General features: G+C 43.5%; 1 protein-coding gene across 1 annotated transcript; it reads right to left on the minus strand.

Annotated features, from left to right (window-relative positions):
* Positions 1-1,921: 1,921 nt before the first annotated feature.
* FBP1 (fructose-bisphosphatase 1) lies at positions 1,922-29,131 on the minus strand. The gene is made up of 7 exons (XM_047097821.1): positions 28,838-29,131; positions 16,836-16,998; positions 14,444-14,536; positions 8,527-8,667; positions 5,136-5,273; positions 3,942-4,061; positions 1,922-2,315 (listed from the first exon to the last, which is right to left on the minus strand). Exons 1-7 carry the CDS (start codon positions 29,005-29,007, stop codon positions 2,124-2,126), a joined length of 1,017 nt encoding a protein of 338 aa, XP_046953777.1. The 5' UTR covers positions 29,008-29,131; the 3' UTR covers positions 1,922-2,123.
* Positions 29,132-72,089: the final 42,958 nt, after the last annotated feature.

Raw genomic sequence — 72,089 nt, forward strand, 5'->3', positions numbered from 1 at the left:
CAGCAAGTATGTCATTGTGGAGAAACTTCTCTATTGATTTACTTTAAAATATTTAGAATTTAGGTTTAACTCCAGGAATGGTTTCAACTTGGAACATGGGGAGTAAGGCTATGGAAACTCTAGGTACCAAAGTCAGACCTGTAGGTGGCAGCAGGGAGGCGTGGGGACCTCTACCAATCCTGCTAATGATGTTACTGAGGAACCTAACAGAAAATCCCTAGCAGTCAAATATTTGAGTGGTTAAAGGGGATGCTTTCCTTTGCAAAGAGAACATTATGTGTTTTGATTAGTAGGAGAGAGCTCCCATTTTAGGGACAGCATGACATGTGGAGCCTGAGAACCAGCAGACCTGAGTTCCTGCCAAGTCTCTACATAATGCACCACAAACACCATCCCTTCGCCCTTATCCGTGAAGGGCATCTCAGGGTTTCCAAGGTCAAATCCAACTTTGAGATTCCATGGATCATCAGAGGAGAATCACTGTTCATGCTGCTGATTCTGTGTCTGTCTTCCTTTCTCAGAGAAAAAGAGAAAGACTCAATGCATCCATAGCAGAAAACAGGCACCAGATGAAAACTCTTAGTTAAATAAGCCAACGGCCCCATCGAAAGACACCATACAGAACATAAAACAAAAACAGGGAGAAGGTGTCTTTTTGTGATTTTGCTTGGCTTCCTCACGGCAGCGGGGTAGGAGACTATTATCTCCCATCTAGCTGTCTTTATAGTTAAGAAATGGCTTCCAGACCACCACATCTCCCTCAGTGCTTCGAAAACCAGAAGTTACAAGACCTAAGCTACAAGGTTAAAAATCAAAAGGTGCTTTGTGAGTTCAGGAGACTTCCCTGAGAGGTCCAGCCACAGCTGGAGTGGGAAAAATACTAGCTTTGGGTCTAGTCAGTGGACAAAAGCGGACCCAATGCTTAAACTCAAACTAAGTTCCTTGTTGGAAAACATGAAATTGGCAGGGATTATTTGGAGGGAAAAGAGCAGGATTTACAGACACATATTTAAACTTACAAGTAAAAATATATATATATTTATCTATTACATATCTATATTTTATTAATACATTAAATATATTAAGTATTTAAAATATTAAATATTTTAATTAATATGGTAAATATGTTTGATAAAATATTTTACTATATCAATATAATTATGGATTCATATAGCAAATAACATTTATTATATATTAACATATCTGTTTAAATCTAGAGCTCAAGAAAGCCCACAGATGTTTTTTAACATATAACTTGCCATGATCTGGGAATTCTAGTCCAGGGTCAGCTAAGGGAGACACTGTTTATACAGTGAGCCTAGTGAGAAATAGACTTGCTTGCAATAAATTGTATTTCCTTAAATTACGTTCTATGATGAATTTTTTACTTAAGGTAATTAGACCTTAGGAATTATTAGGCTTTGTTGTTCGATAGAGTGCTATGTTTTTATTGAAAAGTCACTACTGAGTGGCAACATAAGCCTTCAGACTCAGAAGGTTAGGTCATAGATGGGTGGCCCCCTAACTTTTCACCTGTCCAGTTCCCAGGAAGGCATAAACAGCTCTCTCTGCTCAGGTTAGTTCTGCGCACTCAGACCTGAACGGGCAACACGAAGAACAAGGGACACATTAACTCTAAGTTCAGTGGCCAGAGTACCTGGGTTTGTATCCCAGCGCTGCCGCGCATCAGTTGGAGACCTTGGGCAAATTACTTCACCTCTCTGTTCATTCCATCACCTGTGAAATGGGTCATTTATAGATGGTGCCTAGTTGGTAAGGTTGTTGTGAAGATTAAATCAGCTATCTAATTTCTATGCATTCACTGTTATTGTTATAATTATCACTACTACTATTGTTTGACACAAAGCAAGGACGACTCTTCTTTTAGAAATAGAAAGAAGATGTTTATTTGTCTCCTATCCACTCAAAACATGCCATCCATAGCATTACTGAGATAGTAAGGCAGCACCAAGCACTACACAGCATTTGACAGTGAAAATATGCATGCTTTTTATTTCTGCTGTTTAGGAATGTATGATGCGCAGTCAGAAAGGGGTAGCACCGTGTGGGATAAAAGGTCCAGGTAAATGGCACTTCTTTCTGGTGTGGGCAAGGCCACTTCTTCATTTGGCAGCGTGCTTCTTATAGATCTCCAGGAACTCCTTCACGTCTTCAGGCGACCCCAAGATGATTGGCGCCCTCTGGTGGATCTCAGTGGGAACAATGTCCAGTACAGCTTCCTTGCCAGTGGTAGCCAATCCTCCAGCCTTCTCCATGACGTAGGCCATTGGGTTACATTCGTACAGCAGTCTCAACTGAAAAAAAGAGCCAAGAGCAGCGCCCTCACACCAGAAAATATTACATAGAAAAGGGATTCGTTCTATACCAAACTAATACAGAGCTAGTGGGAGTTTCCAAGGTAACATGTAACTCTCCCTTTCCTTCTATGAGGTTGTAATAGCCCCCACCCCCAAGGCTGCCTCTAAGACCAAATGGTTAACTTAACCATTTGGTTAAATTAAGCCATTCATCAAGCCAGAGCCAGAGCCAGCAATAGATGGCCTGATGCAAATGGGAGACAGACCACCTGGACTCAGGACTGAATGACATTTTGGCAGAACTGATGGTTCCCTTCTCTTTATAGCACGGAAACTGGACCTAATGAGTGACTCGGTGTGTGTTTTGGATGGAGCTTTGCCTATTCTAAAAGCATTAAACATCCATGGTAGTGTCTGGCTGCAGACATCTGGAAAGCAGACTGGCTCCTCCAAACAGTATGATATTGTTTGCAATGCTGTGCACGTTCCTTTTACAATTCTCCAAAGGCTTCAGGGTTGGGATTTAGTATGTTATACATCTTGGCATTTACTTTTGAATATTAACTTTTTTATTGTGTTCATTTTCATGCAGTCTGCCTATTGAGCAGACAGCTTTTTGCAGGTGTTTCCTGACTCTATTTCCATACAGGTGTCATGGCCAGAGTTGCAAAATTGAGGGGGAAAAAAGGAGGCACCTCAATATCTGTGTTCAGAAACAATTTTTTGAGGCATTAAAGAAAAGTGCTATGGAGCAGGCTAATCACACAGGCTGAGATGCCTGACGTGGCTGTGGCAAGGGCGCTGTTTTAAGCAAATAAGAATGCCTTCAGCAAACTGGACACCACCAGCTGTAAACAGAGATCTGAACATATCTGGAACATATACACTTCTAACTATCTTAAGGGGATTATTGTTCCCATTCCTTCTCTTGCATTAAAAAAAAAAAAAAAGACAGTCTGTCTATCGGGGAAAACAAAGGGACAACACTTGGGAAGGAAACACACTGTCACTGTGTAGAAGAAAAGCGGGGCATCCCTCAGCCAGTGTTAAGCAAGCACAGCTCACCCCGTGGCTTCGGGACTCTGCGGGCATTAGACCAGTGCAGTCAGTGGTAACAGCTTCCCTGAAAGCTCTAGGTTTCCCCAGAGAGTCTTTCTTTCCCTAGGAAGGTTTCATTTTCCAAGCAGCCAATGTCAGCTCATTAGTTATTTCTATTTTATGCCTCTTGAAAGCAATCAAAGGAAACCTTTACTTGGATACATATTCGATTTTTCTGCCTTGGCAATGAAGCTGAACTGTTTCATTTCACATTATGAATGGCATTCATTTTTCCCAGGCCAAACCACGCACCCACTGGAAGCACCCGTCCTCACCATAACACTATTACTTATCTTTAGCAATGGAAGGGCTCTCAAGAGACCATTTTGAGCTGATATCACCTGGCTTTAATGAGGACAACCTTTAATCTAGGAAAGAAGATGCCACACATATCCTCAGCATCCTACTGCGGAGCACAATGGCAATATAATAGCTACTGTCATCTTTCTTTCTTCCGAAGTCAAATTCCCTGGGCTGCAAAGGAACTCCAGTGCCTCTCGATCACCTTTCAGGGGATTTGTTTACCTTTCCACTGGGGCTCTTCTTGTTAGCTGGGTACAGAAAGATCCCTCCATAGACCAGGGTGCGGTGGACATCAGCCACCATGGAGCCCACGTACCTGGCGCCATAGGGCGCTGTGTTGTCCTGCAAGGTTAAGATTAACAATAATTAGGGTTGCCGCAAAGAAAATGAGTTCTGTGTCCTCTATGCTCATCTGATTCAACAGTCATTTAATGAACACCTATGAGGCGCATATTTGGGGCTGTGATAGGCAATGTGATGAATATCCTGTTCCCAAGGAGCAAAAACAAATAGCCCCATTCTTACACATCTCACAATAGGTCAAATTACCTGCAGAAGCCCCAACCGGGGATGGGTTGATTCTGGTTATGGGGTTGGGACGGCCATCACAAAATCATACGTTTTACCGGGACATTGCAGGCTGAGAAGGATTTTGCCAAGCTAAGGAGCTGGGCAAGGGGGGAAGGGAACCGCCCAAGCAAAGTATGGCAACACAGAGAAGGCAAATGCAAATGCTGTCCACCAGGGACCTGGGGAGGACCCTGGTGCAGTGCGTGTGTGCAGACTTCAGGGGTGGGAGGGGAATCCAGGGTAAGGTGGAAAGAGAGATAGTAAAGCTGGAAAGAGAGCCCTGAGCCAGCTCTGAGGCCCTGAATGCCAAACAGTATCTGGGCTTCCTCCTCAGTGGCATTTAAGTGGGAGTATGACAAAACTGGATATTCCTGCATAGAACCAGCTCTATAAACAGCCATTCCTTTTCTTTGTATTTGGTAATTTGTAACCTCTTCAGAAAGATGCCAAGATGGACACTCTTAATCTTGAGATGGTGGATAGAAATCCATCGGACACCACAAGGTGGCCACCTGGGTACGAGAACCACATTCTGTGCCATCTGAGATCAGGGACTACAGAAGTGAAATGTTTTACTGCCATGAACGAACTCATTCATCCGGCGACTTTATTATCCTAATTTTCTTCTGCCAAGAGAAAGTAGCAAAGGCTGACACGGACCCTCGGACTTTGACTTCTGAGGGCAGGGGTTCCAGTGCCCAGGACTAGGTGGGAATTTCATCATGGGGTCAGTGCACAGTGGAATCCAAGGCCCTGTGATCCCTGCCACCTTTAGCCTCCAGGCTAAATCATGAACCAACAGATCTGTGCATAACTCACGGGCCCTTGCCCAGAGCCCTCACTTACCGGGGGGAACTTCTTCCTCTGGACATACTCAGTGACAGCAGGGTCGAATTCCTTGGCATAGCCCTCATTGAGGCTGAAGATATTTCCTTTCTTTTTGATTTTCACGTCCCTGTCCACCAAAATGAACTCTCCAATGGCCTGGAAACAGGAAGGAGAGGGAGAGGTGATGAGCTGCCTCCTCCAGGGGCCTGTGTGAGGGCTGGGCTGGGCTGGGCTGGGCTGAGCTGGACTGAGCTGGGCTGCGGGTCCTGAGGCTGGGGGGCACAGGATGCTTCTCCTGGAGCTGGGACACTATGTCCCCAGCCTGCCACTTCAGTAATGGCGAACAGGACAAGGGAAGAGTCAGTGGGCGAAAAGGAAAGAAGAGAAGAGGCTGCCGCAGATGTTGTTAGGGGATCGAAATTTTTGGGTTTGCTTTCAAATAGTTTCAGTAAAACAAGAGAGAAACCATACAAAAACAGGGAGGGCAGAAATAGGTAAAACAGCAGCAAAACCTGAGGGAGATTGAGAATTGTGTGTCCACTCATATGTGGAATTTAAGAAACAAATGAGCAAAGGAAAAAAGAAGAGAGAGAGAAAGACAAACCAAGAACCAAACTCTTAACTACAAAGAACAAACTGATGGTTACCAGAGGGGAGGTCAGTGAGGAGATGGGGTCTGCAAAGTGTTTCTCAGAACTCAGTCCTGCCACCAAGTCCCAGTGCTGAGTTGATGCCTTTAGGGCTGAGGTACTTTAGAGGAGATGGCAATCTGGAAGGAAAGTGTCACCTAACTCCTACTGCTCTGGACTGAGGGTTGTTTGGGGCTCCTACATGTCCTGAGAAGAGGGCGCTTGAAGACCTGTCCTGTGGGGAGGGGGCTGTTCCATGGAGGTGAGAGGGAAGAAAGGAGGTATCAATACACCTGTCTCCAGCCGTTTACCTCCCCCCCAGCAGAGAGTGGTTCCTGCAGACAGGGAGTGTGTCTGACCTAGAAAGAGAGGAATAGAAGGAGGGAGGGAAGGCAGAATGGGAGGAGAACAGGAAGGATGAGGAAAAGGAGAAAAAGAGACTGGAATTAACAGTGGTCATTGGAAGGCTTCATTGTGAGTGATTCTTCTTTTTTCCTTTTATGCTTTTTTTTTCCCAAAAATTCTGACCACAGTTATGTAGAAACATTCTTTTATAATCAGAAAACTAAATAAATAAATAACTATATTTAGAAAAGAATTCTTGAGGGGCGCCTGAGTGACTCAGTCAGTGAGTGACTGGCTCTTGATCTCAACTCAGGTCAGGATCTCATGTTCATGGGATTGAGCCCCGAGTTGGGCTCTGCATGGAGAGCATAGAGCCTATTTAGGATTCTTTCCCCCTCTCTCTCTGCCCTTCCCCCTCCCTCCCTCCCTCCCTCTCTCTCTCTCTCTCTCTCTCTTTCTCTCAAAATAAATAAACATTTTTTTAAAAGCATTTTAAAAAAGAAAGAAAAAAGTCTTGAAAACAAATCCATCACACAACAGGTGCCGAGAGCTCATGAAGCCATGCTTCCAGATGCCCTGCCCTGGTACCTGGCCAGAGCATGCGAGACATGAAGGAGCAAAGTCTCTTGCAAGTGCAGACAAGAGACTAAAAAGCCTTCTGAAAGTTAAAGCCTGATGGAAACGCAGAGAGAGCTGTCTCAGTATTTTTAGCAGAAACCATCAGCCAAAATGAAAAGAAAGCGCTAAGGGGGTCCGAGGTTCGCCCCGCAGGCACCAGAGAGCAGTGGGTTAATGAGATGGTGTCCCCAGCAGGGGACCATTACAGCAGGCATGCACCATTCTTCCAGACACTGAGGGGCCATTAGGTCTCAGGATGGCAAAAGACTATCAAATACACAGAAACTTACTCCCAGAGACACCGGTCTACGATCTGGAAACAAGAAAAGATTTCATTTTTTCTACACGTCCACCAACTCAAAGGTAACAGAGAAGTCACCAGAAGAATGTCTGGGGGAAGCAGTACATCTCTGGCAAAACAGTAAATCTGCAAACATCAGTGATTCCAAGAAACTGTCCGCTGGGCTCCGGGTGAACTTTGCTCTGGTTCTGCCACTATTTTCCCCTGAGGTCACCTCATTTGGAGGCTTAATCTGGTATTGTTCCCTTAGCCTTGTTTATCTATTAAGCACCGGTTCTTCCAAGGAGGCAAAGTCCAGTTGTGCAAGATTGTAGGGGGCCAAGGCAGCCTACGTTCTCATTTATACCATCTGCCATGCACAGAGTCCAGGGCCTCACCAGGAAAAAACTGTCTCCCGCCAGGTGCCAGCCAGGCATCTATACCTTGGGTTCAGTGCGTCAACAAAAAGCACCAAATAGATGAAGTTTCGTTACTGTCATAGGAGGACTCGTCGAAAACTAAAAGGTATTTATAGGCCCAGTTCTTTTCCCTTTGGGGCACTGTATCGAATGCACAATGAATGTGCCAACCTACTGAATTCTACATTCAACAGTAGGTTTTAAGTGGGCCAGATATTTAGAGAGATTTCTTTCCCCAATTCATCTGCTTTGTTGAAACCGTCATCTACCTGAATAAAGAGATAATTCCAATTAACAGGCATGTGGAAGGAATTACCAACAAATTAAAACTGTTAATATTTTCACGGCACCCTGGACTCCTCTTTGTAAGGTAGCTTTTCTCTATAAGGTGGCAGGAGGAATTATCTTCATTGCCTTCTTTAAGTTCTCTTCCTTGAGTTTTTCAAAGCCTTATCAAAACTTCAAGGGTTCACAGAAGGTGTGCATGCATGAGCACAACATCAAATGAATTAGGTAGCTATTTTTGAAAAAATGTAAGCCACTGCATTTGGACACCCATTCACCTCTGCAAAACAAGCTAGTTAACGGAGATACTGAGTGGCAAACAGACCATCTACAGGCCCTATCTGGTCCATAAATGTGTTTTAGTTGGCTAGCACATACATTTTTTAAATCCAGTGTTTCTTGAAACATTGGAAGCCTTGGCAAGACTGGGCCCCTATTCCCAAATAGTAACAATTGCTAGACCTCTCCAGCTAGCTTTCCCCATTCCCCACCATTGCCCCAGTCTTCCTTCCCCAGCACACTGCATTCACTTACGTGGCCTGCCTGGACTTGGTGGACATTTGAATCCATTTGGTAATGTCTGTTCTAAAGAATTAATCTTGGAACAAAGTCCCCCGCTTATGCTCTGGACAAATATTATTTCTCACCTCAGTAGGCTTCTCACGATATACACAGTGCCCCTCCATCTCCCTCACTCTTTTCCCACTCCATCGTCTCTGCCCCACTGTGGGCCTCATTTCCCACCTCTACATACCCCCCCTTCACCCTCCCACACAAATAACAGACATTTGCAGTCACCAGCCAAGCACCTAACTTCACACAGTGTCTCTCACCGGGTCCAGCATGAAGCAGTTGACGCCATTCGCCATGGCCAGGACCAACATGGTGGCACTGCCATACAGGGCGTAGCCGGCAGCCACCAGTTTCCTGCCTGGCTGCAAAGCGTCCTTCTCAGAAGGCTCATCAGCTGAACTCTGGGATAAGAAAGAAAACACAACATGTTTTTGTTTTGTTTTATGTTTCCTTTTTCCAGTTCAATCATTAGCAAGATGCATTATCAAGGTACTCTCCTAATACAACAGGGCATCTTCCTAGAAGGGCCTTCCTCCACACATCAGTAATATCCTGATTACATTACCACAGCAGCCTTCCCCCATACTGCAGATTTCCTGCATCTGGATCCTTCTTTCCAGTCAGGGGCCTCCTCCAATTTTACTAATTTGATATTCCCTCATTTCTCCATTATCACTTTCGAAAAAGAGCATGCCTCCTTGCCAGCTCCCACTAATTTAATCTTATTACAGGCATCAATGTCTTTCACCTGCCTACTCCATCTTTATTTAAACATATTAAGGCTGGGCTGCAGGACTGTTAGTCTGGCGAGGAAATCAATTTTGTGGGCTTTGGCCAGTTGCTGCGCGTGCCTTAGTGGGCAGTGTGGCCTATTGCCTCACACACCCAAGCAATTCTCAGAAATACGGGAATTTAGAAGATCTCTCCAGAGTCATTCCAGGATAGGGCAGTTGCTTTCCATTTTGTTGACCACATCCCACAGTAAAAAAATACACTCACACCACAAACCAGTACCAACACACGTGCACATGCACACACAACTACACAAATTTAATAAAGCAATACTCACATTTAGAACATTACATGCACCCTAATCTTTTCATTTTTCATTAAAAACATAGCCCACCGGGTCATGTGACCGTAGTTTGATACTAAGGAAGGGGACGCCTTAAGGGGATCTTCTTTATTAACACCTGATTGGCTTCTTCGGTCCTCAAAACAGCCCCAAACAAATCTTTCAGCTCGAATACTCTCTACTTGGATTCAAACAGAATAAAAAATGAGCAATTTCTGCCAATTTCATTTATTCCTTCCCCAATCAGAGATTCCAGTAGCTGAAAATAAGTACACACATCTGTATCACAATGCCGGAGATGGAAGTCATCCCAGCAAAAACATCCCTGGTAATTTTTCCCTGTAACTTTTGACACTGTGGCCCAGAGGCCATCTGCATCAGAATCACTCAGTACGCCTATTAAAAATGTGTATTCTGGGGGTGCAGCCTAAGCTTACTAAGCCAGACTTTCTAAAGGGGAATCTGCATTTTACTGTGCACCATACATGACTCTTGCACTGTAGTTTATAAAAAAGGAAGAGTCCAAAAGCCATTTTTTCTCCTTTTTCCCCTCATTCCCACTCCTGTGTCTAATAAATGGTTTTCACTAAGGCGGTTTGTTGGTTTTTTGGCTGGATTGGGTCATGTTATTTGATTTAGTTTGGTTTGTGTTCATAGAGCAGTGCATTGCATCTAAACACAGACCAATCACGCTATCAAGATTTTGAGTTGTTTTCCCGAACTCCAAATTTTGCCAGTGTCCAACCTGAAAAAAAGAACCAGCTTTCTTCAAAGCCAGTGACATAGGGGAGGACTCAGTCCTCCAATTTTCCTCTATCACAACTACTTAACCCTGCCAATGCAGTGAGAAATCAGGTAACAGCAATATGTAAATGAATGAGTTGACTGGGAGCCACTAAAGTCTTGAAATAATCAGTTCCCCAGTAAGAAAATCCCTCAAAGATCCATCTCACCCGGAACCATCTGTGCCTGCCTGTGCCAACAGTGCAAGAGTAAACAGCATTTCCTGAAATGTCGCCACCTGAAAAACTTAACCTCTGACTTCCATAGAATAAGAAATGGTCACGTTGTCTATGATCCACACACTCAGAGAAAATAATGCCATGGAATCATGGATTAGGAGGAATTCTTTCCTAGCCTGATCTTTCTAATGCATGGGTTCCCTCCTTCAAACCCCAGCAGTGAAGGCCTTTGTTCCAAGGGATCCATCACATTCCCATGCAGATGCTCATGGACCCACCGATGAGCCCTAGGCAAAATTAGAGAAAGTCTCTAGACCCTACCTTTCACTACCTATCCCAGGCCCCCACCTGCTGCAGGTATGGGTTTGTTTTACTCCACACCACTTCATGAGGAAGACATCATGGAGTCTGGAGACTTAAGGCAGTGGAAGAGAATATCAGGCAAGAGTGGAGCTATGCTATCTTGTCACTTATCTGGTCTTCCCTCAGAGGGGCAGCCAAACACTCCTTGGAAGGGCTCACAAGCATTTGAGAGTCCCCCATAACTCAGCCAATATTGTTCATTTACTATTACACTAGACAACCTAGCCTACAAAAAATAGATAAAACAAAGCCCCTGCCCTCAAGGGGTTTATAATCACTAGTGAACATGGGTAAGTTTTTCCTGGTCAGCAACCACAATCCTTCTGATAACTGCACTCACTGTTAATCTCCTTAACATACTCCCAGGCCCTCAGCTCTCAGGGGGGGCACACGACCCTGGCCTGGCCAAAAAAATCATCGCATGCCTCAAGCCATAGTGATTGGTTGAGGGATGGCCAGGTGATCAAAGCCAAGCCAATCAGACCCAATGAGATGACATTCTTATTGCAATTGTTGGAAAAGAGGCTTCCATCTTCTGCTCGACTTAATTGAGAGGGATGGGTGTGAGCCTGGATTTGCTAGGCGCTGTTTTGCCACCAGAGAGGAGGAGCGCAGTAGAGATGGAGAGGACGCGTCTCCTGGTTGCATGGTCTGAGTCCTTGAATGCAACTGCACCTGAAGCAAATCTATCCACTGGGCTTTCTACTTATGAGAACCAATAATTTTCTTCTACTTTCCTTCCTTCCCTCACTCCCTCCCTTTTTTCATTCCGTTCTTTAGTTTGAGTTCTGATACTTTCCATTGAATGTTCACATACAAACCAAGTAATATTAATAGCTAACATTTATCAAACACTTTCTTTGTGCCAGATACTATTTTGGGGGCATTATTTTTAAGTTTCAGTACCTCCCCTTTACAGATAAGGAAACAAGAGGTACAGAGAGTTAGTTACTTTGCCCAAGGTCCTATAGAACTGGTAAGTGTCAGTGTTAGGAAGCTGCATTCCATATGGCTATTAATTAATAAGTCTCCCTGTGCTCAGTTAAAGGACTTGAATTGGATTCTGAACCTGCCCGAGCACTTGTGAAACTACATTTAGTTGTGGGGACTGGATATTTCCAAAACCATCTCATATGAAACACGTTTAGCTTAAAAACATTTTTTTTTAAAGGAAAGGAGGACAGGGCAGGGCAGGAAAGCCATTTCCAAACATGTAAAACAAAAACAACCTTATTTTCTGATGCTTTAAAAGGCCAAATGAGGGGCACCTGGGTGGCTCAGTTGGTTAAATGTCCGACTTCAGCTCAGGTCATGATCTTACAGTTGGTGAGTTCGAGCCCCCCATCAGGCTCTGGGCTGACAGCTCACATTGACAGCAGTAAATGTGTCACTTGAAGCATCAGACACATGGATATTTACCCCCCACCCCAAGCCCTCAAATGGTTTCAAAGAATCAATAAGATGTTTGAAAATTGAAATGACATAAAGGCAGGTGTCACACTCTTCTTTTCTTTTTTTTCTTTTCTTTTTTTTTCTTTTCTTTTTTTTTTTTTTTTTTTTTGGCTTTTAAGAGAGCCACTTCAGGTTTATTAAGAGCATGGAGACCTGTTGTTGAGTTTTAGCATTCATCATTCAAGCTGCTGTTGCAAGCTGCTTTGATATTGATATATATATATATATTTTTTTTTTTTTTTGGTTGATAGCTAGTTTTCTGGCTCTCAGTTTTCTAGGGATTTTTTCTTTCCTTAAAAGAGTCTTTATTTAGGGTTTTGAGATAGAGACTGTGGCTGGCAAACATCAACACTCCTTTAGTTTTGGTGAAGTCATTAACCAGGAAGGAGTCTACCATCATAGGAAGAATTTTGCTAGAAACCTCTCTTGCTCTACTGTGGATTCGATACTTGATAGGTAAAAATTACCTCCCTCCATGTCTATAATAGGAATGTATGTTTCATGGTATGACTTGGAAAATAACTGAGTTGTTGCCTTTGCCTTTTTGTTATGAGCATTAGAATCCTCTATTACCCAAACTGATTTTGATGTGGATCTGCCTCTCAGCCAAGACAGAAAACCAAAATCCACACCAATGATGAAAGAAAACCATCCCACGGTGGTCCTACTTTCCATGTGTTCAAAAGGAGATTATGTGCAACACCAGACAAATCACTCTGAGAAATAAGGTGCAAACTGTGGTCCTGCCTCTCAAGCTGTGGCCTCCCTCTATCTCCCGAACAGGAAAGCTGGGAGGAAACTCAGAGGTCAGCTGAATGAAGCTGCCTCATCCACTGAGATGAAGGAATGGGCTCAGGCTTTACAGAGGTTTTATTTCTAAAATAAACAAGGGGCGCCTGGGTGGCGCAGTCGGTTAAGCGTCCGACTTCAGCCAGGTCACGATCTCGCGGTCCGGGAGTTCGAGCCCCGCGTCGGGCTCTGGGCTGATGGCTCAGAGCCTGGAGCCTGTTTCCGATTCTGTGTCTCCCTCTCTCTCTGCCCCTCCCCCGTTCGTGCTCTGTCTCTCTCTGTCGCAAAAATAAATAAACGTTGAAAAAAAAATTAAAAAAAAAATAAAATAAACAAGAGGGGCAGAAGTCAAGATGACATACTTTAGATTTCATAATGTTTATGATGGGCAATGGGGACCCATTCTATTTTTTACCAGTCTGTGTACTTGACTTATTACACACACACACACACACACACACACACACCAAAAAAGAAGGAAAGAGAGGCTCTGGAGGTAGAGTTACCCACCCAGTTCACATAAGCGAGAGACCCAGGCCAGGAGTCTGGGGCCCCATGCTGTACCAGTGTGCAGCAAACCCTCCACAGAGGAACAGAGGGTAAACATTCTAGGCTTCACCATCACAATCGCCATCACAACTACTTTACCCTGCTGGTGCAGCTCAAAATCAGCCAAGGGCAATATGTGAGCAAACGAGTTGAACGTACGCCATTAAAACTTTATTTATGGACAATGAAAACTAAATTTTATATGAATGTCATGGGTCACAAAATGTTTAGATTTTTTTTTTCAGCCATTTAAAAATGCAAAAGGGGCTAGGGTGCCTGGGTGGCTCAGTCTGTTAAGGGTCTGGTTCTTGGTTTCAGCTCAGGTCATGATCTCACAGCTTTGTGGGTTCGAGCCCCACATGGGGCTCTGTGCTGGCAGTGCAGAGCCTGCTTGTGATTCTCTTTCCCTCTCTCGCTGCCCCTCCCCCACTCGTGCTATCTCTGTCTCTCTCAAAATAAATAAATAAACTTAAAAAAATTTTTTAAATAAAATAAAAATGCAAAGGGGCATTTTCTTCTCACAGGCCATACAAATCAGGCAATGAGCTGGATTTGGCCCCAGGGAGTCATGGTTTGAAGACTCCTGATTCAGGGTCTTTAAAGGACAATTTTGACATAACTATTACTTTATTGTTGTATATATAATTCTCAGTTCACATAGTATGATCACTGTGACAAATCTATATTGATCCTTATTTTTATTCTCATTTTCCCTCATAAAAGAAAGCAAGATATAGCTAAAAGAGAGAAATAGCTTTCTCTTCCCACCCACCCATGTTTTCCTATATTTTCTTTTAAACGACTTAATGGATCATCATCAAGACGTTAATGCTGGAAAAGTGGGAACTTGAGATACAAACCCATTTCAAGCCTCCCAGTTTCATGATATACATTCTGACAGCTTCACCCATAGAGAAATAGTACTGGGTGCTCAACCTTAACTTTTCTTTTTATCTCAACCAAGGGGCTTGACATATTACATGTTACCTTTTTGTAGATGCCAAAAATTGTTCCAATGGACACAAGGCAGTCAATATTGGAAGATCCATCGAGGGGATCAAAACAGACCACATATTTACCCTGAGCAGAGAAAAAGGAAATACAACTTTACTTTTAAAATTATAGCAAAACAACAAGAATACACTAAGGGGATAAAACAAGGGACTCTAGGGGAAAGTTCAAGAAATGTGAGTCATTTATCCTCTGTCATGGAAGGGATAAGATGGCATACAGAATGAAAACAACAACAAAGTATACATCCCAAAAGATCATTAGGCAAAGAAAACACAGAATAACAGGTCTAGATGAAAATGATGAAATACAGATAAATAAGTCAAAAATTCCTACACTGTTGATACAGATGGATCATGATTTTGGTTTGAGTTTCCTGGCAGCCAGAGGAAAAAAAGAAACAAGGTTAGTCACTTATTTTTCTTTATTCATAAGGGGGGAAAACGTAACAATTCCTTAGGTGAAGCAAAGACAGAATTAAGATCTGTAAAAAATCTCCTCGTGCAGATAAATAATGATACTTGAGGTTATAGCGCACAGAGCTCTCAGCAATATCCCTACTGTGATTCCCAAAGGGCATAACTCTCTGTGGTAGTTGGACTATCAAAATGTCACTCTTTGAACTGGATTTTCAGCGGTGTGCTGGAGCTGGTCCCTATGGGTGCCCAAGAGCTAATGGTGCACATCTCTTCCCAACTGTGCTTTCAGTGATGTCATGTTGGTAGCTTGAAATAAACTATGGGAGTATTGACACAGTTGAAATTGGCATGTGCTACACATCAGAGATTTTTTTTTTTTTTTTGAGAGAGAGGGGCGCCTGGGTGGCTCCGTCAGTTAAGCGTCCAACTTCGGCTCAGGTCATGATCTTGCGGTTTATGAGTTCAAGCCCTGCATCAGGCTCTGTGCTGACAGCTCAGAGCCTGGAGCCTGTTTCTGATTCTGTGTCTCCCTCTCTCTCTGCCCCTCCCCTGTTCACACTCTGTCTCTCAATAATAAATAAATGTTAAAAAAAAAATTTTTTTTTAAAAGAGAGAGAGAGAGGGAGGGAGAGAGTTTACCAGTACACCACTGGGGATTTTCCATCTCCAAATCCACCACTTTAAGATGTGGTTTTTAAATGTTCTGCATCAAATTAAGAGGTTTCTCTGATTCCCTGACCTATTGCTCTTAACAAATCACCCTGGCTGATGCAGAGGAAGCTGTCATCTGGAAAACAGAAACATGCCTATTATCAAGGCATGTTACAGTCAGGGAAGTTTGAGGTAACTGATAGAGGATATTAAACACAAAATTCAATCCACATGCCTAAAACTGCCAAGTACCTTGAGAAGCCCAGCAGAGAAAAACATGAACTTTGAATCTGACATGAAGTGGTATTTTAGGAATGATGTAAAACAAGTTAATCCGATATGGCTTCCCACCCCTCTTATAAAGGTCAAAACTGGGTAGCAGCCAACCTCTTTAAATTAATCCTCCAATTGCTTTTTTCTAATGCTACTCCTTCCTGTCACCAGTTCATCTCAAACAGGGAAAGGCAGAAAGCCCATATAAGTGCACATCACATCTCAAAATGTTTTTTTCAAATCATGATTGCTGTTCTTCAAAAACTGTCTATACTCTTTCATTCACTTCTTCAACAACAATTTATTGTTGAGCCCCTACAAGCTGCCAGGCAAGATGCTGGGATACATAAAAGAATATAACCCATCAATGCCTTCAAGAAGCAATCAAATCAATGGGATCCAAATAGATTATAATGCATAAATCAGCGATAGGAATTGAAAGCAGTTTTTTTTTTAAGTGTATTTATTTTGAGACAGAGTGCACAAGTGGGAGAAGGGCAGAGAGAGAGAGAGAATCCCAAGCAGGCCCCATGCTGTCAGCATGGAGCCCCACACGGGGCTTGATCCCACGAACTGTGAGATCATGACCTAAGCTGAAATCAAGAGTCAGACACTTAACTGACTGAGCCACCCAGGCAACCTGAGCAGTTTAAATTGGCAAGAAAGGTGAGTGTGAAGGTTGGCTGTTTGGTGGGTGGAGATGAAGCAGAAGAGGTAGTTAACAGAAGCCAGACTTTGAAGAGCCTTGAACATGACAACAAAAATTTAGGGTGGGGGATGAGTAGGAGTACATAAGAGTCTCTCCAATGTATGAGTTCAGTGGTGGGGTGGTATTGGGATGAACTATGGTGTAGACAGTAAATTTCAGATACAGAAGTGAGGTGCAGTCTGTGAATGACTGATGGTTTGAGAAGAAGATAGGATGATTCCTAGGAATCCACCTTGGCTGAACAAGTGGAGCCATTTATAAAGCTAGGAAGAAAATGGTTACATTGAACCCCTCAACAGTAGAAATGCAGACCCACCCTTTTTTCGGGCTCTACTATAATGGCATGCTTATCTTCTTCTGACACAAGAACACAGGTGGCAAAGGATGACTTTAACATGTTAATAACCAGGTCATTGGAGAGGACATCCAGCTTCTTCACTTGGTCACCTGTCACGTTGGTAGAGCCAGCAATTCCATAGCTAGAGGAAAGAAAAGCCACAAAAATATAAGCCATGACCACCAGAATATGCTAATGCACCTATAAACCCATTGGAAACGGGTATTAGTAGGATTTAGAAGACAGGAAGGAAGACACATGGTTTGGGAGGAAAAAAAAAAAAAAAAAAAACAAGAAGAACGGTCATGTCCCTGGATTATTCATCTGTCCAGTACCTATCAAGTTTCCCAGCACACGTTTGTGGTTACATCCATGTTTCTCAACCGTTTTTTAATGGCCCCTAAGAAGGCTTTCTGGCTTTTTTTCCTAATCACACTCCTCCATGAAATTTTAATTTGAATACTACAAATATAGTGTATATCTGTGCTTTATATATTAAAAAGACTGATCTTTCTCACTTCCCCCCAAAACCAATCTTTACCTCCCGGAAGCACAGGTTTAATGCCAAATGAATCTGCTGAGAGGCACAGCAGGCAAGGGAAACTTCTGGGGGGGGGGGAGGGGCAGGGAGCCTTAGATATGAGCAAAGACAAGGGATGCTATGATTTTAGAGCTGTAAAGCTCCTGAAAGAAAATATTGACTGGTCGCATCACCTCATTTTATAGAGAAGGAAGCTCACACCCAGACAGCAACAGGCTTGTGTGAACCAGAGAAGCAGAGCAGAAGTGAGAAGCTGCAGGAAGTGGAAAATCTGGAGTTTCTACTTTATTTTCAAGGTACCTGTAAGTCAGTAATTGCAGAATTCCAGAAGCGGAGTGGCTTGTGCAAAATGCAGCCTAGTTTGCTAGAATGAAGTAAGAGGCAGGTTGTTCTAGCCCTGTGTTGAGCAGGAACACTGAGAAGAGGGAAACGTTTTGGAGAAAATGCACAGTCCAAGAGAAGAGATTGCGTGTGGGGAGGGCAAGTAGGAGCGTTGAAGACACCGCCAAACAGCTGAGAGTGGGTGACAAGGGGCACAGTGGCAGCCCTCGCTGAGGCTGCCAGGAGCACTTGCCTGGGAACCGGTGGTCCCAGGAGCCCCTGCTTCAACTCCTGCAAATGCGTTTTCTCTAAACAGAACTCACATGTCTCTGGCTGGACGGACAAACCTGAGCCAACACTGGGAACCGTGCCACCCAAAACGCCTGGCCTGGCCTGACCTGGCCTGACCGTCTCCAGAAGGTAACTCCGGCTTCCCAGCAAGCCCACCATTAGTGCCGCCTCAATGTCATTCACCTGCCCACCTGGGGATGCCCACCAGCCCTCTGCCCACTGCCACCCTTCCCACCGTGTCGCTCCTCGTTCATGAGTCAAAGACTGAGGGATCTGTCAGACCCACAGCTGTAGCCCGTGGTCCAGGCGTTGGGTCCTCTCCCCACATAATCTTTCTCTCACCTCAACGGTGAGGCCGATGCTGCTGGAGAAAGAAGGCAGCCAGATTCTGGGTGGAACAACAGGGGCTTGGCAGGGACACCAACCCAAATACACCTCCCTCCCTAACCCCACTGGCCCTCACTGCTGCTCCTTCTAAAGTCACTATGAATTCAGGCAGGCAAACAGGCTGTGGAAAGGAACCTGAGCTCTCTAACAGAGACCCAGCTCACACCTCACCTCTGCAAGTCGCTTTCCTCTCTGTGCCTCCTTTGGTGCATGAGCCCACTGAGGGCAGTGATACCTTGTGCGGTGCTAGAGGATTCCATGAGATGAGGCACGCAAAGGGCTTAGCACAGCCTTTGGCATGTAGTAGTAAGAAAAAATGTTAATTATCTTGGTTGCTCTCTCAAGGGAGCCCTCATTAGGGATCTTCACCTGCTGAGGGAGGGGAAGCAGGGGTTTCGGAGAGCCCCTAGGCTTCATCCCCCATCATGTTAGCATGGTTGGTTTATCCTTCACTCCTGTGAGGAGGACGACAGGGGTATGTTTTCCTCCATTGTGTCCCGGCTTCCAGCACATAGTAGGCCCTCAATAAACACTTGCTGCATGAATGAATGGCATACACCCAGGAGAGCAGAAACCTGAGCCTGAAGGAATGAGTATAGGAGCAATGGACTTTCAAGGTCATTCCACGCCTTAGAATGCCGGGGAAAGCCACTGGCACTGGCACGGTCTCCAGAGGGGCAGGCCTATGGGGACAGCTCCACAGAGGCCTGGAAGCCTGGGGCAGAGGGACGAGGCACCTAAGGTAGGCATGGGAAAGGCCTATTTCACACTTCGGCCTATGTCCCACCTGCTCAGGTATCTCGTCCAGCAGTATGGGGGAAGAAGAGTCAGACTCCAAGGCTTCCTAGAGGTTCGTGTGAGTGTCCATTCATTTCACAATATTTATCATGCCCCTAGGAGATGTTCTGAGTGCTGGGGGTACAGTGTGGAGCAAGACAGATGAGACCACTGCCCTCATAGAGCTTATATTCAAGTGAGTGAGACAAACAAGAAACAGTAAGTGCTCTGGAATGGTCAAGACCACCAGCCTGGTTCCTCACTGCTGCCTCGAGTGTTAAGCTCCTGTTCTGGGTCACAGCGGGTGACACCACCTCTCTGTAATGGGTGTCAGGTAGGCCATATAACACTCTGGGGACACGTGCTACACCTGGCACTGAAATGGCCATGTTCCCTGCCAAACCAGTGCAGGTAAGTGGCCACCTCTCTGGCTCCAACTCCCTGCAAGGTTGGGTGGTTACCTTTCCCTTTCTCCTCTTTACGCCATTGAGGGTCCCTCCTCTGTTCTAACGAGAAGGACCCTTTCCCAACTATCCTCCAGTTGCTTGTGAAACATGAAAACAAAATATATGGAGATATAATGTTCTAGGCCCCTCAAACTCAAAATTCAGGTACTTCACAACTTTCTTAGGTCATCTTGTGGCAGGGTTTCCCCTGGTGACGCCTGGTGTTTAAGAAAGTCTTTTATAAAGGCATAGGAAAGTGATTCTGAGGTAGAATCAGGGTTCAGGAGAATGAGTTCCCAGACTGCCGCGTTGATAGTAATTACAACCAAGTTCATATCCTATCACTGGGTGTTCTTTGCGTTTTGTCTTAGCACACAAAGTTACCCTGACTCGTGTTTGTCCCCTGCATTATTCTGCTCAGGGATGATAAGCCAGGCAGGACAAATGCTCAGTCGGGCTTCTCCCCAACACACCACAGGAGGGGCCCTCAGAAGAGCTGCAAGATGTCCCTGAGGGAACACATTTCCACAGCCCAATGAAAAGCCAGAAGCATGCAGGGCTCCTGCAACTCTGACAGAGGAGAAACGTCCTCAGAAATACCCTCAAGGAACTAATAAGCTGAACAACACATGGAGCTTATTTTCTCCCAAGTTTTCAGAAACACTCTTGAAACAAGAAATGTCTGCCTTCTGATCAGTCATCATTCCTCAAAGGCCCCAAAGGATAGATGACAAAGAGCCTTCACTGTGTATTCCGATGGCCACAAGGAGAGAGCAGCGTCACCAGCCTTTGGGATGGACAGCAGGTGTGGGCCTTGGCTTCTAGTGAGGCGGCCTATGCCTCTGCCCGGCCACTTTAACTAGGGCTTGGAAAGTGAATCAACTGTGTTCCCCAAACCAGAATTCTAGACAGATTCCAGAAGAGCCCAGCAGAGGCCAGAAGCCTAGCCTGGTGTGGAAGCAACTTCCGTGCCAGCTGTTGTGAACAGGAGGGCACGGAACCAACTACCCTTTCACACACCACCAGGCTCTTTCTTACATCAGTTCCCAATATGCAGTTCCCTGGGGCCAGAATCAGGCAGCAAATGAGGCTGCAAGGTTGTGGGGAAACCATAATACAACTCTGTCAAAAAAACCCTTCCAGAGTCCAACTATGCCTTACGATCAGTGGAGAAAGAGAATCAAGCCAAAAGGTGAAAAAATGGGTTGCCCTAAGCAAGCTGTAAACCTCTAGGCTGAGCTCCACCCTCCACCCCACACAGAGGACTCAGTTGGGCACTGATCATGCAGAGATGGGGTCATCAGTTGTGACCGAGCTAGTCATTTGATCTGCCAACGAAGCTTTTCCTAAATGCAAGTTATCACAGAGGGAAAGGGAACACATCATGGGCTTTAACTCCACGTGATGAGGGAGCATAAGTCAAGCTGAGGGGCAAGCACCAAGTAGCATTACCCCTGCCTTCCCCAGGCAGGATATGTGTGACATTCCTCAGACAATCTTGGCTGCCCAACAACAAAGGAAAGGACAGAAAACAGATGGCTGGACTGGTCAGAGTCTCCATCAGTTTACAAATCTCTTAGTCAATTACAAGAAAAAGGCAATTTTATCAATAGCCTAAATCTCCAGAAACCTATAGACTCCCTTTCCTGGAACCCCAACACCACCCTCTCCTCCATAGTGATGTGGGGGAACAAAGGAAGGAAGAAAATGGCAGATAAAATTGAATCTCCGTATAACCTACAGCCCATTGACAGATACTTGAGGCAGGCAGAGTAAAAGTTTCTCCAGGAACTCCCTACTGGTCTCAATGTTAACACTTTGCTAGAGGGAAGAACAACCTTGGCCTGACAATAGCTAGGCCTCCAGTAATCTGTGAGTCTTTAGCATATGAAAATCTCTTTGGAAACTTCCCTTTTGACATAACCTCCCCCAGCCCCAAAGTATATAAAAAGCCACTCTTCACAGCCTTAGTGCAGCTTTCGGCCCACAGGTCCTGTCCTCATGCTTTAATAAAATCACCTTTTTTTGCACCAAAGATGTCTTCAAGAATTCTTTCTTAACCGTCAGCTCCGAACCCCACCGTCACCCCAAAACCTCATCACACAGGCTAGGACTCTAGATTACTGGAGTTCAGGTCCTGGCTCTGTCACAGGCTAAGCAAGCCAAGGAAAGTCACTTAAAATCTCTAACCTTTGGTTCATCTGTAAAAATGAAAATTAAGTACATCTACTTGGTAATATATGGGGGAAGCGAGGGTCAATGAATTGATATAGGCTTAGAATAGAGCCTGGCATATATAGGTGAGTGAGCAAGAATTGGTATCATTCCATTCTCATCCCTAATTTTCCTTGGAAATAATACACCCACGCTAAGAACCAAGGTGGGTCCTGGCAAGAACACTGCACCAGAGACACCTGGGTCCAAATTCTGTCTCTCCTTCTGAGTATTTATCAAGGTGGATGGATTGTTTCTGCTTCTACATTTTGTAAGGACGAGGGTTAATCCACCAATGCACCTGGTTCACAGCAGCCAAACGGCAGCCATGATGTTCACAAGCAAGCCCCACAGGCGTCCACTGAGTAAATGTTAGTTGATGATGGGGGAGGGGCAACCATGACCTCTAAACCAGTTTTGCCTGCAACTTTTGAGAAGTCAGCCAGTGCAGAACTGTGTCACAGGTAACTGGCAACAAAAGAAAGTGCTCAAAAGTTTGCATTTGAAGAGTCTTAATGGGGATAGTATTGCATTTGAAATACCTTCAAATGCACTCCATTTTTATTCAAATTGTTGGCCTTGCAGTCTAAGTAATTCAAGGGTGGGAAGCATCCTGTCAGGGTTTGAATCCTTGTGAATCGTTCCTTTTTAAAGGCCTAGACACATAAGAGTTCTCTTTTTGGAGGTTGGGGAACAAAAATCAACTTGAAAAGTATCTGCTTTCACTTGCGCTGTAAACCTCCCTGAAAAATTTGAAAAAGCTACATTGCTTTAATTCATATAATAGGGAACTCCTTAAAAGGATAGGCTAAATTTGGCCAGTATTTTAAAAGCCTTAGACATTTGGATTAAACATTAGCATTGTGTTTCAAATTTGCACATGACTTCTAGAATGGATGTGCCATTTCGCAGCCATAAAGTTTGTGATTTATGATGATCAGGGGAAAGCCGCCTTTAGCAACATTTCTGTAGCACAGCCCGAGAGACCAGGATTGGAGCCAACACCCCTCTCAGGGAAGAACTCTCCAGAGCATTTCTTCCTGACGTCAACAGGACAGCAGACAGCAAGCAAAAGAACCAAATGAAAGAGCTCATTTTCAGAACACCCACCTGAAGAGAAAGGAAGACAGATTACTATTTACTCTTTATCACTGCAGTGGAACGTAATAAGACCTGTTATTGATTGATTCTGAGGTAAATGACCAACTGTTCACCCACACAGGGATATCCAAGGGTCACATCGGAAGTTTGTTGAAAGGGCGCCTGAGTGGCTCAGTCGGTTAACTGACTTCGGCTCAGGTCATGATCTCGGGGTCTGTGAGTTCAAGTCCCACATCAAGCTCTGTGCTGACAGCTTGGAGCCTGGAGCCTGCTTGGGATTCTGTGTCTCCTTCTTTCTCTCTCTGCCCCTCCCCCTGCCTCAAAAATAAACATTAAAAAAAAGAAAAAAAAAACTTTGACACAAATGCTTGGAGCAAAAAAAAGAAAAAGAAAAAGAAATTCGTTGAAGAAGAGATGCCAACCAGAACAGCGTTCAAAAGTCGCAAACCCCAACCTTCGCTTGTGTTCCTGCCAGTCAAAAGCAGACAAATAGGATTCCCTGTGACTGGCTGTGCTTCTCGTATGGAAAGGAAGTTACAGTTCACTCTCTGGTAATAAGGAGAAGATAATTTAAGAAATATAAAATAAATCTGATAAAGTTTGAAAAATTCAATATCATAAACTCTGCAAATTTGAAAATAAACATGTTAACTGATCTGTAATTCCAAAATTAAAACTGAAGTTCCTTATTATTTTTTTCCATCAAACAACCAAGAGAACCCCATATATAAAAGCAACTTTTATGGGGCACCTGGGTAGCTCAGTTGGTTGAGCGTCCAACTTTGGCTCAGGTCATGATCTCAGGGTTTGTGGGTTCGAGGCCCGCATCAGGCTCTGTGCTGCCAGCTCAGAGCCTGGAGCCTGCTTTGGGTTCTGTGTCTCCCTCTCTCTGCCCCTCCCCCACTCGTGCTCTGTATCTCTTTCTCTCAAAAATAAAAACATAAAAAAAAAATTTTTTTTTTAAGTGCTATTGGGGCACCTGGGTGGCTCACTCGGTTAAGTGTACGACTTTGGCTCAGGTCATGATCTCACAGTTTGTGGGTTCAAGCCCCACATCGGGCTCTGTGCTGACAGCTCAGAGCCTGGAGCCTGCTTTGAAGTCTGTGTCCCTCTCTCTCTGTTCCTCTCCTGCTTGTGCTCTTTCTCTCTCTCAAAAATAAACATTAAAAAAAAATTTTTTTAAAGCAACTTTTCTGGATACCACATGAGCAGTATAGGAGGTTTCCTGTAATCGACCTGATGGTGCAACGTTGCTCTAATATATAACGTTCCATCCTGAAATACATGCCTGGGAATGTATGAGTGCACATGGGTAACTACTATGGATTGAAAGGCAAAATAGAAAGACATACCAGTTTATAACAAAAATAATAATAATCTTCAGTCTAACAAAGTAATGACGATATTGGTACCTGTTTAATGAACTCAATTCATCCTTACACAACGTTCTGAGGTTGAAGAAAAACAGTGGTCTCCATCTTATAAGTGGGAAAACTGAGGCTCTGAGATATTCCATCAATTGCCCAAATCCTCACAGAAATTGAATAGCACAGCAGGACTCCAAGCCCAACTCCACTGCTCCCCAAAACATGCTCTGAAGTCCTGCATGTTCTGTTAAATCCAGTCCTGATTTTCTTCCCCTCTTCCTCTCTGCCTCAGGGCAAAGGTGCCAAAATCCAGTGGCCAAACCGTGAGGCAGGATTTCTTGCCCTAATCCCACACAGCCCATCCAACAGCAGGCTGAACAACACCTCCAACTGGATAGCGCTCCAACATAACAAGTTTAACGTTTCCAAAATGTTGGAATCACCTTCTCATCCATCCCCAGCCTCTAAAACCAGCTTCTGCTTTGGAATTCTGTTTTGGGGTTTTGTTTTGCTTTGTTTTTGAATGGCATGGCCCTACTCTCAATTGCTAGAACCTTCTCTTTGAGAACCTCACTGCCCTTTCTCACCCAATCCACACTCAAGACTTCCCTGGGGTCTCTCTCCACTCCCCTCCAATGCTCCAGCTCAGCTCAGTGCTTTCCTCACTCCCCACCCTCAATGGCTTTTCCCAATATTTCAGCTGCCTTCCAAGTCTAGACTTCCAGCCATATCTTCCCCAGATTAATTGCTAATCATGCCACTGACCCACTCAACAACTTGTACTCACTCTCTCCCCTTTGCATACACCCGCAAAATATATTCACCCCTGCCATTGGATGCTCCCAACACACTCAAATTTAACATCCACAAATGCCCCACCACATGTGCTCCTTGCTTTAGTCAAACTAAATGAGCACATTCTCCAGAAATATCTTCCCACCACCCCTTACCTTCCCTCACACAACTGCTCACCTCAAAATGCTCTCTAGCCATCAGGACTTGGGATCATCTTTCCCTGCTCACTGCCAATGCCCATCTCAGTGCCCCACAATCCTTTGCATCCATCCACATTGTATTTTTGGCATCTCTATGAAACCATCTTTCAGGAACTCTATTGTGTTTTGTAACTAATTCTATACTTGTCTTACAGCATAAACTCTCTGTTGTTCTCATCCCTCAATCTCTCCTAGAATTCTGCACATTGTGGGTGTTCAATAACGTTCTGTTGAATTAAACAGAACCAGCGAATTCTTCAGGCAATGATTTGGAAACACGTACAAAGGGAAATCAACTTCATATGCCTTAAGCAACAGCCTAAACCACTGGAGAACCACTTTCTCCCAAAGGAGTGAAAACAAAGACAAGAGCAATCACTTCAGTTTGAACCATAAATTCATCAGATCCACTTACAGGCTGACTGTTCTCCTTGGGAGAACAGAAGGTGGGTTGCCCCTTGTATGAATGTCATTACCTTCCCTCCAGAGAATGGATGGAGGGGAGGCAGAAGCACAGAGATAAGCCTTCAAGAACAGGTTTTCTAGAAGCACAATGGCTTCTTGAGGTACAATTCTTAATTTGCATCAAAAATAAAATTAATGGGTAAGGTTTAGAGTCAGATGAGCTTTAACTGACTTGGGGAAAATAAAGTCAGAGACACGTGGTATAAAGACTCCCAGCCTGGGCAACAGGTCTATGCACCTCACCCTCAGCCCTCAGCCCTCAGCCCTCCCCTTCCCCCCCCCACCCCCCCCCCCAGGGCCCTCATCTGTACAAAGAGGGGCTAGACTAGGTGACTTCTGAGTCTTTCAAAACTCTGTGATTCTATGAATGTCTTATCAACTACAATGAAGCTGGCTACAACAGCAACTATCAGTTGAGAGACAGACAAAGAGAGAGAGAGAGAGAGCAAGAGAGATATCGCACTCCAGGCTCTACTTTTAAACTGATGTGTCCCTGGTGAGACATGACTGAGCTCTATAAACTGGCTTCTGTGAGGTTCCTGCAAATTTGCAATCATGTTGTTCCTCTGGGTACATGCCCTCCTAAGGGCAAGTCTTCAGCAGTAACAAGTTATTTGCAGGCACGGCCTTTTCATCAAAGCCTATAATGAATGTAATTTGGAGGCCTGGCTTGAGATCTTGTCTTACTGCTGCCTGCCCAACTGACCATGTCATACTGAGATAACCAAGTTCTTATTTTCCCACAGGGGTTCAGAAGTGTCCAAGTTCCTGGTCCTCCCCTGTCAACTACCCACACAACCAGGCATCAACCCCTATTCCATAAGTACAACACTACTTGAAACAAAGACCTGTGTAATGCCCTACCACAGAGGAAGGGTTAAATAGCCCATGATACACTAAATAGCTCATGAAACACTACACAACAGGTAAAAAGAAGGAGGTGGATTTATATGTCCTGACATTGAAGGCTTTTCATTATATGTGTTAAATGACGGGAGCAAACTACAGAAGAATATATTAAGTGTGATGCCATTTTGTTTGCTATATTACATATAAGCTATATACATATGTAAATACATATCCATCTATAAAATTGTATGAGTATAAAGAAGTATCTGGGAAGATAACCAGTAAATTATTAATAGTTGATACCCCAAGAAATGGATATGAGATGGGTTTCACTTTTTCCCTTGTGTTCTTTTGAGTGATTTGAAGTTTTGTCAAGGAGTACAACTTATTAGGTAGCTTATAGTAATAACAGCAATATATTTTTTTCAAGTATGTTTCATGCCTGACGCAGAGCCCAATGTGGGGCATGAACTCATAACCGTGAGATCAAGACCGGAACTGAGATCAAGAGTTGAACGCTCAATGGACTGAGCCACCCAGGCGCCCCACAACAGCAATATTTTTTTAATCTGGTATTTACAACTATCTGGTCTAAAATACACACTCTAGGGGCGCCTGGGTGGTTCAGTCGGTTAAGCGTCCGACTTTGTCTCAGGTTATGATCTAGCGGTTTGTGAGTTCAAGCCCCACCTCGGGCTCTGTGCTGACAGCTCAGAGCCTGGAGCCTGCTTCCGATTCTGTGTCCCTGCCCATACTCTGTGTCTGTCTCTCAATGATAAACGAACGTGAAAAAAATTTTTTTTAAATATACACTCTTATCTAGCACCCTTTTGTCCAGGTCCCTCTAAGGCTGAGGCTATTTTAAAGGTGAGAAAGATACACATCAGAGCACATCTTGGGTTTCTGAGTCTTTTGAGGATTTTGAAAGGTACTGACATGTTTTTTAAATAATACAAGAAATGCCAAGCACCCTTTTTCACAAAGCTCCCTGGTCCTCAAAGGCAAGAAAGGTGGTGAGGGCACCTATACTTGTAAATTAAATCTGAACGAAGATGTTAACTGAGTATTTCCTAAAACAAAGGCTCTTTAGAAACATATTAAGAGTGGCTGTAGGTGAAATAGTAATGGAACCACCACCTTCCTAACATACTTGTTCCAATCCCAGCAAGGCCCATCTCTGCTTATCATCTGAATAAACGTGATCGACACCCCCCCTTTTTTTTAAGAATTAGCTCCGCCAACCCACTGTATGGGACCAAAGCCAGACAGCTCACTAGAAAAGGAATCCAGGTCGTCCACATTATATTTTTTCAGATCAGCTATGAGCATCATACACATTTTTACAGTATTCCTAAGTGTAGGAAACATTAGGAAGCAGTGTGGGCAGTCTGAAAACCCAGGGACATCTCAGCTAAGGCAAGGACCAATCTAAATATAAAGTACCTGTGCACACCAGAGTAAACCGAAGGGTATCTGTATTACTTACAAAAGCCTCATAAAAAGGTGCCCTTTGAATCCCATGTCCCATGATTCCTCTGCTACACACACAACATGATGTGCAGATTCTCAGCATCTGCACCACCTACCGCAGAGCTTCTTGGAAATGCAGACTCTCAGACACCCCAGACCTATAGCAGCCCTTTGCTCACAATCATTGCTACTCTTGGGAGCTCTGGGCATGCAGGCTTCCTCCCAGCCTACCTTGGGTTTCCTTTCTTCCTAACAGGACTTGTTTAGGGTCAGGGAGGTACTACTAAATCAGAAACCTGAGCTTGGGACCCCAATTCCAGAGGAAGTGAAGGAGGTCAAAGAAGACAAAGGGAAAGGAGGCACCCGCGCCAGCACTCTCCTGTAGGAGGCCCGGTTGGGTATGGTGGGCAGGCCAGGTGCTCAGCCTGGCTAGCCCGTTTCACCAGGGAGAGGTGAAGAGTGGGTGCAAAGGCAGGTTGCTCAGCCCAGAGGAGAGGGCTGCAGAATGGAGACGGCTGTGGACTGTGAGCCAGGTCCCCCCCACCTTGGGGCACCCCCAAGCTCAAGGGAGGGGAGCCAGGGCATAAGTGCAGTTGGACAGGCTTTGGGAGAAAGAGGCTACCAGGAAAAGGGAAAGAGAGAGACAGACTCCCATCTGTCAGACAGACAGACAGGCTGGCATTAGGAGGAAGGGGACCACACATCCCCAGCGGAACAGACAGGACGCTGCTGCCCGATGGCCAGAGGCCTGACTCACAGGTGCGCAATGCCCGCTTTGCGCACGGCGGTGGAGATGGCTTTGACCGCAGTACAGAGCGAGTTGAGCAGCTGGGTCATCTCGCCTGTGCCGTGGGCCTTCCTGCCCTCTTCCATGACGAAGCGGGTCAGGGTGACGATATCCGTGTCGAAGGCCGCCCGGTCCGTCATGCTGAGGCCGGGCTGCGGCGGGCTGGGCAGCAGGTGCAGGCAGCAGGTGCGTACGGCTGGGCGCCGTGAGAGGACTGAGCAACCGCGCAGCGTGTCGGCACCACTCGGAGCTTAACTGGCCAAGGCCAGGTTCAGGCGGTGTGTCCTAGGGGAGCCTATAGACACAGATTGCCGCCTCCCGCCCCCGGGAACACCTCCGCGCCCGGGCCTCCGCCCTGCTCAGATTGTGGCTCCGCCCACGCCGACAGGCGGCTGACGTCCGGGATCCCGGCCGCAGGCTCTGCCTCCAGGCGCCACCACCTGTCCTTCCTCCGCGGTCGCCTCACCACGCTTGCGCGCCGCCTGCCCAAGGCCTCCGACATTGCGGAGCGGGGCTCAGGGCCACCTGCACGATCTCCGCGAGTCCCCGCAACGACACTGCCACGAGGTACAGCCCTGAACACCCCTCCCCTCGTTATAAAACGGAAGTTCGGCAGGTTACGTTAGTGCTCCCTGCGGCGGGCTGGTGGCTGCGCGCTCTAGGCCACTTGCGGGTGTCTGCGCTCGCGCTCCTACCGGCTGCCGCTCGCCGGCCCACTTGCCCCCTGGTCGCCAACCTGCCCCCTGCCCTCTACCAACCTGCTGGGCCTGTGATCTGGCTCTTCTCACCAACCTCCAGAGAAGTGGCTTCCCTGTGCCTCACTTGTCTGATGGCCCTGGCTAGTTCCTTCATTCGGGCTTTGAGGAGTCCTATAATCCCAGAGCTATCGGCAAACCACAGTTTTCAGTGTCTGCGTGTGGCAGAAAAAAACAGTCGCCGACACAGGGAAATGTCTCCTGAATGCCCCACTGAGGCCAGAGACTCAGTAGACCACATCCTGATCTCTTTGTAGCCACGAGCTTTTGTCTTCAGGCAGTTCATACACTGATTCGTGGAACAACATTTATTGAACACCTACTATGTGCCAGGCACTGTCCTGTGCTGCACTGGGGACAGAGCCTGAACAAAACAGAGAAGACTCCTGCCTTTTTTTGACCTTATATTTTAACAGCGACGATAAAACATAAACAATAAATGGGTATGTTAGATGAGCCATAGGAGCTGTAGAGAAAAATGAAATAGGAAACCAAGACAGGGAATGTTGAGGGTGAAGGGTTAGACAGAGTAGCGAAGGAAGCCTTCACTGAGAAAAAAGGCTGGGAAGCGAAATACTTAAATATAATATCTGAAACATAACGACTACTTCTTTGGCCTAGAAACCAGCTATAGCAGCTCCATTCAAGGGTTTGTGGGGTTCTGTGTCAGAAACTTAGCCCCCGGGACATCTCACGTTAGCTAGGACTCCAGAAGTCAGCTGGTCCAATCCAGTGCCTCTGATGTTTAATCCTTTGGAAACTGGCCCAGGTGAGTGCTCGAGAACTCTGGATTGGGGTAGTCAGGCCTGCTGGATTCCCAGCTCCAGCCTCACCAGCCCAGAGACCTAGGCCAGTTACCCAATCTCTTTAATTCCAGTATATTTGCCTGGTAAGCGAGATGACCATTTTAGCTGGCAGGGGTGTCAGGAGCATGACGTGAGATGCTGTTGCCAGAGTGCTCAGCTCCAAGCCAGACACAGAGGATACACTAAATACACGCCAGAGACCTCTCTGTCTAGCTCGGTTGCTGACCCCTGTCGTTGAAGGATTTTTTACTGCAATACCCAGTGTTCGTTGTCTCGCTACTTGGAAGAATGACGAGGTGGGCACCAAATGAGCAGCAGGCACAAGTTTATTAGAGTATAAGATCAGAAAGGAAGAATAGTATGAAAGCTCTCTTTACAGAGAGAGGGCATTCGAAAGTGAATGCTTGAGGACTGTAGGCGAGGGTCCTTGTTTCATAAGGTTCTGGTCATGTCCCCTTCCCTTCCCCCTTTTTCCTTCTCAGGTCCTACCCTTACTGACTGGGTAGCTCTCGGTACTGGGTTGTCCATTCCTGATTGGCTCATTCTCATCATGAGGACTGTTCCTTGTGGGTCATAGGTTTTAAGGTCTACTTGTTTTCAGTTAGGTCTTTCGTCAAATTCCTGAGGGAACCTGAGGGGGAGTAGGTGGTGTCTGTTACATTCTTAAGGGGAACCTGACGCCCGAGGGGGTTTGCTGTGGTCAGACCCTCCCAGCATTGTTCCAAACTATGTGTTTTTCCCCACCCAGGGACCTCAGGTCTGTCCTTTCCCTCTCTGCCCACTGAATCGTATCTTTTTTCCTATCAGACTGTCACCACAATGACGGGAAGCCCACCATGGACAAGGCAAACCATCCCCCTTAGACATAGGCCCATTTGCATGGCGATCAAGTACGCACTCCAGAGCCAGACCGCCTGGGTTACCGTCCTGGCCTTGCCCGTCGCCAGTGGCATAAGCCTGTGCAAGTTCCTAACCTCACTGAGGAGCATTTCACTCATCTGTAAATGGGGGGTAATGATGCTGGCCACCGCATAGGGTTATACAAGAGACGCTGGTGAAGTGCTGCAGAACCATGCCCAGGCTGCCGTGAGTGCATGCCGTGTAGGTGTTTCCTTCTTTATATGGATAGTGTCAGCTGCTGTTGTCATCTGAACAGAAGAAAGACATTTCCCTTGCCGTCACAAAGGGGCAGAAGGGACATAGAGATGATAGCCTCAGCCTGTATTTACCTATTGTGCAATAGTGTCCCCTCTGTCACGTTGGCTGACTGTGACCAGCTCTTTTCTGGGTCAGGATGCATAAACCCGTCATCTGTGTGTTGGCCAGAGGAAGGAAGGTGCAGGACCAGCGGAAGGTGGGCTCCTCTACACACAAGACCTCTCCCTCCCGGTTCCACCCACCCCCCCGTGGCAGAGCTGCTCCCAGCAGGACCCCAGCTTTCTCCTGCTGCCTCATCACAAAACACTCAGCTTCACACAGTAGCGCAGATTGGAGTAACGTGTGCCATATTGGGACTCTTGTAACAGCTAGAAGTCCTGCAAAGAAACCGCTCACTGTTTCCTCACCTGGCTCCAACCCCAGGAGATCAGCTCTGGTTTGTGTCATTGGCAGGAAGTGGACAAGTTACAGTCTAGATGGTAACTCACGACCCCCACCCCCACCCCTGAACCCAGGGAACTTCTGCTTGCTTCTTCCGGCCCCCAGGGCAGTTAGTGTGACAGGGAACAAAATATCAGCGGGTTGCCTGGGAAGGGATTGTGGCAGCACGGTCCCCATGTGAGTCCCCAGCTCTTGTGGCCTCATGGAGGTAATGGCAGTAGGACCAGTAATCTCGAAGCAACAGAAACTGAACAGCCAAACTGCAGAGCTAACATCTATTGAGCACTTGCTAAGTGCCCAGCACTCACTGAGGGCTTCCCAAGTTTAGTCATCCCAGTGCCCCTAGGGAGTGGCTTCAGCTCGTACTCCTATCCTTACAGATGAGAGAACTGAGGCTTTTCAAGGTCAAGGAACCTGTCCGAGGCTTGTGGCCAGCTGGGAAGTGGCAGAGCCAAGATGTACACCCTGATCTATCTGACTGCAAACCCCACATTCCCAGTGGCCTACTGGTTCCCTGCTAAGTGACATTCACCTCCATGGTGAGGCTTTGAGCCTGCCAGCTACAGCTTCAAAAGTCTGCTCTACAGATTGTCCACCTCTCAGCTCTAGAGCTACTTTTGAAGCCTGTGCTCATTCATTATTTTACTCAACAAATAGTTATGAGCACCTGCCGTGTGCCAAAACCATACCACATGCTTTAGGTACAGTGGTGAAGAGGACAGACATATCTCTTTTCATGTCAGGTTTGCATTCTCTATGAGAGATAGTCAGGAGACAGAATCACATAAGAAGCAAAGATGCAAAACCATCTCAGGAAGCAAAGAGTCCTAGGAAGGACACAAAAGAGGGCAATGAGGTAGGGACTGAACAAAACAGTGAAAGGAGTGACTAAAGAGCTGATAGAAGAACAGCCAAAGAGAGCAGCTGGTGCACAGGTCCTGAAGTAGCAATTGGCTGGTGTAGCAAAACCATCTCAGGAAGCAAAGAGTCCTAGGAAGGACACAAAACAGGGCAATGAGGTAGGAACTAGTTAAGGGAATATTTCTTATGAAATAACCTTTGGTTCAAGACTGAACAAAACAGGGAAAGGACTGAATAAAGAGCTCATAGAAGAACAGCCAAAGAGAGAAGCTGGTGCAAAGGTCCTGAGGTAGCAATGGGCTGGTGTATTCAGTGAACAACAAAAAGAAGGCCAGTGCAGCTAGAAGAGTAAGTGAGGAGAAGATACACTAGAGATAAGGTGGGAAAGTGAAAGCAAGAACCAGATTAGGAAAGACCTCCAGGTCATTGAAAAGACACTTGTGTTCTATAAATAGTATGGCAAGTGGCTTCTGGGTAGCCCAGTCGGTTAAGCATCTGACTCTTGATTTCAGCTTAGGTCATGATCTCGTGGTTGTGAGATCGAGCTCCATGTCAGGCTCTGTGCTGGGAGCCTGCTTGAAGATTCTCTTCCTGCCTCTCCCCTGCTCAGGTTCTCCCTCTCTTTCTTTCTCTCTCTCTCTCTCTCTCTCTCTGTCTCTCTGTCTCTCTCAAAGGAATAAAAAAGAGTATAAATAGTATGGTGAAAAGCCACTGGAGGATTTTCAGCTGGAGAGCGATATGACCTGATCTGAATGTGTGGGAATGAACTGTAGAGGGTCAAAGGGAAGACCCAGCAGAAGGGTTTGATCCAGCCCCTACTTGATTGCCTGTAAATATGTGAAGAATGCAGTCATAATCTTCCCAAATCTCTCATTCTCTACCAAATATTTTCACTTCCTTCACCTGTTTCTCCTGTGGCAAGGTTTTGAAGTTCTCCCCATCCTGCTTTGGACTCACTGACTTCTTGAAACTCCTTCCCAAACCATGTTCTAGTTCTGTGGTTCCTCCTCTTCTCCAAATCTGCTCCACCCCATACCCCAGTGGTCCATTCTCCTATGTAAAGCAATTAGCCCTATTTCCTCACCCCTCCTGAGAATATTAGCAACGGGCTGGTTACCGCAGCACCAGGGTGGGCAGAGGGGAGAAGCTGAGCCACGGTGCGGTTGCAGTAAGGAGCCCAGCGGGCCCTGCCTAGAGCTCTAAGCTGGGATGACCCTTCAGAGTTGTCCTGGGTTGGGGGCAAGAGGGCCAGCAATTACATCCCCAGGTCAACCCATCATTAGCTATAGGCTGCCCTGGAAAGGGGCATGACACAGGATAGGTGGCTCTCTTCTGCCAGGGCAACAGTGCCAGGGGCTGGAGAACAAGTTTTTTGTCCTCAGTGAAGAACCGGGTGGCATATCCCAGCATCCACTAGAATAAGCAAAGAAGACCAGGACTGGAGGCAGGGGCTGTCCCTGCATCGCTCAGCTTCCCTCTCCTCTGTGTGTTACCACTTTCAGACATCCGTCCCCTTACAGTAGCGCGTATGACCACAGGCATTTCCAGACCCATGTTCTATCAGCTGAGCTCTTCCCCCTTGTTCCAGCAAAAATTGGTGTTGGATTCTTACTGGCCCAGATAGGTGACCATTCCTCAGCCGATGATTGTTGTTAGAGCGAGAACCCTGGATCTGCTCTGATTTATAAAAGATGTTACAAATGTTAGTAACTACCTGTTAGACAGATTCAGTGAAATCATGAGTAAAAGCACAGGGCCTGGAAATTAGGAAATCCTCAGTCTACATCTGCTGCTGCTGCTGTTAGAATTTAAATAGGCATCAAGGGTTGGTAGCCAGGATGGAACATTCTAGGGCCAGGGGAACATGAAATAGCCTGAGAAAGCTGAAGATGAATCTGAAGGACAGTGAGCAAGCCAGATTGACATGGTGGAGTGTGTCAATGAGAGACCAATGGCCAGCAAGCCTGGAGAGCAGTTTGCCTGAGACTACAGAGGGTTTGAACAAGAGGATAAGGAGTTGGAATGTTGTCCTGTAGACCATTGCCACTGTGGGTGGCAGTGACTTTGCTCTGCAAAGTCACCTGTCCACCCATAACAAATACAGAAACTGAGCGCAAAAAGCCATAGCAATTTGACAGAATAAATTTATGTCTATTGAATCTGATAATAAATATTTGGGATGTATATTTTACATCTTTTTTTATTTCATTTTTCTGGAAATTAACTTTTAGGGTATTTTATGAAAACAATAACCCATGATGGACTGGAAATGTTTTTTAAAACTGGTCCTTCACCCCAGATAGTTTGAGAAGCAACACTGAGGCCGGCAGAGGGCCATCAAAGTTTTATGATGAGTAACATGTGCAGGATACTACTTTTCCTAGTCGTAACATGTAGGGTAGATTGAAGTGTAGAGAAAATGGAGCAAGAAACGACAAGCAGGAGGCTCCCGTGACCGTCTGGGTTAGAGTCTGTACCGACCAGTGGCAGCAGAGACCTTGGGGAGGAAGGAATCAGGGCGGGGACTCCTTCTCTACCAGGGTCTTGACTGCATGGAGCCTTTATGTGCAAGGAGAATTATAATCTTCGTAGGTACTGACCTACCTAGAGGCCCCCACACTCCAGACACCATGTGGAGTAAACCTGGGACTCCGAGCAGGACCTTTGGACAAGATGACATTGCCACCTGTCTGATCACATAGACCCGCAACCTCAGTGGAGTCTTGACCCTGCTGTATTCCTGGGCCCCACACCCAATCAGGCCACATTTGTTCTGCTTCTGAAACAGCTCTCCCATCCCCCTACTTCTCTCCAGTCTCCTTTCTGTCATCGTCCATCTCTGCCCTTAATGCTTTATCTCCCCTGAAGGCGCTCAAATCTTGTCACTCCCTCACTCCAGAATCTCTCATGGCCCCCCACTGTCTGGGAAAAACAAACCCAGCTCTTGGGCAGGACGTGTAAGACCACCACTGCATGTCACCAAACCCCACAATTCCTTCCAGTGAACTCCCTCTTCTCCCTCTCCCAGTGTTCCAGCTGCTGCAGTACAGCTTCCTGCCCTTTCCCCCTTCCTCCCACATCTCACTCAGCGGCAATGAATTTGTACCTACTACATTGAACCAACTCCAAGGCCACTCCCCGAACCAAAGGATGCATAGGGAAATTTGACCATTTCATGGTCTGCCGGGGTGCTCACCTGAGACCTGGCTTCTGTGACAGCTTCACCATTTTAGCTAATGAGAAGAAAGGTCACAAAGGAGGCATAAGGAAGCTGCCTTGGCTGGGTTTCTTGCTGGTGTCCTAGCTGCCTGTCATCTAGTTTAATCCCTTCTTGAAAAGGAGGGGATCAGGGCAGAGCCTCCTTTTTTACCAGGATTTTGGCTACGTAAGAGTTTCAACATATAAGGAGAATTATGATGAATTGGGTACGTAGGTGCTGATCTACTCAGGAGGTTCCCACAACGTAATGAGGTGTTTAACCCGATTTATAGCAGAAGTTTAGACAGGTTTACTGTGGTGTCTAATACCATGGAGTAGTAAGTAGCAGAGTGGGGATTCGAACCCAAACACTATACATGTTGCTTCTTTATCATCAGATGAGACCTAGAAAGGAAACACCCAGATTCCAGGACCAGCTCTGCTAGAAACCAGCTCTCCTAGGAATGTCACTTAGTATCTTTTATCAGAGTGGGGATTTGAGCCCAAGCACTAAGCATATTGCTTCTTTATCATCAGATGAGACTGAGAAAGTGAACACCCGGATTCCAGGACCGGCTCATCTAGAAACCAACTCACTTTAGGAATGTCACTTAATTTCTTTGAAAAATAAGGAGGTAGAACTACATGTTTTTGCCAGATTCCTTCCTTCTCTTACATTCTTTGACCCTGTGTAATAATAATAGCTGCTATTTGTTGAGTGTGTTTTACACGCCTAGCATCATGCTAAGTGTGCTTTCAAACCAATTATCTCATTTGATCCCACAAGGCCTTGTGACTAAGTGCAGCTGTGATTGCCCTTTGACAAAGGAGGAGATTGTGGTTTGGAGAAGTTAAGTCGCTCTCCCAAGGTCACACAGTTAATAAGCAGGGGAACCAGGTTCTAACTCAGACGGGCTGACTCCAGAGCCCATGCCCAGTCTGTCTGGCTCCCAGACTCTCCAAATCCAGGTCTCGTGTGAGGCTTGGCTCTCTCCAGCCTCAAGGCTGGACCACCCGCTGCCTCCTCACTGAAACTGTCCACCCACCTCCACCAGCTCACTAGTCGTTGGTAATTTCCTTCCACCAGATCAGTCTCCAGAGGCCCAGCCCCTGTGCTGGGTCAGCTACCCTCTTGTGGTCCCTCCTGCTGCCTGGATCTCCTCCATTATTTTCTTCCTACTCTGCTCTTTCCCTTCTGCCCTCCACACTGGGCTATAAGCTCCAAGGACGGCAGGAACTGCCTTTGCTTCTCCAGGGCATGGAACAACACACTGTACCGTGAAAGAAAATGTGTTCACTTAAGAGCAGGACTTGCTGAGGAGATAGCAAAACTGAATGCTGCTTCCCCTCAACTGGTTTTCACCGGCTGATGTGACCCTAGACGCTAGGCCCATAATGGCAGTCACTGAAGACTCCTTTGTGACCAAAGAACAGTAGGACTTTTTCTAAACCATCCTATCCAGGGTACTATTGTCAATCCTTAATTAGCATAGCCACCTTGAAACTGGTTTTTCCTTTCTTTCTTTTTTTTTTTAAAGGAAAGGATGATTTTTTTTTAATTTTTTTTTTAATGTTTTTATTTATTTTTGAAGGAGAGAGAGACAGAGCATCAGCGGGAGCAGAGCAGAGAGAGAGGGAGACATAGAATTTGAAGGAGGCTGCAGGCTCTAAGCTGTCAGCACAGAGCCCAACGCGGGGCTCGAACTCACGAACTGTGAGATCATGAACTGAGCTGAAGTCAGAGGCTTAACTGACTGAGCCACCAGGTGCCCCTGATTCTTTTTTTTTTTAAAGCTTATTTATTTATTTTGAGAGAGAGAGAGAGAGAGAAAATGAGTAGGGGAAGGGCAAAGAGAGAGGGTGACAAAGAATCCCAAGCAGGCTCTGGCACAGACCTGGGTGCGGGGCTCGATCTCACAAACCGTGGGATCATGACCTGACCCAAAACCGAGAGTTGGACACTTAACTGACTGAGCCACCCAGGTGCCCCTGTTTTTCCTAATGCTTTTTTTAAATTTTTTTAAACGTTTTTTATTTATTTTTGAGACAGAGAGAGACAGAGCGTGAACGGGGGAGGGGCAGAGAGAGAGGGAGACACAGAATCGGAAGCAGGCTCCAGGCTCTGAGCCATCAGCCCAGAGACCGACGCGGGGCTCGAACCCACGGACCTCGAGACCGTGACCTGAGCCGAAGTCGGACGCTTAACCGACTGAGCCACCCGGGCGCCCCTGTTTTTCCTAATTCTTAAAACACAAACCCCAAGTTTCCTCCTCCCAGAAACCATGTCAGTGAATTTCTCACTGGTGTGTTCCCTTGCCTGGCAAGTAAAAAACTCAGCATTATTATGACTTATGGTTATGATTAATCATTCTATTTATGAATGGCTCTGATAACTCTGCTTTAGTCTTTGGCAGCATGTAGTAGGTTCAGCAAAGTTTTGTTGAGCATCATAAACACAAACAACCACTGCCTTGGGTGAGGCGTAATATCTCCATGCATGCCTGAAGAACCGGGGGGCATCCCGGCGAGAATCTCTTCTCCCCAAGACAACTGGGGAAACATTCACAGAGCGAGTGAACTCAGGTTTGCTCGTCATCTTTTATTTTTTCCTAATCCAGTTCTTTGTTCCAGCCTTCCTTTTCCAGCGTAGATCCCAAAAGGCATCAATTCAGCGTCCTTCTTGGCAATATTCTCAACGCCTTACCTTCCTGTCTTCCATCACCTCCCCCTAGATACGCTCAACCATCTGCTCTCCCCACTGGGCACCGCTGGAGGTCACACCAACTGGATACCTGGAGTTCACCATAAATTCATAAAGCGACACTTTTCTCTCAACACTGTTGGACATGTCTCCACCCAGTTCACTCACCTATTCTAAAACTTCCAGCCACTCACCTCGTCCTTCACTGATTTACTAAAACCCTCAGCTAGAAATCTAACTATATCTGCCCCAACCAATTCTTTAACTTCTGCCTCAGCTAGAAATCTAACTACATCTTCTGCAACCAGTTCTCCTTCCCTCGTTGTAAAGCCAGTTCTACATCTCAGTTTTGGAGCCCATCCACTGACCTTCTCAGTAAACTCTGCCCCACCTCCCCTTTCTCCTTCTTGCATATTCACCTACCTCTTCTCAGATGGATCCATCTCATTATCAGTTAAATATGTTCAAATCCTTCACATCTTAAAAGGAAACCAAAATCCTTCTGTCTCTCTCTCTCTCTCTCTCTCTCTCTCTCTCTTTTCTTTAGTAATCTCTACATCCAGCATGGAGCTCAAACTCACAACCCAAGATTGAGAGTCCTATGTTCTATGGACTGAACCAGCCAAGCACCCTTCACAATCCTTCTCTTAACCCCCTTACTCCTCTCCAGCTACAGTTGCACGGTCAAATCTCTTGAGAAAATGGAAAAAGGTTACTTTCACTTCTATTCGCCCATTGAAAGAACTCTTGCCAGGGTCATGTCACTGATGACTTCCATGTTACTAAACTTAACAGATAATTTTCAGTTCTCCTCTTGACTTCTTAGGAACACATACCCGACATACACCCTTTTTCTTGCAACTCTCGGAGTTTGTCACACCCTCCCCTGCTTTTCCTGTTACCTCTGGAGTTCTTCATGGACCCTCTCAGTGGGTGGTCTCCCAAGGCTAGCTCATGATCTTAATTACCATCTGTTTTCTTATGGCTTCTAAATCCAGTCTCCATCTTACATCTCCCCTTAGAGCTCCAGATCCATATATCCAATTTCTCCCCTGTTTTGCTAAGCCTATATCTTAGAGCTGTGTTAAGATCACAACAAAATTGACAGGAAGGTATAGAAATTTCCCATATACCCTATTCCCCACACGTGCATAGCCTATCCCATTATCAGCATCACTCACCAGAACAGTACATTTGTTACCAAGGATGTACCTACATATACACATCATAATCACTCAAAGTCCTTAGTTTACCTTAGGGTTCATTTTTGGTATTGTACATCTCATGGTTTGGACAAATGAATAATGACATATATCCATCATTACAGTATCACATAGAGAATTATCACTGCCCTAAAAATCCTCTGTGTTCTGCCTATTCATCCCTCCCCCCAACAATTGATCCCTGATAACAACCAATCTCTTTTACTGTCTCCACAGTTTTGCCTTTTCCAGAATGCCATATAATTAGAGTCATATGTATGTAGCCATATCAGATTGGCTTCTTTACTTAGTAATACTCATCTAAGCTTCCTCCATTTCTTTTCATGGCTTGATAGCTCTTTTCTTTTTAGTGCCAAATAATATTGCATTGTCAGGAAGTAGCACAGTTTATTTATCCATTCACCTACTAAAGGACATGTTGATTGCTTCCAAGTTTTGGCAATTATGAATAAAGTTGCCATAAATGTCCTTGTGCAGATTTTTGGGTGGACCTAAGTTTTCAACTCCTTTGAATAAATACCAAGGAGTGTAAATGCTAAATTACAGGGTAAGAGTATGTATAGTTTTGTGAGAAATCACCAAACTGCCCTCCAAAGTGGCTGTGCCATTTTGCATTCCCACTAGCTACACATGAGAGTTCCTATGGTTTCACATCTTGTCAGCATTTGGTGTCATCAGCTCCAACTGCTTCTTGACTTCCCTACCTAGATGCCTACCTTGATCAAACCCAAGACTGTACTCATGGTCTTCCCACCCCCTCCACACCAAACCAGATCTTCAGCCCAATATTTTATCTCTTGGATGATGACATGACCAACAAACAGAAACCTAAGTTTCTTCTTTGATACCCTCCTCCCTCATTCTCTATATTCAATCCGCCCTCAATTTTCTTATTCATTTTATCTTCATCATGCCTTTTGGATTGGTCCAGTTCTCTTCAGCTCCTCTGGTGCCAGTCCAGCCCAAGCTACCATCTTTCATCCAGGCTATGGCAAAAATCCCTAACTGGTCTTCTTCTATCTACCCTATTCCCTGTGTGGCATCCAAAGTGATGTTTCCAAAACCTTGAAATGATCATGAAACTGCCTTGTACCTAGTAGGAGCTTAGTAAATCTTGGTAGGACTGAACTGAATTGAATTGATGCTCCATACTATTAATCAGGGTGCCATACCAACTCCACTCTGAAATATGTCTTGGGCTGTCATTTACTGAGCAGAGAACTATGTGCTCATTATTATGCTGAGTGATTTTCATGTGTTACCCGATTTAATCCTGAATACATTATGAGATGGATATTATTTTATTTAATTTTTATAAATGAAGGGGCTGCATCAGTTCAGATCTCTATGGAGAAAGATGGCACACTCAACTCAGGGTGATTTCAGAAGAATTACATAAAGGGACTCTTGACAAGGCTTTGTGCAGGGGAAAAGTAAGACATAAGAAAGGATGCAATACTCTAGGGCAAGTAAGGACTGAAAGGACTTCATTACTATTCCTAGGCCTGAAGGTTACCGGGACCTCCTTACCACAAAGAGGGCAGGGTGGAGGAGGCTGCCAGTCAGGAGCTGAGACCAGGGGTGGAGGGATGACAGTGACCCTGAAGGAACATGAATAAAATGCCCCAACATTACTTTCCTCCCTCTCTCTGTGACACTACATTGGCTGAACCCAACTGGAAGCCAGAAAGCAAGGGAATCCTTGATGCTGTATTATAGTTCAGCTTACCAAGGCCTATAGCATCTGGGGAAGGATGGAGAATAGAGCTGGAGATGCAAAACTAGAAACATGCAGCACAAGTCCCAAGAGCACAGCCCTCAGAGACAGAGCTCTCTTCCCCCTAAGGTCTAGGCTGCCCACCTCCAGAGCCCTCAGAAAACATAGACTCGTTGTGCACGTAACCACCTTCTTGGAATGGAGATCAGAGAAGTTGAGTTCTTCTGCCAGCCAAGTAATGATGAGTTGATATTCTGAGACTGAGTCATTAACTGGGACAGCATGGGCGATGGTCCAGGAGATATAGGAAGTACAGAGAGGACATATCAGCGTGGTCACCAACCCAGCAATTTCCCAGTATCCATGTCTAGGGGGATCCAGAGGAAGGGAGGAAAGAAGAGTCTATCCTGACCTTATTCATCCACAGGGTGGAGGGAATATGAAATCCAGCCACTTTTATGACTCATGCTATGGATCCAATCCTATACTTTAAAACAGGTCATTTGAGAACTCACCTAATGTCCATTTTGCCCTGATTTAAATCTGGCCACTGTGGTTCTTATGACACATCCCATATCCTTAGACTTCCCCAGTGGCTCACTCTCCAAAATGAGGATCAGAGAACATGGGGACATCCCACACTTGCATAATTCTAATGACCATCTGCAAAGGAAGTACAGTGAGCTGTTACTATCTATTATGAGCATTCTTTCCAACATCTTCCTCTTTCTATTTTCAACGGAAACTTTTTTTTCAGAACATTATTTATTTAGTTTGAGAGAGAGAGAGAGAAAGAGAGCATGGGAGAGGGACAAAGAGAGAAGTGAGAGAAAGAATCCCAAGCAGGCCCCACACTGTCAGCACAGAGCCCAATGCGGGGCTTGAACCCATGAACCGTGGGTCATGAAACCAGGAGTCAGATGCTTAACTGCCTGAGCCACCCAGGCTCCCCTCCACAGAAGCTTTTAAGACTAGTAGACATCAACCAGCTGAAGGAGAAATACAAAAGTTATTAACCAAGAGGCACCAATTCTGGCAAACTTGGCTCAGTGCTGACAATTGCTCCTTCTACTTCCTTAATAATTGAATACAACTCCTGCTGGCCACACATTTTGTTGTTGTTGTTGTTATGGTGCCACAGGCTGCTTGAAAGTTTTACTTCCTTGTCCAGTTTGCATAAATTTGTCATCAATAAATTTTTGTTCTCAACATAGCCCCTCCTCCCACCATAGCAAATTATTGGATGCATTTTTTACATGGCTATGTTGAAGAAACGTATTTTCAGACAATATGAAAATGTCAAAATTCATCATAGCTTTTATGCTAGTCAATAGACAACTTGAACTTGTTGAGGCTTGACCAAATGTTGACATCCAGACCAAAATATGAGGACAATAGCACTAAAGAGGACTGTAGTGGGTTGAATGGTGGCTCCCTCCAAAAGATATGTCCACCCAGAACCTCTGAATGCGGCCTTATTTGGAAAAAGGTTCTCTGTAGATGTATTTAAGGATGTTGAGATGAGTTCACCCAGGATTACCCAGGTGGGCCCTAATGCAAGGACAAGTGCCCCTTCAGGAGAAAGGCGGAAAGAGATTTGAGACATACAGAGAAGAAGGTGATATGAAGAGAGAGGCAAAACCTGGAATGATGTGGCCACCAAACTGAGGAGCATGCAGAGCTGACTCCTTCCAGGAAAGGTTCTCCCCTGGAGCCATTAAAGGAACCGCAGCCCTGCTGACACCTTGATTTTCAGATTTAGTCTCCACAAATGTGAGGAAATACATTTCTGTCGGTACCTAGGCCATGGTACCTTGTGATGGCAGCTACAGAAACTAACACAGGGACTCTTCAAATCCCCTGATTGAATTCCTTTGTTGCAGATGAGGAAAATAACAGCATTCACAAGTATGAAATGTTTCACATAACTGATCATGTTCAGTCTCTCTAGCAGCTCCCCGAGGTGGCCATTCCTGCTCAAGAGGGAACTTAAGCCCAAAGAAGTTCAATGATTCATGCAAGAAGAAGTTAACTGGGCAACAGTCACAGCAGGTGGGTTCTTCCTGCAAAGCTGATACTTTTCCCACAGAACTTCCATGCCTGGGGTTCAGAGATGTGCAGCAACATGTCCATATAACACAGGGGATGAGAAATTGTCTACAACACAGATCTTTTTTTTTTTTTTTTTTCCCCACGGCTGCTGTAGGGGGTCTACCCAGGTATGACCGTTGCATCTTAAGGTCAAAACTGTTGAACAGTAAGTTAATTTGATTAAATGGGATGACTTCAGAGCTCATTGCTTAGATCCTGGGGCTAAATAAAAATTGATGCCTCCAAACGCAGGGGTAGTAAGCCACCAGTTATTTGAATGGGTGGTACAGGCTGTTCATTTGTTCATGAAATATGCTTTAAGATTCTCCAAACACTCATAAAATCAACATAATCAACAGCTCCCCAAGGCCAAGCTGGTTTGGGCGACCCTCCCTTCTGGTTTGTCTTATAAAATGCTTTATTTATGTGCTACAAGGGCCCCACTTCAAAGTCTCAGTGGTTCCAATGGTAATGAGTGAATAATCCAGTTGAGCAAGTAATCAAAGAACAATAACAATTGTTCTAACCATAAAGCCCCCAGTTTGCAATTACTTAGCAGTTTAAATTCACTTCATTTAGAAAATTTTGCCTCTGAGGCAGGCTGAGACTCTCATTCAGAGGCCAATTAGATTAAATTAGGAGTGACACGTTAGCTGGGGAGACTTAATTCATTTTGGGTTATTTGTAGCTTTAATTATAATCCAGACACAGCCAGAGCCACATTTTGGAACGTTTTCTTGCCTCTGTGGGTGCTGGAGGTGATTGGATCCCTGGGAGAGATGTTCCAGGTGGCATGTGGCCAGCCAAGTGACCAAAGGCTGCTTTGTCATCAGACTCTGCTCTAGACCTATTCTCCCAGCTGCTGTTGAAGACTCACAGGAAGTGAGCTTGTCTACAAGATCTTCCTTTTTAAAAAGTAGCTTTATTAAAATATAATTAACAAAACAAACACATTCAAAATACACAATTTGATAAGTTTGACACATGTATATACCTGTTTAATTACTCTCACAATCAAACTAAATAAACATATCCGTTGCTCTCCTAAATTGCCCCATATCCCTTTGTAGTCTCTCCCACCTTGACCCCACACACTCAGGCAAACACGATAATTTGTATTTTCCAGGATTTCACATAAACGGAATCATACAATAGGTACTCTTGTTCTTTCACACAGCATGATTACTTTGACATTTGCCTAAGTTGTTTCTGGTATCAATAATTGATCCTTTTTTATTGTTCCATAGCATTCCATTGAATTGATATACCACAGACTGTCTCTCTATTCAGATGTTGAGAAATGTGGGCTGTTTCCAGGTTGGGATTGTTACAGACAAAGATGCTACACAATTTATGTGCATATGTTTTCATTTCTCTCAGCAAAATACATAGGAATAGAATGGCTGTATCATATGATAGCTATATGGTTTCTTTTTCAGAAGCCACCAAACTGTTTTCCAAGCCATTGTACCATTTTACATTGCCATCGGCATTGTATGGAAAGTTCCAGTTGATCTGCATTCTCACCAGCACTTGCTATAGTTAATCATTTCAATTTTGCTTCTTCTTCTTTTTTTTCTTTTGAGAGAGAAGGGGGGAGGGGCAAGAAGAGAGAGAGAGAGAGAGAGAGAGAGAGAGAGAGAGAGAAGCTTAAGCAGGCTTCACGCTCAGCACAGAGCCCGACGCAGGGCTTGATCCCACAATCCTGGGGTCACAACCTGAGGCAAAATCAAGAGTCAGATGTTCAACTGGCTGAGCCATCAGGGCGCCCCTCAATTGTAGTCATTCTAATAGTGGTATCTCATTGTAATTTTAACTTGCATTTCAATTATGATAATGATATTGAATATCTATCTTTTCATATGCTTATTTGTCAACATGTGTCTTCCTCTCCCAAGTGTCTGCTCAAATCTCTTGCTCATTTTTAAAATTTAGCTGTGTTCTTACTGAATTTTGAAAGTTCTTTACATATTATGCATACAAGTGTTTTTATCAAATATATGATTTGCAAATATTTTCTCCCAGACTGTGGTTTGTCTTTCCATTCTCTTAACAGTATCTTTTGAAGGGTTGAAGTTTTTAATTTTGGTGAAGTTCTGTTGACCGAGTTTGGTTTTTTTGTTTGTTTGTTTTGTTTTTTATGGATTGTGTTTTGGTGTCCTAAGAAAATCTTTGCCTAGCCTAAGCTTGCAAAATTGTCTCCTATGTTTTCTTCTACATGTTTTACAATTTCAGGTGTGCCTTTAGGCCTGCTACATTTTGAGTTAATTTTTCTTTTTGGTGCAAGGTAGAGATCCAAGTTGAAATTTTGGCATGTGGAAATCCAGTGGTTTGGTACCTTCCTTCTCCACTGAATTGCCTTTGCAACTTTGTGAGAAAAAAGTTATCTGTATATATGTGCATCTCATTTCTGGACTCTATATTCTGTTCCATTGGTCTGTTTGTCTGTCTTATAGCAATACCATATGTTTTGAATATTGTATCATTAAAATAAGTCTCGAAGTCAGGTAGTGTTAGTCTTCCAACTTTGTTCTTCTCTTTAAAAGCTGTTTGGGCTATTCTAGGTCCTTGCAATTCCATATGAATTTTAGTTTATCAATTTCTACAAAATCCCACAAGAATTTTTTTTTTTTTTTTTTTTTTGAGAGACAGAGAGAGAGAGATAGCATGAACAGGCAAGGGGCAGAGAGAGAGAAGCAGGCTCCAGGCTCTGAGCTGTCAGCACAGAGCCTGATGTGGGGCTTGAACCCATGAACCATGAGGTCATGACCTGAGCTGAAGTTGGATGCTTAACCAAATGAGCCACCCAGGCACCCCACAAGATCCCCCAAGAATTTTGATTGGCATTTTGACCCACAATTACAGCAGCATGTGCCTTGATTTATCTAGCTATTCTTTCATTTCTGTCGGCAGTGTTTTGTAGTTTTCAGGTTACCTGATTTGTTCATCTTTTGTCATATTTAGTCCTATTTTATAATTTGATGTTATAATAAATAGCATGGTTTTTTGTTTTAATTCAACCTCTGATAGTTCATTGCTAGTATATGTAGAGGGAAAAACTGATATAATGTTGTGTCTGACCACCTGTTGTTTTGTCCAGCCTTTTCCAGGTATTTCCAGGTATATTCCCCATTATTCCCTGTTATTCCCTGTTGGCTCAGAAGTCCTCTTTGAAAGTTCCTAATTAGAATTTGGATTCCTTTCTTCTCTTACATGGCTGTATCCCTTTCCATTCCTAGCACCTGACTGCCTTTTTATTATATCATAATTATTATCATTACCATTATGATTATTAAGCTTCAAACTGCATTGTAATTTCTCATTTGCTGTAATTACACCCCAGAACCAGAACAGATGTCAGGCAGTTGAGAAGGAACTTTTGCACCAGGGTAAAGGCTTGATTCTCCATTGTTTTAAATCTCCTGTTACTGAAAATTCCCATAGGGTAGTTTTCCTCAAATTCTGGTGTGCATCAGAATCATCAAAGGAGCATATTTTTAAAATATAGATTCCCAGCAGACCTTCTGCCCCACCCAAGGAAGCTGAATCCAGGAAATCTGTATTTTTAAGCCACTACACAGGAGAATCTGTTATACACCAAAGTGTAGGCACCTCTGTTACAGGCAAGTCTTGTGAACCACCCGGTTCAGCCACTTGGAAAACCACTAAGCTGTAAAACTTGTCTCCTCGGTGTTCCTATTCTTCATTTTTTCTCTACTCAGGCCTTTGGTTTCTCAGTTCTCTCTCTAGCAAAGCAGACTTCGGCAAATTATTTTCAAGTGTTGTTCTAAGGATATCATATTGGCATGCTTTCTCACACTTCCTTCCAAGAGAAGTTACACAGTCAACAGCCCCTCCTGCCTAGGAGGCCCTGTGACCCGGCCTCAGCCCAGTCCCCCACCAGCCACAGCTTACTGGTTCAGGGTAAAGTAAACTGGAACAGTGGCTGGCGCTGGTCTCCTGCAAGGGCAGTGTCTAAGCTGGGCCGGAGCAATTCCTGCATTCCCTGCCCAAATGTCCAGAATGGGTAAATCCATAGAGACAGAAATCAGATGGTGGTTGCCGGGGGCTGTGGGAGAGGGGTGGGGTGTGGCTGCTCAGGGTTATGGGGTTTCTTTGGGGGCAATGACAATGTTTTGGAACTAGATAGAGGTGATGGTCACACAACATTACGATTGTACTAAACGCCACTGAATCGTTTACTTTTGAATAGTGAATTTCCACCAAAGAACAAAAGTCTGAGCAGTGGGTGCTGGGGTGGTGATGTGAGCACCCCAGAGCTCCCAAAGGTCATGTTCCTCAGGAGATCCTAGAGGATTCACCTTCTGTGTCAGGGATGGTGAGGGACACCAGGATCACTCAGAAGTTCTATGTGATCACCTCTGCAGGCAGGGCCGAGGGTAGGAGAGAAGGTCATGGAGCTTGGCTCTCTCCGAGCAGTGGGGCTTGCACCTTAGACTGGAAGCAAGAGGTCAAATGGCAGGGCCCCAGGTAGATGGGAAAGGGAAATTCTGTCTCTGTGCCTTCTTTTCCTTGGCCTGGATTTTGAAGAGTTAGGCTAGTTAACAACATCCCTGAATGATAAGGAAAATGGTTCCAGCCATGTGGGGGCAGGCCAGCAGCCAGGTCTAGAGGCTTCCCTGTAAGGCAGTAGGTCCCAAATGTGGGTGTGTATCAGAATCTACTGGAAGCTTCAAAATATTATACCTACCCCAGGGCTTCACTCCCAGAAAAGTTTCATTTCAGAAGGTGGAGGAGAGGAAGGGCAGGTGGGAATCATATTTTCAAACATCAATCCAGGGGAATTTAAGGCATATTCCCCAGAAGAGAGCAACTGCTAGGAACCCTCGGGTGCCACTGAAGATGAGTAAAACACAGACCAGCATGAACAGAGTCCTGGGTGGTGGAGAGCAATGCAGAGCCACAGTAAAGGGTTTAGATTTTATCCCATTTGCAAAAGAAGACATTGGAGCATTACAACGGGGAAATGATAGGATCTGACTCACACTTCAAAAATTATTATCTCAGAGCAATTAAAATACCATGATACTAAAGGGTTGATCTCATCCACTTGTAGAAGAAAGGCAAATTGTAAGCTTTTAGGGTCATGCAGGGTAACTTCCCTTCATATCTCCGCTGTCTGCCGAGTTTTATCTAAAGCAAGTGTGAGTTGGTAATTCTAACATTTTACCAAGGAATTCGAAAAATATTGGCTTGGCAAAGACCTCAAGAGAACATGTGGTCCAACCTGCAGACTTCCAGGTAGGTCCAGACATAAATCATCTCAGAGAGATAAATACCCAAATCACATGCCAATGCTGATCCTGAGAACCAGCTTCCCATCTTCTCTGGTCTGACAAGGACACTCATCACCACTGATTAGAGGTTTGAAAATGTTCTCCTTGTTCTAAAGAAATTAAACAACAAGAAAAACAGGAAACTAAAAAAACGTGGGATACCTTTAGATGCTCAGAATCTGGTTTCTTCATATCCCCCCTCAGACCACTGCAATCTACCATTTGACTTTTTCCATTGAATGCATTGATTCAATTCACATCCAGTCCTCAAATGTTGGTGGAGCACCCAGTAACTGCATGGTCCTCGGAGGACACAGGATGGTCACTGACACCTAAGACAGGTCCTAAAAAAGGCAAATTCGACCTCTTAAAAATCACATGAAAAGTGATATTTATAAGCATGGACACATGATCTCTGTATGTTAGCATGTAAAAATAGTAATGCAAATGTAAACAATATTGTAAATTTTAAAAAAGAGGGAAAGACTGGAATAATTTTCTTTTTAATATTTATTTGTTTTTGAGAGAGAGAGAGCACGAGCTGGGGAGGGGCAGAGAGAGGGGGACAGAGGATCCCAAGTGGGCTCCGTCACTGAGAGCAGCAAGCCTGATGCGGCGCTCGAACTCTCAAGCCACGAGATCATGACCTGAGCCGAAGACGGCCGCTCAACCGACTGAGCCACCCAGGTGCCCCTAGAATAATTTTCAAGTTACAAGCTTAAAAGAAGAACAATAATAAAATGTATGACTGTATGCGCAGCATTCTTCAGCTTGTGTTTTAAAAGCTGTATATAAGTGATTGGAAAATCATATCACAGGACTTCTTGTTTAAATCACTTGCTATTATAAGAAAAGGCAACATAATAAAGAGCAAAACAAAACAAAAAATAAAATAAGGCTGCTTGTGGTATGGCAGGAGGCAAAAAGAAACACAGGAAAAAATCTGCCAAGATCCACATCATCCTGATGTTCTCCGTTGTTTTCAGATACCCTCCCAGCAGTTTTGCTGTCTTGGGCACATATCGACACACGCCGGTAATGGGAGCATATTAGAGCAGCAGTACTCTGAGGAATCCGTCCGGCTTTTAAATGTGGTTCCATTATGGCATTACACGGCGCCTCCGAGTCCCATGGCCACGTACAGAGGATAGGAGACGTGACCCAAGGAACTCGGGCCAAATGACAAAGGAGACCAGTCAGGCTCTGTGGCAGCAGATAACATTTTCTTCTTCCAACAAACCACAGAGCCTTTTAAAAAACAAATAGAATAATGATGTGGGCGAGAAGTACCCCTCCCTGGGATCAGCAGATGGAGAGGAAGAAAGTAGAAAGCAGGTGAATTGCCAAAGAAAAGGCAGGAAAGTGAAAAACATTAAAATTTCAGCGTTAATTATATGCCACTGCTCAAGAAATGAGAGATAAGCCAGAAAAATACTAATTTAGTGAAGGTTGAACAAACAATTCTTCTCCCAGAGGCAAAGAAAGGAAGGAGCAAGCATTTCTAAACTCTGGCGATTATACAGATGGCAGAAAGAATAAAGACAAAATTTCATTGACGATGCAAGCCCACATAATAAGGGAGAGTATTAGGAAGACAACAGCAGTCTGAAGTGTTTACAGTGTTGAGTGCAGCAACAGCTCAGCAAGCACGTAGAACGCATTATCTGAGTTGTGAAAAATTACCCTCAGAAATCATGGAAATTAATCCAGAAGTTAAACATTTATTAAAAACAAGATTAGAGATTACAGGAGAAAGGTCGAGTCTGAAGGGTCAACGAGAGCTGCATCAGCTGGTTTCTGCACCGCCCGCCAAGTGGGTTGTGTTTGATTGGGAGTGCAAGGTCCAGATGGAAGTGGAGCTTCTGGGGGCCCCATCCTCTCGGGGGGCCACCAGTCTGCGCACAGGGAAATCGCCATTGGTGTCAGCCGTTCTTGCAAAAAGCGGATGATGCAACGAGGACCCCTGACCCCTGATCCCTCCGTGACGTTCGTAACCTGGGAAGGGAAGTCAGCCTCTGTGTGTGATTAACTGCGTGGCTTGAGTACTGGACAATATTCAAAATTGAACCCAGCCCCTTCCAGCACTCGGCTGCCAAGCTATTGACTCCAATGCCCAGGTGAATGAAGCACTTTGCTGTGGGTGGCAGAGTTTTGCCTTCCATCCTTTTTTGTCAAAAGCGTCAAGCAAACAGGAAAGATCATTTGAATAGACAAGGGAGAGTCTGTCTGATGTGTTTCTTAGCACAGCACTGGAAACGAGGGATGTTGCAGGAATGTGCACAGAGCCATTCTGTGGGTGCAGGTGAAGAAGAGGTTTTCTTGATGACTAATGAGTTTGTACCATACACCCCTCTGCGTGTGAGTTCTTTCCACGCGAAGAGTGAGATTCACCTAGTGTCAGGTCCTCTTGAAACTCTGCAAAAATGTGAATGGCCCAGAATCCTCAGGTAGTCAAGAGAGAAACAAAAAGGAAAATTTCCTGTCCTTCTACTTTGGTCTAATTTATTTTCTTGTGGGTATGCATTACCGGCTCCTTCCGCCTAGAACTCCATGAATTTGGACATATATAAAAATTTTACATGACCCAAATTTTCATCAGGAAAAGAAATAAGATTCAAAAGAAAAAAAAATCCATCCCCTTAACACCCTTTAGTTACATTAGAATTTGCAGCCCACAGCCTGAACTTCTCAAAACTCCGTGAAACCCTATTCTCTCCAGCAGGTGCTATTTTGGGAGACAAAGTTGGAATGGTTATGAACTTGGGAGTCAAAAAGGTCTAGGTTTTCAAATGCTAGATTTGTCAGTTACCAGTTGTGTAACCATGAAGGTGTTCAATCTCAGTGTCATCAGTTGTAAAATGGGAACAATAACATCTACCCTATGGAAACATCCAATGCATGAGATAAAAGGCGTTTTAGCACAGTGACTGGAGCATAGGAAGATGTCAGTAAATAGCAGTCATTGTTGCTCTTACTATTATCTTACTATTATCTTACGATTATTATTAAAATAAGCTAGAATTTTGGAATAAATTTTTTCTCTAAATGATTAACTTCAAACCATTACATGGACTTTAATACAAACCACTTTCTGGGCCAAATGTGCCATATGAATAAATGCATGCTATACTGTGACAAAGCAAGAAAGTACTCAGCATTAGAAATATCTCATGGTGCACCTGGGTGGCTCAGTCAGTTGACCGTCCCACCGGCTCAGGTCATGATCTTGCAGTATGTGAGTTCGAGCCCCACGTCAGGCTCTGTGCTGACAGCTCAGAGCCTGGAGCCTGCTTCGGATTCTGTGTCTCCCTCTCCCTCTGCCCTGCCCCTGTCTGTGCTCTCTTTCTCTCAGAAATAAATAAACATTTAAAAAAATTTAGAAATATCTCATACCAATATTAAGAAGAAAAAAATTAAATGTTCTATCCTCCAGTAACTCTTCTTGAGTCAGGTGGGTTTGTTCTTTCGCCAGGCACCCTAATTTCAAACTGAATGAAACCTCTGGTATTTCTCCCGATGCCTAAAGTTTTGAGATGTGACAATGTTTGTATTCCAGTATCCTACAGTTCCAGGAAGTTCAGGTGATGACATAATATAAATTCTAAAATAAGAATACATTGTGAAAAATGTTTGTGTTTCAAATAATGTGCATTCATATTCAGAGAGAAAAGGAGAAAAATGGGTCTTCACAGAGCTCCTCCTGACCATGATTAATTGTGAATATATGCCTCACACTTAGGAGAGTGAAATGTATCAGCAGCAGAAAATAGAAGTGCCCTGGGCACTTGAAGCACAAAAGGATTTAATGTTAAGTGAGTTATGTGCTTACCAAATTATCAGAAAGGTAGGAGGAATCGCCTTCCAGGAGCTGTTTGTTGCCTCGCCATCGTCAGAAAGGTTGGGAATCGAGAAGCTGCCTTCTGGGGTACCTTTGATGCAGGTCAGGGATCAGAAAACCTCGTGGTCTCAACTGTTTCCCCAGAACCACACCTCTTGTCCTCCATCTGCACTGGCAAGGGCGAGTGTCCTTCGCCTCTTGACTCCCACGTGGCTGTGCTGTAGCGTCTCACCTCCATCTCCAGGTTTGCCAACAGAAAGAGTAGAAATGTGCTCTGTGCTAACTTCCACTTTCAGACATCCTGGGAGCACATCTACTCCAAGTAACCCCAATTGTATCCAGAACCCAACTATAGGAGTGTCTGGAGAGGAGCTTTCTTACTTCTGAAGGAGGTGCAGGTGAAGGTGTGAAGGAAGGCTTGCTAGAAGGGGCTGGAAATGATGATGAGTAGTATAACCACCCTCGCGTCCCATGTGGTGTGGAGCGGGACTGGGTCTGGAAACTGAAGAGCCACACATGACCCCCGACTCTGCCCTTGCCAATAGCTGTGTGGTTGCGGTGAAAGCTTTTGGTTCCCTCACAGGTAAAACAAGGAGGTTGGGCTACACCCTTTCTAAGAACCCTGTCAGTTCTTGAAGCAAAAATGCACTTCTATAAAAAGCATGAGGAGAAACCATCTCCTCTCACCATCCTCCTGCCCTTACTTCCCAAACGTAGCATTGTTTTTGTCTTCGTGGTTCTTGTCTTTTCTTGGAAGCTGATAGTGGCAGCTGGAGCTCAGCTGTTCTCTGCTTAGAAGATTCCTCTAGAAGTCCTCCAACAGATCCCACCTTGGAACTTTACAATATGATGGAGTTGGGTGTAGGTAGAAGTAGGAATAGAGCAAGAAAAAGAAAGTTGGCAGGGCCGAAGTTCTCTGATCTCACACCTGAATTTCCAAGAGTCCTAGATAGCCTCTGCCATCAGCCAATATTCTTTGAGCCACTTTCGTGAACAGAACTGAGCTGAAGACCTGTTTCAGGGCCCACAGGTTTGGCATTGGGCCTCCACACAGCCTAAGACAAATCTTTCTTCTTAAGAAACTCTCAGAGCACTGCTTCTCAGACTTCCATGTGTATGCAGAGCCTTGGGATCTTGTGAAAATGCAGATCCTGAGCCAGTGTGTGTGAGGAGGGGCCTGAGATTACACATGTCTGACAAATTCAGGTTCCACGACCACTGCTTGGTAGACCGTGCTTTGAGTGGCAAGGTTTAGGTTTGCACGCACCACACTCCCACCAGCCTCACCCCACGTGGGCTGATTTAAATGCAAATATCTGGGATAGACTGTCATAAATTGAGGATTCTGTAAAGAACCCTGAAGATAAGGAGCTGAGGGATTTTTTTCCCCAGTAAATATTAAGTACCGATCCTGATGTAATAGGCACCACACAATGTGTTGCTCAGAGACACATAGACCAATAGGTCTGGTCTAACAGTTGCTCCCCTTCCCATATCATAACTTTTTCCTTGCCCACCCTTTCTTCTGAATCTAGCTCTCTGGGTTTGGGCCTCAGTTTCCTCATCTATAAAATGGGATAGAAATATCTACCTATAGAACTGGTCAGAAGAATAAGTAAGATACTACATGCCAAGAGCACTTGGTATATTACTAGGAGCTTTGAAATGTTACTTGTTTCCTCATCATTATGGGTGTCATTGCCTAATCCTGCTTCACCCTGGCACCTCTCTTCCCTCAGGTGTAAAGAAAGATACTACTCACAGTTGCTTGTCTCATCTTCATAGCATGGAAAATCTGCCATTCACTCAAAGGATAAGGGGGAATATTGATTGAATGGTATGAAACAGAGTTGTAAAAGCTTGAAAAAAATATCTTAAGTTTGTTTATTTATTTATTATGAGAGAGAGAGAGTGAGCAAGCAAGCAGGGGAGGGGCAGAGAAAGAGGGAGAGAGAGAATCCCAAGCAGACTCTGCACTGTCAGCACAGAGCCTGGTGTGGAGCTCAAACCCACAAACTGTGAGATCATGAGCTGAGCCAAAACCAAGAGTCTGATGCTTAACCAACTGAGTCACCCAGGAGCCCCCAAAAGCTTGAAAATTTTTATTCTAAAGTGTTACCCTGTAAATTTATAGAACTGCTTGGCCTAATAAGTAAGGGTAAGAAAAACAGAAAAAAGTAAGTGACAAAAAAGAAGAAATTGAACAAATGATCAAAATATAGGCATAAATTAAGAATGAGGATGTTCATGGCAGCTTTGTATCTAATGACAAAGAAATTAGAAACAACCTAAATGCCCAGCATTCCAGATACGGGTGTGTAAAACACTGCATATCTGTACACAGAATATTGCATAGCCTTTAATGTTTACTTTAGATTTTTAGAGGCATGAAAAAGGCTTTTGACATGATGTTTGGAGTAAGAAGAAAATCAAGCTACAAATTTGTATATACCAAATGAAAACATACAGAGAAAAAAGGGAAGAAGGAAACATGCTATAGTGTAAATCGTGGTTGCATCTGAGCGGCTGTGGTTTTGTTTGTCTCCTTGTACTTCTCATACTTCTGAAACCCTCAGTAAAGTAACCACAGTGTATTATGAGCACAAGTGGTGGAGCCAGATTGCGGCTGTACTGGTGTTTTACCCTCTTTGCCACCTACCAGCTGGGCTAGTCACTGCACACAGTTCTCTCCATGTCTCTATTTCCTCATCAGTAAACTGGGGATAGTAATAACATTTAACTGTTGGAATCCTGTCAGGATGAAATGAGTGAACATGTATGAAGTACTTAGAGCAGTGGCTTACACAAAATAAGTGCTTTGCAAGTATTAGCTTTTATTATGTTCATTGTTATTCATATCATCAAAAGAAAATCAGCAAAAACTGAAAGAAAGATCAAGAATTAGAGAAAGATCTATAAATATTAGCATGAGATCTGTTTTAAGTCGACATTTTATTTTGAACTAATTTTAGATTAATAGAAAAGTTGCAAAGAGTTCAGAAAGACCCCATATATCTCTCACCCAATTTCCTTGATTGCTAACGTTTTACATTAGTATAGTATAGGCATCAAAACTGTGACATTATCATTGGTACATTACTATTAACTGAAACCCAGCTTTTGTTTGAAATTCACCTATTTTTCCATTTATGTACTTTTTCTGTTCTGGAAGGGTAAAATTTCTGAATTCTGACTGATGTGGTTGGGTTGGTTTTAATTGTGAAGCATACATAAAATCTTATAAAACAAAAATGCAGTGTTTAAAAGAAACAAGAAATAGAACACCACTAGTACCTTTGAACCTCACTTGGTATCCTTTCTCCATCACATTTTCCTTCCACCTTTCCACCCCAGAGATAATTATCACCCTGAATTTTGTGGCAATAATATCCTTGCTTTCCTTTATAATGTTACCATCCAGCTATGAATATCCCAATAAAATATTTTTGCTTCTTTTTGAACTTTATATACGTGAAATCATATTGTATATACTCTTTCATTCAACATTATTTTGTGGTTGGGTTTTGTGTGTGTCTATGGCTCATTCAGTTTCATTGCTATGTGATACTCAACTAATGTGTTTTTTGTTATTTCCTTCTGCTCCCTACCCTTCCCTGATCAAATAGACCTTCTGCTTTCATGCCCTAAGGATGGCAATAAAACAACAGAAAATCAGATTAAAATGCTTTTTAAAAAATTATTACTTCAAAAACCCAGATCTTCAAAGATTTAAAGCTTAAACAATAGATTTACTATAGGATTTCTCTGCCTCCACCTTATAGACATTTTAGTCCAGATAATTCTTTGTTGTGGGAGTTGTCCTGTGCATTGTAAAATGTTTAGCGACATCCCTGGTTTCTATCTACTAGATGTTTGTAGTACCTACTTCATCCCCAGTTGTGACAACAAAAAAATATCTTCAGACATTGCCAACATCCCTGAGACACAACTGAGAACCACCAGTTTCGAAGACTAAGGAAAGAGCCCACGTAAACTGCTTGAATCACATGAAAATTCTCTAGATGGGAAATTAAGAGAGTAAGAAAGGAATACAGGAGCATGGAATGAGATGCCTGTGAGATGGGCTCCATAGTCAGTCCCACCCCATGACCAGATCCTGGGATACAGGGTCAAATGACCAAAGCTCCATGTTTATTGGGGACTCCAAAGGAATTTATATTCACCATGTCCAGGAAGAGCCCAGGGTACATGTTCTCCTGTTGCCCATCAGGACTAGAGAGCAATGTTATGTTTAAGCAGACAGATCTAAGACAGTCTCAACAGAGTTTCCTGCAACCAGAGAAACTTGGGAGCTACTGAATGTTTTGTGAGTACCCAAGGGCTATAACAAGGTAGCACAGAGAGATAGAAATCTGAGAAGGCCAACAGCTTGGGCCAGGAAGGACAAAGCAGTGCTCTCCACGCATCAAGGGCTGAACACTCAATAGAAACAGGAATGAAGTTGGCACCAAGGACCAGCCACTGCTCTCCTCTATTGATAACTTAATTCCGTATAAGCTTCCTAAGAAATTAGGCACAAGTCCAGAAAATGCACAGCAGATCCAAATTGATAATTATGATTCCATGGCTTGGCAAAATAGAAGCTTAAGAGGAAATTATTGTTTAAAAATAAAGTAAATCCAGGCTAATTAGACAAGAAAAAGAAATAAAAGACATCTATATTGGTAAAGAAGAAGTAAAACCATCTGTATTCACAGATCACATGATTTTATATATAGAAAATCCTAAGGAACACACACACACACACACACACACACACACGACCTATTAGGACTAATAAACAAGTATATCAAGTTTGCAGGATATAGGTTCAATATACAAAAATCAATTGTATTTCTAAACACTAGTAGTGAACAATCCAAAAAATAAGGTAAGAAAATTTATAATTTAACAATTAACAAAATTCACAATTCAATTTACAGCAGCATCAAAAAGAGTAATTATTTAGGAATAAACTTAACAAAAGAAGTGTTGTAAGACTTGTATACTGAAAACTACTGTTAAAGAAACTAAAGACCTAAATAAATAGAAAGACATTCTATGTTCATAGATCAGAAGACTTCATATTGTTAAAGTGGCTATTTTTTTCAAATTGTTATACAGATTCAACAGAAACTATCAAAACCTCAGCTTCCCTTTTTGCATAAATTGAAAAGTTGATACTAAAATTTATGTAGAAATTCAAGAGATCCAAAATTACCTATAAGCCTGAAAAAGAACAAAGTAGAGGAACTCACACTTCTACTATGAAGCTACAATTATCAAGACAATAATATTGGCATAAGGATAGACATATTGTATAAATCAATATAATAGAATTGAAAGTCCAGAAATAAGCCATTCATTTATGGCCAACTGCTTTCCAACAAACGACAATATAATTCAATGAGGAAAGGACAATCTTTTCAACAAATGATGCTCAGACACCCAGATATCCATGAGCAAAAGAATGCAGTTGGACTCCTACCTCACACCACATATGAAAACTAATTCAAAATAGATCAAAGACCTACATGTAAGAGCTAAAACCATAAAACTCTTAGAAAATGTAAGTGTAAATCTTTGATTTTAAATTAGGCATTAGATATTACCCCAAAACACAAGCAATTTTTAAAAAAAATTATAAATTCAACTTCATCAAAATTTTAGTACTTTTTTTCTATAAAAGACATAATTTAAAAAGTAAAAAGAATGCATAGGATGGGAGAAAATAATTGTAAATCATATATTTGATAAGGGACTTGTATCAAAAGTATACAAAGAACTCTTACAACTCAACAGTAAAAGAGCAAATAACCCTCCCACTAAATAGACAAAGGGTTTGAAAGACCTTTCACCAAAGAAGACATACAAATGGCCAATAAGCACAAGAAAAGATGGTCAACATCATTAGTCACTAGGGAAATGGCAACTTAAAACCACAATGAGATAACACTTTACACAAATCAGGATAATTATAATAATAAAATAGTAAGTGTTACCAAGGTTGTGGAAAAACTGGAGCCCTCATACACTACTGGGAGGTATGTAAAATGGTGCAGCCACTTTGGAAAACAGTATGACAGTTAAAAAGTTAAACAGGGTTACCATATGACCCAATAATTCCTCTCCTAGGTATATACCCAAAAGAGATGAAAACATATAGCCACTTAAAAACTTTTACACAAATGTTCATTGCAGCATCATTTTATTTATTTATTCTTAATAAAGAGTCTTTTTTTTAATGATTGATTTATTTTGAGAGAGCAAGACAGAGAGAGAGAGAGTTGGGAGAGGGGCAGAGAGAGGAGAGAAAAAGAATCACAAACTGACAGCACAGAGCCAAACACGGGGCTCAATCCCACAAACTGTGAGGTCATGACCTGAGCTGAAACCAAGAGTCTGACACCCAAGAGCCACCCAGGCATCCCACACCATTATTTTAAATAGCCAAAGACTCCACTGATTGATGGATGGATACACAAATGTAATGTGTCTATGTAATGGAATATTATTCAGCAATAAAAAGGAATGAAGTACTTATTTATGCAACAATATGGAGAACACTTGAAAACACTGTGCTAAGTGAAAGGAGCCAGTCACAAAAGGTCACATATTATATGATTCCATTTAAATGAAATGCCCAGAATAGGCAAATCCATAGAGACAGAAAGTGATTAATAGTTGCCAGGTGCTCGATGAAATGGAGTGACCCTTAAGGAGTATGAGATTTCTCTTTGGGGGGAGGAAAATGTTCAGGAATTAAATAGTGGTAATGGTTGTACAACTTTGTAAATATACTAAAAACCTCTGAATTGTACACTTTAAGAGAGTGAATTCTATTGTATATAAATCATATTTCAATTCTTCCAAAAAATGTTTCTCAGATTAAGTATTAATAGTAAATAAACCACAAAAGCAAAAAATTAATTGACTAATTAAATATGTCCTATTTCTTGCAGACCTGAGTTTGTAGCCTGAATACTATGCTGGCCACAACTATTCTGAGACATCTCCTATTTTAATTTTTTGTCTTTTTTTCTTAGAGAGTGAGCATGAATTGGGGAGAGGGGCAGAGGGACAGGGAGAGAGAAAGGGAGAGAGAAAGAGAGAGAGGATCTTAAGCAGACTCCATGCTCAATGTGGAACCCAGTGCAGGGCTTGATCCCACGACCCTGGGGATCATGACCTGAGCCGAAATCAGGAGTCAGACACTTGACCAACTGCGCCACCCAGGTGCGGTGCCCCTCCCCTATTTCAATTTTGAAATTTGCTCCCTCAGTGGTCTTAGCTGCCCTGTGCATCCTCAGGGTTCGTGTGTCCGCCACAGTCTCCCCACACATCTTCATCTCTGGGGCCCCCTGAGACTGTGCCAAAAGCACCTTGGAGATGCCACATGATGAGCTTTGTGGATTGTGGTATTTTATATAAATATAAACTCTCTATTTGTGACCCTCTTTGTGACAAAAGAGCACCCTACCCTTACTCATCTCTTTGCCAAGATTCCAAAACCTTTATTTCCATCCCTGACCTTGGAGTCTTCAACTGCCCACAGGGGCATTCACAATTAGCTATTCTACCATCACTTCCTCTATCCAGGTAGATACTTCATATTTCATAAAACCAAGTGGTGAGGAGAGCCTCTCTTCTCTCTTTCTGTCTGTCACTATTAACAGCCTGTATTTCCACTTTGATGGAAGTTTAGCATGTACTCTCATACAACCTCCTTGCACTCACAACAAGACCTTTGTGAGGTTGCTCTTACTGCTCTTTCCATTTTACACACAAGGAAACTGAGACTTCAAAGAGGTGAAGGATGTGGCAAATCCAGGACAACCAACCCAGGTCTCAAATGTCCACACCTATGAGGAAACATTCTGTCCTCCATTTCTTCTAGCCCTCCACAGCCATTCAGCAAGGTGTAGCCTGTGTGAGCCAAGGACTGACTGAGTGGACAGAAAAGTTTAGCACTGATTCATCCTTCATAACATTTCACCAGGTGGCCCTCTCCATCCCTACTTCCACTGCTAGATGGTTCTCAGCCTCCATCATTGTCTGGAGGGCCTGTTAAAACACAGATTGCTGGGCCCCATCCCCAGAGTTTCTGATTCAGTAGGTCTGGAGTACAGCCTGAGAGTTGGCATTTCTAACCCCATGGCTGGCGCTGCATTTCCCTGCTCTGGTCCATCCTGCACACCACCATCCTATTGACTTGCCATCTTGTCTTTCTTCCCAACTAGACTGTGAGTCTGAGGAATGAGGCTCATTCCTCTTTGTCTCTTTTCTGCCTCACCCATTACCCTGCACAGGCCTAGCATGTAAGGCTCCTCCTAGTCTCACCTGAGCCCTCATCCTGAATTCAAAATCCTGCCTGTGGATAATTCCTTGACCCTGGAAAGTCACTCAGCCTTTTCAAAGACAGTGTCTACCTCTGTAAAAATGAGATGATAAGAATGCCTATAAGTGGGGTTATTGAGAGATTTAATGAGAATGGTGTTGAAGGGCTTAGCACAACCAAATGGACTGTAGGTGCTCAATAAACACTATTATTATTTCCCATTCTGCCCCTTGACCATGGCATGCACATTACCCCTCTATGCCTTTACTCATAACTCTCTTCTAGCCTAGAATATTAGCTCTCTTCAGCCCCTTTTCTCCACCTAGGCTCTTTCCATCCTTTCAAATTCTGCCTCCACCCTATGCCTCCATTGATTTGTCCAACATGTGGGGTTCTCTCTTGTAAATTTGGAGCCCTTAGCTATCTTTATCCCTCACTAGTCCAGACTCTCAGACTGCCTTATACCATCCTTTTCACAATTGTACTGGTTAATTGTCACATATTTGCAACTAAATTGTAGGAAGCTCATGCAATGCTTGCATATTAATGTCCATAGCCCCAACCCCAAATCTCAAGGAGTATTTGTGGAATGAAAAGTTCTGTTCTTAATGGACTCGACAGAGAATTAAGGCATCCAGTTGTATGCCATGTAAAGAAGTAACAAGCAACATGAGAATACCAATTTTTAAATGTTTTGGCTTCAAGGTTTAATTCAGCTGTTAGCACTGGATCTGTTTTCATTGTGGCTTGGAATATTTTTTTCTTAAACGTGAGTTTCTTGGCTGAAATGCAGTGTGTTGCCACTCTGTAGTGAAACTTGCAACCATTCAATATAAGTGAATGTTGAGGGGAAAAGTCAAGAGCCTGCTCTGGGAACTTTGATGCTCTTATCTCCCAAATTTAAAAGAACAACCCTGCCCCAGTGAGACAACAGATGGAGATGTGAACTTTTGCTCTAGGTCTACATGATATTTTTTTTTAAGGTAGAAACAAGGTGGAGTAAACATTTCCAGCATTCTCTGAATTCCTGAAGCAAAGTTGAAATAGACATTTTCCTGAGGAGCTGTTAGAAGCTATTGTGTTTGACTACTACAGAGTTGAGTCTTTTCCATCCAAATTTATTTAATTCTTGCTTATTATTATTCTGCAGAAATATTTTTGGATCCCATCCTCTCCCACCACTTTCATGAATATAGTCATAACAGCTGCACATCACTGTTGGACCAGGATCCAAGTCTGTCACCACATCCAAGTGTCTGCCCTGTTTCCTTGTGACCTACTGATCACAGGTTCCTCATCATTTCATAGATGATTAGGAGCTCTCTGGTCAATGGCTGAGCACTTAGGAGTTCCCATCATCTCTTCCCTTAGCAACCATTTATTTAAATACTAAGGTTTTTAATTCATTATCCTGTTTCATCCTCAAAACAGCTCATGAGAATGTTGTATAATTGTGTTCATCTGACCAAAGAACAGAAATGAGACTCAGAAACCACCAAAGAGCTAGACGGCACAACCCGGAAGTAATGGGCATTTGGACGTCTAGGGATGACCACTGAGATGCAAGAGACAAGATGGAGTTGGGAAGTGGGTACGTTCTACCTCTGCCATGGAGTTGTAACCCTTCCAGAAAATCCCCCTTGGACAGTGGATGTGCCTGCCTGCTGTACAGTCTGCTGGTTCTCTTCGTGGGTCATTGTGATGCCATCACGTCTTTTCTTTCCTTATAGCTCCCTTTTCTCTACCCCTGCTGCCCAAATGACATATCAGCACTTTCATCCTTGCCTCAGGCTTCACTTTCTTGAGGACCCGGGTTAAGACAATTATGTTCTACTCCCAATTTAAAAAGTTAGGTTATTGTTTTAAAATGGTTCAGTTAGGGGCGCCTGGGTGGCTCAGTCGGTTAAGCGTCCGACTTCAGCTCAGGTCAAGATCTCGTGGTCCCTGAGTTCAAGCCCCGCGTCGGGCTCTGGGCTGATGGCTCAGAGCCTGGAGCCTGCTTCCGATTCTGGGTCTCCCTCTCTCTCTGCCCCTGCCCCGTTCATGCTCCGTCTCTCTCTGTCTCAAAAATAAATAAACGTTAAAAAAAAAATTTAAAAAGTCCCATTTGGGGGAGACTTAAAAAAATAAATAAAATAAATAAAAAATAAAATAAATAAAATGGTTCAGTGAGGCCTGGATAGAAAATAGAACACAGTAACATAAACTACAGTTCAGAAAAGCATCTCAAATAGAAGCAGTGGGTAGGACTCCCTTATGAATATGGAATATGAATCTGTGTAGATCAGACAAGTGATTACTTCACATAAAAGTAAAAGTCAAGTTGAACACGTATTGTCTTCTTTGAGGCTTTGTCAAACTTTTGCTTTATTTTCACATAAAACATTCTGGGCTCTCTAGTAGAACAACTGAGTTTTTCTAGAATGAGTACAAGACAATGCTTTCCAGTATGCAATTTTGTTGCTAAGGCCTAAGAAGAGACAAAAACCATAGAGACATCATTTGAACTCCCACTCCTTTTTAGTAAAAACAAGTAGTTTACTTCTCTGCCAAGATTATTATGAAACCAGCCCCAAATTTACAAATGTTATGCCAGGAGAAAAAGCAGAAAAATTTATTCATAAATTTCCTATATAAAACATCTCTATGGACATCACATAAAATTCAATGGCATAAAATATGGAAAAGCCATTACTATCGTATGTGTATGAGCAGATATTTTACTTTATAGCTGGATAAAAATGCTCATGTCCAAAGTATGAGTCAACTTTTGGCCTACATACAAGCCAAGTTAGACTGGACTACATGGAGCAACAAATAAACCCTGAAACCACGCCTTTATAAAGTCTGATGCAGCTGGGTGATCCCCTCTTGTATTGTAGCTGGGCCATGTAGAACGAGGGTCTTCCAAGATCATTGCAGCATGGAAAGAGTTGGCAAAGGCACACCAGCTCTTAAATACACTGGCCTGGAAATGACACCATGGGAAATGCTGGGAGGAAACAATGTGGGGACATCATAACACTGTCCTTGCCATAGTATTTGTATGAGGGAGAAAAATTAATGACTTTATCACTGCTGATTACCAATAAGAATCCATGCTATGGGGAAATGATGTGTGTGTGTGTGTGTGTGTGTGTGTGTGTGTGTGTATGTGTGATTAAATAACCTGAGCAATGTCATGTGACCTGGAAGAGCAGTCATGTGATCAGTACTGATGGGGTGTGAGTCTTATGTCCACAAGAGGGGCCATTACTAGGTAAAGAGAAGAGAAATGGATAAATTTCTAGAAACACATTACCTCCCAAAACTGAAGCAGAAAGAGATAGAACATTTTGATAGACTGATTACCAGCAATGAAATTAGATCAGAAATGAAAAAACTCCCAACAAACAAAAGTCCAGGACCAGATGGCTTCACAGGTGCATTTTACCAAACATTTGAAGAAGAATTAATACCTCTTCTTCTCAAACTATTCCAAAAACATAGAAAAGAAAAGTTCCAAATTCATTTTATGAGGCCAGTGTGACCCTGACAACAAAACCAGATAAAGACACTACAAAAAAAACAAACAAACTGTAGGCCAATATCTCTAATGAACATAGAAGCAAAAATGCTCAACAAAATATTAGCAAACAATACATTCCAACAATACATTAGAAAAATCATACACCACAATCAAGTGGGATTTATTCCCAGGATGCAAGGGTGATTCAATATTTGCAAAACAACCAATGTAATCCATCACATCAATAAGACAAAGGATAAAAACCATATGATCACTTCAGTAGATGCAGAAAAAGTTTTTGACCAATGTGAGACCTGAAGGCATAAAAATCCTTGAAGAGAGCACAAGCAGTAATTTCTCTGACATCAGCCATAACAACATTTTTCTAAATATGTCTCCTGAGGCAAAGGAAATAAAAGCAAAAATAAACTATTGGGACTGATCAAAATAAAAAGCTTCCACACAGCAAAGGAAACAATCAACAAAACTAAAAGGCAACTTATGGAATCGGAGAAGATATTTGCAAATGACGTCTGATAAAGGATTTCTATGCAAAATATATAAAGAACTTATATAACTCAAAAACCCCAAATAATCAAATTTAAAAATAGGCAGAAGGCATGGACATTTTTCCAAAGAAGACATACAAATGACCAACAGACACATGAAAAGATGTTCAATATCAGTCTTCTTCAGGGAAATGCAAATCAAAATGACAATGAGATATCACCTCACACTTGTCAGAATGGCTAAAATAAAATTAAAAAATCCACGAAACAGCAAGTGTTGGCATGGATATCGAGAAAAAGGAACTTTCATGCACTGCTGGTGGGGATGCAAACTCGTGCAGCCACTGTGGAATACAGTATGGAAGTTCCTCAAAAAATCAAAAACAGAACTACTCTACAATCCAGGAATTGCACTAGTGGGTATTTACCCCCAAAATACAAAAACACCCATTCAAAGGGATACATATATCTGTACATTTATTGCAGCATTATTCACAATACCCAAGATACAGAAGCAGCCCAAGTGTTCATCAATAGATGAATGGACAAAGAAGATATGGTATATATACATACACACACACACACACACACACACACACACACACAATGGGAATATTATGCAGCCATAAAAAAGAATGAAATCTTGCCATTTGCAATGACATGGATGGAGCTAAAGAGTATAATCCTAAACAAATTAAGTCAGAGAAAGACAAATACCATATAATCTCACTCATGTGTGGAATTTAAAAACTGACACAAATGAGCAAAGTATAAAAAGGGAGAGACAGACCAAGAGACAGTCTCTTAACTATAGAGAACAAACTGGTTATTAGAGGGGAAATGGGTAGGGGGGTCTAAAGAGTATCATGATGAAAAAAATAAAGAAAATATAACAAAGAAAAGAGGCTACATATGAATGTCAATCCACACTCAGCATTACCCCCAGTAGTCGATAGCATATTCCTGATCTTGAATCAGTATTTAAGAAAACGGAGAAAATTCCACCTGTAATCCAAATGCATGCACCTTTTTTTCAGTAGATATGTTTCAATTATAGATGCAATTTCCACTGTGGCAAGAAACAAGCAGCAAATACGAGACATTGCTTTTCCAAAATGAATTATGACAGCTGTCAAAGTAAAGAAGGCTCACATGAGGCTTTGAAATGAAGGATGATAATTTCAGCAAAGATCATTTCTGTGATTTCAGGAAGATTATTCAAGGGACATCTGGCAGCAAACTTTTCAGTATCTTGAAAGACCTGAATCAATCACTTCAGGCCCAAACTAGAAAAATTCTTAGCATTGAGAATAGGCTCTCCAGACTTCATTAAGACAACCAAGCCGAATTGCAAACAACTTAGTCCCTGAGAGCTGGACTGTTCTCAACTCTAGGTGATTTCCTTCGCTTATCAGTGGAGTAGATTGATGGCATATTGTTGGGCATACTTAAAAACTCAAGCCCAAATGTTGTGACAGAACATGAAGAAATTATTTCTAGGAATATATGCAACCCAAGAATGGATTATGTACCCAAGCATTCAGGACTACCTTCCAGGCTGAAACATTCCATCTTTCAGCTTCCTGTCAGTATCACAATTGCAGGGTGCTATGAGGTGTCCTAAGGAGAAATCTCCCCATAAAGAAACTCTGACAAAGTCACCACACATTTGCCATTCTCAATGACCTATGCCCTTGAGATAGGATGCTCTAGAAATACGGAATAAGAAAATAACAAATGGGAGGGGGGGTGCTCATCTATGCACGAATCCATTTTCCTCCTAGCCAGATACATATTTTTGGTGAAATAGTATAAAAATATTATCCTTGTCACTAATATGAAATATATTATCTAAAATGTTAACTGCTTTTATTTAAAATCATGATGAATCTTTTAAGTTTTCCTGAAATTGCCTGAGTATGCATTGCATATCATTAATGGCTCATAAATGAAAAGATGTTCCAGGAATATTCTTAGCTGCTCCTGTGAATAGCCTTTGAGGAGTCAGTAGAAGTGTAGGGCTTATCTTCTGGCTTCTGTTAACTTCTAGGCCCCAGGGGAGGCTGGGCCAAGAGGAAGTCATAGTCCCTGACTCCCTGGTGGTCTTTTTACCTGCTTCTGTTCCCTTTGTCTCCTGGTCCACAGGTCTGAGCAGGGATGTCCAAACACTTAAGATCCAGATGGTGAAATTCCATCCAGATATGAGGAGACAGTCACTAAAGGCCTGGAGACAAATAGCAGCTACTGGCCAATGGAAAAGGTCTCTACTCCATGACCTTGAGCACTGGGAAAGCAGGAAGGTTTTGCTGATGTTGAAGGCTGTCTATTATCATGGTGTTTCTCAATTTTTTTTTTTTTTGCCTACATTTTTTGGTAAGAAATATATATGTATGTAATATATAACTATATATATAATGGAAATAGAAATTTCCTAAATCAATATTTTCCCCTCCCCTTTGAAATATGCTTATTTTCTCTCATTTTCTATTCTGCTCTATTCTATTTCATTTCTAAAATGTCGCTCAGATGGAAAACAAATCTGTGGTTTCCAGGGGTTATGAACAGTATGTCTGGCAGGAGGAGACAGTGACTATAAAAAGGTAATTTTGCCTTTCGTGGTGAGGGAGAGTTTTGTATCTTGATTATGGTGGCAGTGATCATACACATATATATGTATGACAGAATTGCACACACACATAAAGGTGTGCTCGTAATAATGGGAAATCTGAGTAAGGCCACTAGTCTGTAGTAGGTAAATGTACTGGGCCAGTGTCAGTTTCCTGGTTTTGATAAGGTGCTATAGTCAGCTAAGATGTCTATTGGGTGAAGCTGGGCGATGGGTACACGGGACCCCTCTGAACTACTTTTGCAACTTCTTGTGCATGTCTATTTCAAAACAAAAATGTTTTGAATATTACTCAAGACCCATTAAATTACTCAAGGTCACAATTCATAGTTTAAAAATGAAACCCTGGTTCACCAAGAGTGGATGTTGGATCAGCAGCAACTGTGCCTAAACTGATTTGTCTGAAGAGATACATCGGCCTGTGCAGACCTGTATTTGAACTGGCTGGGACTCCACAACCTTAAGTCTCACTAGCCCCCACTCAACCCCTGCCAGTGGACTGGGAAGCTAGGGGTTGCATTTTCTTTTATTTTCTTTTATTTCATTTTCTTTGTGTGTCATCCTCTAAATGTCCCTACCCTATCCCTCCCCCATTTTTTTTTTAAACACTTGATCCTGGGGCACCTGGGTGACTCAGTCGGTTAAGAGTCAGACTTTGGCTCAGGTCATGATCTGACAGTTCCTGGAACCCTGCGATAGGCTCTGTGCTGACAGCTCAGAGCCTGGAAACTTCTTCGGCTTCTGTGTCTCCCTCTCTCTCTGCCCCTGCCTCGCTCATACTCTTTCTTCCTCTCACTCAGAAATAAAAAATAAAAAAGTTAAAAGACACTGATCCTCATTCCACCGCTCAGACATTAGAGCACTGTTTCTCAAAGTGCCGTCGTTGGCCCCCTGCCTCACTTAAGGCTATGAATGCAGATTCCTGCTACTCACTGAAACTCACTTAATTAGATTCTTTGGAGGCGGTGTTCAGAAATATACACTTTTAAACAAGCTTGCCAGAGGTTTTTATGTGCACCACCTTGGCTTGAGAAGCTTGTTGAAACCCAATCCGTGAATATGCAGGACGTCAATTACAACACTGGAAGTGAATTTGAGTTAAAAAGTTCCTCTGTTGTGAAGATAGGATTTCTGAGGTTAGCTTTCGTTCCAACTTATATGATCTTTGAGCAATAAAGTTTCCAATGTTGACATAAGCCATGTTTCCTGCCTTTGATGACAAAAACATTACTTTGGTGACTCAGTTTCTCCAAATGTGAGGACAAAAATTCCAGTAATCTCCCTAATTCACAGCACTTCCGTAGATAATGACCGTTTGTTCTCAGATGGAAGTAATTTCATTAGCATAAGTGGATGCATATTTTATAAACACAGACGCATGTGTTTCATATTCTTCTCATATTTATTTACACATTCTGTAAACACATGTATACACAGAGCCACATGGACATTTTTAGAGGAGCACATGGAACATTTTGCACATGTAAATACCACAGTTGATGCCTCTGGGGCTTTTTTTCTCAGGTGGCAAATCGGTTACCACTCAGAGGCTCTCAGTTATTACTTTTCCCAAATAAAAATACACCCAGGTCAGCCTCTGGACTCTTCTCAATCTCCCTCCTCCTCTCGGAATGTCCTGGCCTGTAGAGCACCTCATTTATTGGGGAACTGATGCATCCTAAAATGGTAATGATTTCTAGTAAGTCAATATCATGGCTTTCCAGATTACATCTCTAAATGTACCCAGCCTTAAAGAAGAGAAGTTAGTCAGATTGACGAGGTGCCTACTTTCCGCCAAGAAGATTTTATAGCTCCCTCCTATGAACACCAAAGGTCTTGGACATACTTGGAGTCAAGTTAAAGTGAACCTTGTCCTGGAAATTCAGGCCCACACAGAGCTCAGTGGTGGAATGTGTGGAATGGCAAAGGTGGCAAAGGTACTCTTAGATGTTAAAATATTTTCTTTCGGGGCACCTGCCTGGCTCAGTTGGAAGAGCATGCAACTCTTGATCTCTGGGTTGTAATTTCCAGCCCCTCGTTGGGTGTAGAGATTACTTAAAACGAATACATTTTTAAAATAATAAAATAAAATGAATAAATAAATTTTGGAGCGCCTGGGTGGCTCAGTGGGTTAAGTGTCCGACTTGGGCTCAGGTCATGATCTCACTGTCCATGAGTTCAAGCCCCACATCAGGCTCTGTGCCAACAGCTCAGAGCCCGGAGCCTGCTTCGGATTCTGTGTCTCACTATCTCTCTGCCCCTCCCCCTGGTTGCCCTCTGTCTCTCTGTCTCTCTGTCTCTCTCAAAAATAAAATAAAAACATAAAAAATAAATAAAAAAATAAAATTTGAAAATAATAATAAATGAATAAATAAATTAAAACTTAAAAAAAATAGTTTCTCTCTACTGAGCCTCTTACACGAGGCTGAAATAGACCCAAATGTTGTCTCTTGCATCAGAAGCACTCAGTTAACTACAATCCAGTGTCTCTTGAACTAAATTTTATTTTTTTCCAGATACTAAATATAATGTGAGAGGGAAAAGAATGTTAGGTAGAAATGGTGCTCTACCAATGTTCTCTTGATTTAAACAGTGTGTTTTGGTCCAGAGACCGTGTGATCCTGTTTTCCCCCTCTTTAAATTTGTTAAGTTTTGTTTGTTTTTTTTTCTGATAGTGAAGGCAAAAATAATAACTGTCGCCTGCTAAGGGTTTATGTTGCACCAGGAACCTCCTAAACCCTTTTACATTCATCCTTGCAAAAGGGCTAGGGGGTTAGTGTTCTTGTCCTCATTTTATAGGTGAGAAAATGGATGCTCAGAAAAAGCCAATGGCTTATTCAAGATTACACAGCTAATTAGTAACTGATTAATAAAAAGATGTGAATCTAACACCCATGTGCTGGGTTGGATAGTGTTCCCCCAAGTTCACCTATTTCCCAGAACTTCAGAATGTGACCTTATTTGGAAATAGGGTCATCACAAACATAATTAGTTAAAGTCATAGTGGAGTAGGGTGGGCCCCTACCCCAATATGGTGGTGTCTATAAAAAGAGAAGAAACACAGAGCTCCAGGAGAATGCCACGTGATGACAGAAGAGGCAGAGATTGGGGTGATGAGGATGGCTGGTAACACGTGAGGCTGAGAGAAAGGCACGGAACAGATTCTCTCCTAGAGCCTTCAGAGAGGACATGACCCTATTGACAAGTTGCTTACCGACTTTCAGTTTCCCGAAGTGTGAGACAATAAAATTTTTGTTGTTTCAAGCCACCCATTGTGTGGTACTGTGCTACGGTGACCCTTGGAAACTAATACAGCCCATGACATACCCTCCAACCTGTTTACTGTTGAAATTTTGGAAAATTTCAAAGAGAATTTACTTGATCTCAAGTTCCAGAGCCAACCACTGTGGATTGTTACATTTCAGGCTCCCTTTACTTCCTCCCCACAGCCATTCCACCCATTTCTATGTTTTAAAAATAGTACCAGCACTATTGTGTATTTTCTTCTCCTTTGTTGTTTGGTCAGCTGTATTCTTTACGGGATGTGCCTTTAGGACAGTGAAAACAGCTGTGAATGCCAGCATCCTCTGTGTTCTATCATCATCATCAACAACCTCATCCTCATCATTTCAGTTCCTGGAAATTGGTCTGGTTGAGATGATGGTGGGACCCATCTGTGATGTGGAACATTGGCACAAACAATGGAACAAACTGGCTATGCGTGAGGTCCCCAGAAGATGGCAGTGTGCATCATAAAACCATGCCATCCACATTTGGCCACTTAGCCACCAGCCTGTGAATCCTGGTAGATGGCAGGCGACAGGCCTTAGGCTCCGGGAAGGACCTTTGTGAAGGATACTGGAAACAGCAATCAGACCACTAATTAGCCTGAGAGGCCACTTGGAGTGAATATTTTCAGGCTTTGCAAGGTCTTTCTTGTTTTGTTTTGTTTTTTTTTATAATAAAATTGTTTTGTTTACTTTTTAAGTTTATTTATTTTGAGAGAGAGAGAAAAAATGAGGGGGGGAGGGGCAAAAAGAGAGGGGGACAGATAATCTGAGGCAGGTTCTCTGCTGACAGCAGAGAGCCCGATGTGGGGCCTGAACCCACAAACTGTAAGATCATGACCTGAACTGAAAGTCAGATGCTTAACCG

Source organism: Lynx rufus, unplaced genomic scaffold, assembly GCF_022079265.1.
Source record: "Lynx rufus isolate CCGP_SWC_20201006 ecotype Redwood Valley unplaced genomic scaffold, mLynRuf1.p SCAF_10, whole genome shotgun sequence".
Lineage (NCBI taxonomy): Eukaryota > Metazoa > Chordata > Mammalia > Carnivora > Felidae > Lynx > Lynx rufus.

What these genes read in the sequence shown, in the direction of transcription:
- FBP1 (XM_047097821.1), bottom strand. Translation starts at nt 29,007, where the DNA reads ATGACGGACCGGGCGGCCTTCGACACGGATATCGTCACCCTGACCCGC. An exon ending in AAAGCGGGCATTGCGCACCT is followed by an intron (nt 16,999 to 28,837) that starts GTGAGTCAGGCC and finishes TCTTTCCTCTAG; the next exon opens with CTATGGAATTGCTGGCTCTA. An exon ending in ACTGCTTCATGCTGGACCCG is followed by an intron (nt 5,274 to 8,526) that starts GTGAGAGACACT and finishes TCCTGTTTCCAG; the next exon opens with GCCATTGGAGAGTTCATTTT.